We start from the raw sequence: 67,334 nt of genomic DNA, 5'->3' as shown, positions 1-67,334 counted from the left end.
AGATTTGGTTTCTCAGCTGAGTTCTGCTTGACAAATTCTGAAGCAAGGGTCTCTCTGATGCTGGTGTCACTCCCGGGCAGTGCACAGGGGCCAGAGGGAGATTCAGAAGCACCAATTGTAATTACAGAGCTGCCAAAGCTTCCAGGAAAAATAGCAAGCATCAGTCTGCATTAATCTTTGCTGGATTTCCTGTGACTTTCAGGAAATTTCAGAGGGACCAGAAAGAATCCTTCTGTGACGGAAATCCAGCTTGCAAAACCACTGTTTGTTCACAGAAAGCTTCCTCCACTACCTCTCTCCTTTCAAATACAGGTTCATCCTACCCTACGTAACCCAAACTTTTTTTCCCCAAGGAGTAATTAGCTCCTGTAGCTCTACTGCCCCCTAAAATAATTGCCTCTGATTAGAAGACCAGCATTAATGAAGTACTACTTAACATCCACACAGGGCTTTTCATCAGTCACTCTCCAAGTATTTCGCAAAAGGGTGTCCTTTCACAGCTGGGGACAAGGAGGCAGTGTGACTGCATAACTTCTGAGAGGTCAGTCTCTGGGATGCAGTGTGACAGCCCAGGGCTGCCCACTCAGCCCACTGGCCCCTCTTCAGGCCACATTGTGTCTTTCATGGGCCTCCACAGCGGCCCATGAGGACACCAATACTAAAGGATACAAATCTTCAATTTACACATTGGGGTGCAGAATGCAAAGATGAGCACCTCATGTAGGAAAGGTCTGTAGGATTCTCATCACTAATGATGCCATTCTAGAAGTATTTCTTATTAGACTGCTGCAGAGCAAGCTGTTCTGTGAACAGAATACAGCAAGCCTGCCTCCTCATGGGTTCTTGTCTGCTGTCTCAAAAATCCCCCATGCTGTAATGAAAGCCAGATCCCTTCATATTCCCTGTGACATCCCCCGTAGGAAGAAGAAATCCATGCTGTGGCTAGCCTAGAAACACGTGCTTGTTTCCTAGTGGACCAAAATGAAAGACAAAATGCAGTCACCATTTAGCCTGATTGGCTGCTGCCATGTACCACCTACATAATTCACGGTTTTCCCCTATGGAGGGAGTGGAACATTACCTAATCACCAGTTTTTAAGAGACATCCAGGAATAAGTTACTTTTTAGCCTTCCGCCCTCTTCTAAATGTGGTTGAAATTGGTTGCACTGAAAAGTTATTGGGAGGAAGAACATATGGACAAACAGATACACATGTACTATCAGCTAGGCTTCATTTACCAAGGAAATCAAACTAAAAATATTAGAGTGGATTAAAGTCAACTGACTAGTCAATGAAGAGCATGCTTCTTTTTTATGCTTTCCATTTTAGATAGTTTGCATCCTCTGATGCTGTATTGGGTCTGCATGGCAAAGTTTTGATGGGAAGGCTTCTGTAAGAAGCTGCCAGAAGCTTCCTCTACAACTGATAGTGCCAAGGCCAGATGGCTTCAAGACAAACCCACCTCTGGCCAAGTCCAAGCCCGTCAGGCAGTGGGCTGATCCCAGTCCAAGCCTCTGGGATGACATATTTAAGAAAGGGGGTAAGCTGTGCAACAGCAGCCAGGAGAGAAGGGTGAGAATATGTGAGAGAAATAGCCCTTAATACACCAAGGTCAGGGAAGAAGAAAGGGAAGGAGGTGCTACAGGCACTGGAGCAGAGATTCCCCTGCAGCCGGTAGTGAAGACCATGGTGAGGCAGGCTGTCCCCCTGCAGCTGATGGAGGTCCAGGGTAGATCAGTTATGCACCTGCAGCTCACAGAGGACCCCTTGGTGGAGCAGGTGGATACCCAAAGGAGGCCATGACCCCATAGGAAGCCCACACTGGAGCAAGCTCCTGGCAGGACCTGGAGCCCCATGGAGAGAGGAGCCCACACTGGAGTAGGTTTGCTGGCAGGACTTATGATCCCGTAGGGGACCCACACTGGAGCAGGCTGCTCCTGAAGGACTGCACCCCGTGGAAGGGACTCGCACTGGAACAGCTCATGAGGAACTACAGCCTGTGGGATGGACTCATGTTGGAGAAATTCATGGAGGGCTGTCTCCCATTGGTGGGACTCCACACTGGAGAAGGAGAAGAATGTGAAGAGTCCTCCCTCTGAAGAGGAAGGAGTGGCAGAGACAATGTGTGGTGAACCAACTGCAACCCCCATTCCCTGTCCTCCTGCACCACTGCAAGGGAAGAGGGATCAAAAATCAGGAGTGAAATTAAACCCATGAGGAAGGGAGGGGTCAGAGATGTTTCAAGATTTGGGTTTCCTTCTTACTATCCTGATTTGTTTTGATTGGTAACAAATTAAATGAATTTCCCCCAAGTTGAGCCTGTTTTGCCTGTAATGTTAATTGGCGAGTGATCTCTCCCTGTCCTCATCTCGACCCACAAGCTTTTTGTCATATTTTCTCTCCCCCTGGCCATGTGAGAAGGAGGAGTGATAGACTTTGATGGGTGCCTGGAGGCCAGTCAGGATCAACCTACCACAGATACCAAGAGAGCACGGTCTGAAAGACAGCAAAGCCAAAAATAAATTTGGCACTCCTCAAGATATGTTTGGAACTCAGTGTGCCAAAATCAAGTGATGACAATCAGTTTTTAGGATTGAAGTAGGAGATAGTTTTTGATTTTTGTTGCAGGAATCACCAAAAACATCTAGCTTGGGTTCAGAGACCAGCTAGGCCAGCACTTTAATACCACACCAGCTCTATACATCTCTGACACATGACTGCTCAACATTCCTCTTTTTGTTTGTCCTATACCTTTGCCATCCATCATCTCAGTGCCCAACACCTACATCTGATACCTATATTCATTTGTATTCTTTCACAAATTTTCTCAGCCCCATACATGGCACCAAAGCTCATCTGCTGTCTACCCTGACATCCCAGCTGTCCACAGTCACATAAAGAACTCATCTCCCACCTGCCTTACACATAGTCTTACAGGGCCCCACAACCTTACCACTTTCATCAGGTCATTGTGCAACCATTTAAAGTCTACTTTACCTACATACATCTGCTCATGACCAAATGCATAACCCCTTGATATGCAGCTCTCAAATGCATGGCCATCTCCCACTTTGGATATGAATATCCCATGGCCTGTTTGGTCTCAAAGACTTCTTTGGAGTCTTGGAGCATTTACGTAATGAAATGGTATTGAAATAATAATCATAATCATAGAATCATTTTGGTTGGAAGGGATCTTTAAAGGTCATCTAGTCCAACCTCCTGCAATAATCAGGAACATCTCCAACAAGGTCAGGTTGTTCAGAGCCCAGTTCAACCTGACCTTGAATGTTTCCAGAATTGAGGCATTCACCACCTTTCTGGGCAATCTGTTTCCAGTGTTTTTACAACAATCCTTGTTGTAAAAAAAAAAAAAAAAAAAAAAAAATTTTTATATCTAATCTAAATTGACCTTCTTGAAGTTTAAAACCATTACTCCATGTCCTATTGCAACAAGCCCTGATAAAATGTTTGTCCCCATCTTTCTTATAGCCCCCCTTTAAGTACTGAAAGGCCACAACATTTATTATAATACTTATTATAACAATTAATATTTATTACAGTAATTGTTAATACAGCATAGTAATTAGTAATATGTTAATTATTAATCAATATTATATGTATTTTAATAATTACACTAGTTATTGTAATAAGTAATAATAAATAACAGTAGAACTGTATCTCTGTTCCATAAATTGCACAGGGTTGTGTGTTAGATGAACCCAGTATTGTTTCCATCCAGAACAGGCAGTGATAGTTACAAGTCCAGAGAGAAGACACAAAGGAAGCAGCACTCGCTCAGGTAGCAGCATCTTATACTTCCCCGGAGAAGCTGGCATGACTGAAAGGAGAAAAAGCTATTTCTTACAATGTGTTTGACATACTCCTAACCTTCAAAAACATTCTGAGCTGGATTTTGGCTCACTTGCTCATGCTGAGTCATACCAATGGGGTTACTCGGGACATTAGACTACTAAATATGAGCAGGAGTATCAGATTCTGTGGGCTGAAATTCTTTGGGATTGGTCTCCAGCCAAAGGTGAATCCATTTACATGTGGCCAAATCTCTCAGCTACCTACATATTGTGAGGACAAAAATAGAATCAAGAATTACACTCAATTCTCACTAAATCCCCCAAACATTAAAAAAACTCACCACCACCAAAACAGAAACAACCAACCAAAACTTGAAAAACACTGCAGTCCTTGTTCTTCAGTCCTTCCTTTTTAAACTACTGCAATGTTTCCAGTTAATCCAGAATTCAAATGCCAGGTGAACCAATGAAAAATCAGCAACTGAAGAGCACATCTACAATTCTGTATTGAAGAAAAAAAAAAAAGGTTGAATTCTGACTGAGCTTTGATTGATTGAAAGCCAGCTACTTCTAATGCATAGTGAAAGTATTTCATTAGGGCTGAGTGGATACATTTAGATGCACTGAGCATGGATGATCGTCCATTTTTTAATAAATAAATGTGCTTTATGCTATTAACTGTTTAAGCACTCACACTTTCCTTTCTATTTCGTTGTAGCTTTAGTCACTTCACGCAATATCAATATTAACTTGATTGTGCAGCACACACATAATATTTTCTCTTCCAACTTCCTATACTGAACCTACCATTACATACTTCTCAAGCAGCCACAGTACAGTTGATGGAGGAACTTTTAACTTTTCCATTACGGGTTTTTTCAAATTACTGTTATTTAACTGTGCAAATGTAATGTTGCATTAACAAAAGGCTTAGTGGTTTTTTTACTGTAATAGAAATAGTATTGAAAACACAGTTGGCCATGCAAATTTTGCAAGCTTTACATAAGAGAATGAGTGGTCCTGAAATTTAAAGTTGAGAGAGCTTGTTAAAGTGAGCAGGAGTCAAGAGCCTAGATTACCCAGGGGTGTTTTTTTCCTAGCTATTTTAGTGCCCTGTCCTGTATGTCTGCCTCTGACATATGTGTATTACTACTCGCTTTACTGAGTGTTCTATCTGTGGGTTTCATGGCATGTCTTTGGATTAGTGCATCTATGATAAATAGCACATTTTAATGTGATTTAGAAGAGTGCTGTGGCATGTGTTGCACGTGATCTTGGGAAAGGGAGTGGAAGAAGATGTTCTCTCTGCAAGAAATACTCATTTGTCATGTGGTTCTGTGAAACCCACCACTATCGAAGGTCAAGGACTGCACAGTGTCCAGAAATGTTCTCCTAGAAGGGATACACAGTGTACCCAGACCATGATAAATAGTCTCACACCTAGTTGGGCTCCTTTACGTAGACTGAGAAAACAGCATTCATGCTTCTCATTCGCCTTCAGCCCGATATTGAAGAGAAGCCAACCCTACTCAAACTATACTTTCCACCTTCTCTTTCCTTTCTGCCCCTTCATACTCTTTGTCCATGTTTCCACCTTTTCCCTCTCTCAGCTTCTTGCCACACCCTTCTACCCTTCCTACCTCTTTTCCTCTCTACTGTCTTCCTGTGAAACTCAGAGGGCAAAGCATCTTCTTGACACTTCTTGAAGAGGAAGATTTTCCACTGGAGTTTCTACAAGACTCGGAGCTGAAAGTAGCTTTTTTTAACCAAAAAATGCCAAGCCAGCAACTGTGGAAGGTAGCATGTGACTACATAGCAATTCTGTAAGATAAAAATCCACAGAAATAGCCAGCCAATGAGATAGCAACAGCACTCAGGGAGCAGTGGAAGGAAGGAAGAGATGGAGAGAGCCCTCATTTAATTTCAACAACCGTGGGATGACACAGTGGGGACTGAACCAAGAAGTCTTGGAGAGGAATGTGTTGCATGAACTGGTACAGCACAAATGACTGAGTTTCTTTAGTATCAGCCATAGCAGACCCATATCCTTTACAAGTTGGGTCACATAAAGGATATGTCACAAAAAAGCGTTTGCCAGCAGTATACATTCACACATTGACATTGTCGCATAATTAGAATATAAAATAAATGGCATAACAGATGCTATCAACATGTCTACCACACTGTATCCATGGTGCCAACTCCTTCTCCAAGGGGAGCCTCACCCAAGCCATTGCTGAGACAGCCTGAAACACAGGCATGTAGAAACCACCCTCTAAGGAAATATACACACAAAGTTCTGCAGAAAGGGCCTCCACTCTTTCAACATTTGTAAGATTTTACGGGAAATCTGCAAGTGTGAACGACAACAAGAAAAAGAAAATTGGCTAGCACCCAAAAAATAAAAAACCAACAAACTTTGGCAGATAATTTTCTGAGTTGTCATGTTTTCTGTGGGAAAAGAGTCAGCTCTTTCAAGCTGGGAATAAAAATAATAATTCTGTTCAGCTCCTTTAAACAGCAGGGAATTCACAATCCAAAGGGAGAGGCCTTTACACCACAAAACCCTTGCCGTATCCAGTACTAACTGGCTTCTGCAGAGGCACAAGGAATCCCTCAGTGCTACAGAGTGCCTTTTAAGACAGTGTTTTTGCAGCCCCCCCGGTCTAAATCTCCACCAGAGCTTAGCAGCACAGAACTTGCTCACCTCCTCCTGAGATTCAGGGGCTATTCCCCCAAGTAGCATTCTACCAAAGACATTTCCTTGAAATAGCACCCAGCTTCCATAGCACGTGTCTTGTTCTACCCAGAAGCAACCTTTTATCCCAGCTGTTGCTTTTCAGGGCTTTAGTCACAGCTGGGGGCCTTGTGCTTCCCTCCATTAGCACCCTGTGCCCCTGGGAGGAGCTGCTGCCTGCTGCAGCCCGGCTTCCTGACCCATGGTCCCAACAAGCCAAGCATCGTGCTCCCCAGCTGGTACTTCTGTCTTTAGGCTAAGGCTTGTTGACTTTGCTAGATAAATTGTAGGTTGACTTTAGAGACAGGGCTACTGCTATATGCCTACGCTCCCTGGTACGTGTCCTTTGTTCTTAAGGCAAAGCAGGAAAAGAAAATATGACCATTTGCCACCTACACCTGGGTGACTGAGCTACAGCCTATCCACCTGACAAAAGAAAGTCCCAAAAAAATGACTGCCAAATCTACACTTATCACCCAAATGAGATATGGGAGGTAAATGACAACAGTCTCATTGTCTGCAGAGAAAGCTGACCTGCACATAGATGAACACACGGCTGACATTTTCTGGACAGAAACACAGAAAAGCAGCAAGTTTTTTATGACTTTTTTTGTGTCAGGGCATCCATGCTCAGCAGTATGGAAGGCAGAAGGACCTTATGCCATGTGATCATTCCCATTGCAAGAGTCTCCTTGCAGTGGTTCACAACATCCTGAAATTATGAACTCCCAGGTTGATGTTTTTCAGACCTAGTCTCTTACCCAAGGATGGATTTTTATGGTTTTGGTTTTATTTTTGAAAGCTTGAGCAAGCAAGGGTTTGGCTGTTTAAGATACTTGGGACTTGGGGAGTGCTTTATGATTAGTGGAAGAAACAATTTGTGCCTTTCTTTAACAGTTCCAGTGCAGAAATTACCGTGGATAGCGAGTTGAAAGGCGAATAATGTGAGGCAAGATTTGTAGGAAGAAGCAATATCTTTTATTAAACTGAAAAATATATCTGAAAGAACAAAACAAAACAGGCTTTCCAGAAATATGGGCTTGCATGCCCAAAAGTCTATCCAGACTTTTAACTATATGCTGTCAAATAACAGATTGTACTTCTCCCTACAAATCTCCTCTTGTTTATGTCTTTAGCCCATCAGTGCAACTGAAGTTAAGTCTCTTGTGGTGAGGACATTACCCAGAGAAGCAGAAAAGATGCAAACATGGTTGCATTGAGTTGGTCTTCCTTTAGCTAAATCACAGGTCCTGGAAAATACTTCTTGAAAATGCTTCATGAAAATGCTTGTGTTTCAATACTGTGCAGCGAATAATCTCTGTGTAGGCAGGGATCCACAGATTTCTATACATCACTGTAGGTCAGGTCTCAAGCCAGATAAAAGCACTTGAAAGACTCTCACCAGACTCAGTGGCCTCTGAGCCACGTCCCTCAACAGCCAAGTCACTAAGGCATCCCTTTCCCTCACTTGCTCTGTATGAAGTGTCCATGCACTTCCCCTGCCACTGTTTATCAGTTGTACTGCAGGGGTGGTACAGAGCCCTTGCTGAGACCAAGGCCTGTTGTGTTAGATTGATAGATGCTCTAGAAAAGGATCTTGAGAAAGTATTTCAAGCCACTCACAGCAGGTGCTAGACAAACACTCATCACATTGACCAGGGAGGAGCCTACAGCCCACCTACTATTTGAAAAAGGTTGTCTGTGATGCATTTGCAGGCTCTCACTTAACAAAAAACATGAGACAGTTTAAAGTTTGCCACTACCTGATCTCTGCTAGCCTTTGCAATGTTAATAGTCTCTGCCATTAGCTTCTTTTTTGAAGCAAGATTTTTCTCCTGTAGCTCTTTTATCAGACAGAGGATGATCAGGAGGTTAAAAAACACATTATTAGCATTAATGACTCTTATTATTTATACCTATGTACAAACTGCGCAAGTATAGGAGAAGACACAGTCCATTTCCCCAAAGAGCTCACAAATCTTATTTATGATAAGGAATCACAGACCATGTATCAATAGTAGAAGAGGAGAGTGGGGAATAAGGAGAACAACTGTATTAAACAAAAACCTCCTCTGCAGCTTGAGTGAGATACTGTCTCCAGGGGCCTGCTTCCTCAGCCAGAAAATATGGATACAGGGGTTTTCTCTGCAACAACACTTTCCACTATACCAAGGGGTTCTGTGGCGTGTCTTTTTGCCCTCTCTTCTTCCCAGGAACTTATTAATCCATGGCCCAAAGTCCATGACAGTGATACACAAGTGGCAGCATCCAGAATGACAGAAATTACCGGGTTTTGTACAGTTCTTTTCACTTGTTGATCAAGAGCTCATTGTTACTATTTTACAAGTGGGGAAATTGAGGCATGCAATGGTGCAATAGCTTTCCCTAACGTCACCTACTTTTATATCCACAGAGAACTCTCAAATAGATCCTGAAGGTGTACTTCTCCCAGAGTGGATCCATTTATTCTCTGACCAGTGTCTTCCACCAGTAGAACCATTTATTGCCAAGAGAACATACAGAAAGATAAGAGAGGTGTAGCATACATGCTACGGTTTTTCCCACCAACAGCAAAGTCAACAAGCATAGTGAACTAATTAGACTAGCAGACATTTCTATTGTAAGTAGCCTCAGAAGTTAGCATCTTAGAGAGAGAGGGCAGACCGGTGGTAAATGCAACTTCCACTGACTTGGAAAACTTGATTTTACTACAGTATTTCTGGGCCCAAACATTTAAAACACTATTGCATATGATGTGGAAATTCCATGAGGTCCTAGAAATTCTGAAATGCAGAGTCCAAGTCCTTCCTTGGTCACAAATTTCATGGGTCAGTTTAGGCATTAAGGGAGCTTGTATCAAGCTTTATTTTCGCATTGGTTAAAATGGGGAAAACAGAGCACAGCTGAGAGTATTCTGAAAAACCATTAAAACGTTCATGCTGTATAAGGAATTGGAAAATATATAAAAATGCATTTAATCTGTACAACTTTCTCTCTCAGTGCAGTTTCATTTCAATAAGTGCCCTGGAGAGGTTACACTTTGTAAGTATCTTGTAAAACTGAGACTGCTGCATTGCATCCTCAGTGGTCTCAGGGCAAATGCAAGACTGAACAATGACTCCATATCTGGCTGTGCGTGATTCCACCTCCCCAACAACTTCACTTGAGAAATCAATGAAGAAAATATGGCATATTTTGGGGCCGTAAGGGAAGTAAGTTTCTTGTGGTTTTACACTTAGAAAACAAGAATCTAATAGAACCATCCTTCAAGTTAAGCAGAAGAGATTTGCTACTAAAGGCAGAAGGTGACTGTGCTTGCCATGAAGCTGTCAGTGGTCACAACTGTAAGAAGGTCATAGCAGAGGTATTCGTAGTCAGCTGCTAAATTTATTCAATACTTTTAGGGTCAGTTTAGATGGACTGAAGTTACCCCAAGGTCGAATTTCTCTATGGTGCAGACAGTAAACTTATAAATTCAAGCTCAGTTTTTGACCAGACACATATTTCAGAGTCCCCAGCACTCTATTTGCCTGAACACGCTTGGTGAGTCACTGGGTCAACAGGCATGTTTATGCAAGCATCCAGTTGGCACTCTGAATGCCAGCCACAGGGACAAGATGCAAATGTGGTGCATGGGCTTTGGTCTCAAGACCAGTTTTGTAGCAGTGCAGACATAGCTTCAGTTTAACTTGTGAATCTCTTGTGCTCCCAGAATGCTTGTTTCCTACTCCTAATAAGAAGCATGTTCTTTATCAGGCTATTGTCAGAAAAACAGGTCTGGAAATTGCATTGTGCTGGACCTTGCTTCAGTATCAATGAGCTTAGCTTCAATATTAAAAGAGAAAAGACTGCTCTGAGTTACATCAGGAACTGATTTAAAGACTCATTTGCTCCTTCCCAGATGCTTTTCTTTGCCAAACAGAGCCTGTCTGAATTGGGAAGTTTGACCCTATACAGACAGCTCCTGGACAGACTTATGCAGACAGCATACATCTCTGCAAAGGAAAACTTGTGTTGTTTTTCACAGAGAAGATCCAGACTAGGACTGTAATCAGTATAATAGAGATTGTAATGGACGTGCCAAGAACAAATGGACAAAAGGTTTCTCTGGCCCTCCAGAGCGTAGTTGACACATACAGACATTGCAGCCCAACATCAGTGAATGAAGGATGCTATGTCCTAGAAAATGCACTAATGTGTGTCTTACGGCATCTTTGCTACACTACCAGGTGCAGGTCGAAGGAAACTGATCTTCTAATGTCAGAAAGAAAGATATTCAGAACATACAATCAGTCTTTCCTCTGCCCTCTGCACTGAGCATCTTTGCTTCTGTGTTCGCAGGTACCTTGGCAAAGGCAGAAGTACATCAGCCCCTTATTCTGTGGCTTTCCCCTTCACATTTGGTAGGAGGCTTATCTGAAAACTGTCTTGCAGAGGAAGGCAGGGAAAAGAGGCCATCTGCATCTTCAGTTGTCAGGCTATTGTAGACAGGGGCAGGGAAGGTGGAGATTTAGATGACAGTTGCCTGTACAAGTGGCAGATGAGTAAGGAACTTGACAATGGAAAATAATGCAATGGAAATAGAAAAAAATTATTAGAAAATAGGCCATAACTTCAAAAGAAAAGTGATCTGAATAACCAACCCCAGTGGTCTCTTATGTTGGGCATTAGCTTGGATCTCTAAAACTATGCTCCAAATGGATTCTGAACTTAGAGAAGACTCCTACATTTCCTTTCCTCTGGTTTCTTTCTAGGGGTTATGAAGTGAAACCTCCCTGACATCTTTCCAGTGAACTCTGTGGGTCTTTGATCTAGGATTTCCCCATGCTGCTCTGCCTATGCCAGCTGAATAGGTAGCTCCTCAGGTCCAACAGCACTACTGAGGATGCTGGATGTCAACACTTTGAGCATTACTGTGCTGGTGGCTCTGATCACCTTGCATTCCCAGGATGTTACATCCCCCATGGAAGTCAGTCTCACTTGATTTGGGTGACAGAGAGCTCCCAGCTTATGGGTGACTCCTTCGGTGCCTGAACTTTGTAAAACTAAGTGGAAAGAACAGGATTAGGCTTATTCAGAAACACTGTCAGGAGCAAGCCCATGACCTTGCACCCCAGTGAGCAGTGATCTATGGGATGTGTTGATTAATTATAGATGGTCAAAGTCACTTGTAAGCTATTTATCACAGTCATCATTAGGTGTCATAAGGGACCTGTAAGAGGCCTGGTTAAGAGGGATTGCTACATTTTTCTTTAGCTTTCATCATGTTCTAGTGCTAGCAAGGACCCATGGCTGGATTAACCTCTTATTTACTAAGGATGAAAAAAAGAGGGCCAAACCCAAGATGTTATGTTAAAAGGGGAATATTGCAGCATGCCCATGGTTATTATCAGAGTCAGCAGCAGAACTCAAGTCATCTGAGCTCTGTAGCAACCCAGCAAGGGCACTACTGATGCCTGCTCTCCTCATGATCAAACCCTCAAAATGAGAATAAAGTCCTCATTGGGTCAGTGACCCAACAATTGAATGAGCACCGTAAGGGCATGTGTACATCTACTTTGTCACTCTTGACTCCTGGATGCTGCCAATTGTACATTGTTGGCATGGGCTTTGGGCCACGGATTAGTAAATTGACAGGAAGAGTGGAGAACAAATTAAAACACAGATATAACCCCACTGAGATCTCCTATAAATCTATCCACAGTCAGTTGCCGTGGGAGTCATAACCCCCCAGAGTTTTAAAAGCTATGGCTTCTAACAAGTCAAATGAAAACATTTTATCAGGTCAGGACCCCAGCTACTAGGGACATGAGTGCTATTGCCTTCTAGGTATGGGAAACCATACTTAAGGATCTGCTCAGAAAGATGCAAAATAGTTTCTCTAGATGTTTGCAGAATGGGTGCCTCCACCTGCAACTGCCATGCCTTGCAGCAGTTGAGCTTGCACCTGACACTCTTTTATTCTCCACAAAGGAAAGAAAATCAAAGAGAGCTGGCTGAATAATCCTACTGTCCTTCATATAGAACGGCTCTACGTACCTAAATGACCTCTTTCTCTTCACTGGGCTGGTTAGGAGAAGGGCTACACCCCATTCTTGGAATAAACAATCCTAACCATTCTCTGAGACCCTCTGCATCAAGTTCCTTCTGATGGACACCTGACTAATGATGCCACTGTTTGCAGTCACTTCTGTGGGCATAAGAAATCTTTCCCCCTGTAAATAGGAGATCCTCTAGAAGCAAAGGAATTCAGAGGTTGGCACTCATTGCAGTCTAAGACCTGACAACTTCTTTGATGTGGTTGTTTGACTTTTGCCTCGACTGTGGCAATCAACAATAGTAAACAGAAATATCTGTGTTATCCAGAATTTGACTGATAGAAGTGCTGTGCTGCAGTCCCTTGAGGAGAGCAAAAAATACAAAAATACCTGAGTCGTATCTTGGGGAGAGAGGTTCATTCCCTGTCAAATAAAAAAAAATAAAAGAAAAGATATTTACATAAATCTGTAAACCTCCATAAGATTCGGGGTTTTGTGAGGAGATGTAAAACTGAGGAGTAAGAAGGAGGAAAACAATGAGAGAAGAAAAGATAAAGTAATTGCCTAATGTGCACCTTTAATGAACTAAAACATATTCTCCCCACAAAGGGCCCATAAGAGAAAAAATAAGATTCCTCATATACACCTTCAATCTAACACTGAATTATTTGTGGCAATTGGACCTGCAGCCTCACACGAGAGGATCTCATAAAGAGGAAGGGATATTGTAAGACTACTGTATGCAAACGCACCCAATTAATTCAAGAGCATCATTGTTATTTCATTTATATAGCACCATGGGGGTATGCAATGCTTTACAGACGATTAGGGGCTATAAAAGTTTAGAGAAAAGATGAAGCAGAAAGCAAGGAGCTGGCAACCAACTGGAGTACAAGCTCTGAACTAAAAGCTCTCACCTTGGTGTTTATGGTTTGTTTGTTTGTTGTGGTTGTTTGTTTGGTTTTTGTTGTGGTTGTTTTAAGGTTCAAGGAGTGGTTTTTGGCACTAATCCCATTTTACAGGGAGAGAGAGAGACCATTTAACATGACTATTGGGCCTGTTCCAAGGATGCAAAGTTAGAAAACATACTCATTAAAACAGGTCTGAAGAAACAAAACAGAAACATGCACAACAAGGAGCAGGGAGATAAATTTGTGATAAACTGTAAGTCATTCCTGATAATTCAATGCTTCGATAAATTGTTGGAGGAAACAAAGACTGTGTATGCCCAGAATTGACTGGCTAAGGCTACAGTAAGATTGGTGTTATGCTCTTAGGTTGAGACAGACATGCATAAAGCATGTCCTGTCACTTATGTCCTGCATTTGCAGCTCAGGGCTACTCTCGGATCCTTAGCTGTGTTTTAGCTGGCATGAGAGCAGTCAAGACCAGAAGCAAAAAAGCATGCAACTCAGGATTCCAGATAGAGATCTTATTAATGGGATCTAGACCGACTTTTGTGCTGCAGCACTAAAATATTTCAGGAACAGCTGGACCTTATATCTACTCAGAAACCATACAATGAGAACATAGCAGCTTTCTCGAGAAACATGTGCTTTTCTCATAGCAGCATATGACACCTGTGCTCTGTTGATGGCATGAAGCCAAGATTTTGAGTTTTACTGTATCAGTTGTGATCTGAAAATGGGTAGATCTTTAGAAGTTCTTTGTTGCTGTTTGTTATGTGGTTTCTCTTTGGGTTTTTTTGATTACTTTTGTGGGTTTTTTTGGTTTGGTTTGGTTTGGTTTTTGTTTTTTTAAAGACATGGGAAAGGTTTTTTATTTGTTTTATTTTAAATAGAAAAGTTATTTGAAAAATCTGTTAATTCTTATCTTCCCTCAAACATTTTCCATCTATCACTTTTATGAAAATGGTCACTGGGAAATATTTTTAAGAAGTAAAAATTTAAAAATATTAAAAGCCTTTTTTGGTTGTTAACTATGACATTCTACATCAATAAGCCTTTTTTAAAAAAATCTTAACCGAAATTTTCTATTTCTCTTTTTTTGGCAGGGTGAAGAGGGGAAAATGAGTCTTTTCTCCTTGCTTCCAATCAGTTTTGGCTTTCAACGTTTCAGAGCTGTTTGCTCAGGCTCTGCTTTTTCCATCAGCTCTGGAGTAGTTTCTGAAATGGTTTTTTGCATTATTTCCCAAGAAAATATACATTTTTTTTTTCACTGTTCAGCAGCTGTACCACTGATGATGGGCCACCTAAAGCTTACAGACTAGTATTAGCACATTTTACAAGTCAGTTACTCAATACTCTGGACTGAAGTTTGCTGTGTTAAAAAAATAGTTAAATTTCCTAGCAGTATGTCTGACCTCGAGGTAACTATTCTCTAAACTAGTTTTATTTATAGAAAATTATGCATGGATCATCTCTATCATTCTATTGAGATGCTAATGCCTGTTTAAACCTATCTTATGCTATTGCAGTTCATTCCTTGTTCCTGTACGATATAAAGTACTTTTCTACTGATTTTGCTGCGTCTACAGTAAGGAAAGTTATACTGTGGTAACTATTCCAATATCTTGTAGGACAGATTGAAAGATTTCTGGTTGAAGCCACTGGTAAAGCCATTAATTTTGTGGGGGAAGGGAAAGGAATTGAGAAAATGTTACGTTTTTTGCTTAGAACAGTACTTTTTTGTGTGCGGGTGTGTTCGTATTATTCAAATAACAAAAATTATCAGCGACAAACATCCTACCTAACCTTTTCCCAGCCTTCCCTTAAACAATGCTAAATGCTGTCCTTCAGTAGCCCACGTAGTCAAATATACAACTAAATCAGCTTTTCATTCTCTTGGCCAGGATCCACAAACAGTGCTCCTCCACAGAGGATGTATGTCCGGCTCAGAGAAGCATCGTCTTTGGCTGCCTGGAACTGATGGCAGCAGTCTCCTGTCAATCTCCATTCTTTTGAAGTGACCTGCATCCCTCAAATTCCAGCTCCAGAAAATTAAAGGGCAGTAAATTAAGCATTTCTAGGCTGCGCTACAAATATGTTTTCTTTTCACAGCTTGGCCCAAAGCACCGAGTACATGATGTTCCTCAGTTACTCACCCCTACGTCCCTGATTTTAGGTGATGTATGTAGTTCTTCAGCTGAGTCACAAACCTAACCTGAGACTTGACTTCTGACAAAGATGGGTTGTAGCTTTGCTGTTCTTCACAAAGAGCTTCTAGAAACTCCATCCCGAGTTTCCTTGGAAACAGTGTATGATCAGCATAATGCTCCATGGCACTTGACCATTCATCTCCATGGTGGTTATAAAAATCCCATCAGAAAAAGCCTTCAAGCTTTCTTATCCCATTAAAAAAAAGAATCCAGATACTCAATCCTTTGATTCAACAGTAAAACAAACAATAAAATTCCTCATTAGACTAATTGGGCCAATACTCTTGAAACACATGATGGGCCTAAATCTCAATTCTAGTTCCAAACTCAAGAAGATGAGATCTGAGGCAATATCCATTATGCCTGTGGGGTTTGTCTACTTAGTAATTACTATTAGTTATGAAAAAGTGGATTTTTTCATTTTTGTGTCACCTAAAAATTTCCTGCATGTTTCACAATGAAGGTGTGGACCCTAGTAGAGTGAGCTGAATCTTCCTGATATATACTTTTCTTAATAACTCTTCCTGGGCTCTCTTGGATCTGCACAGTGCGAGTTGGAGAGCATCGTAGTACTCCTCTTGAGGGGAATTATGGGACAGGTCATGAATAAATGGGGTTCATTTTCCAACTACAACCCCTACTGTGATTAAGGCTATTTTTTATTTCCTTAACCTCTTGAGTCAAGCATAGAAAAAATATGTCTTACAAAGCCATTAGACAGAACAGTGATTCGTGGAAACAAGTGATTTTTTTCCCCTCTCATTTTTTATTTGTCATTAACAGTCTTCTCAGTAACTACCATGATGGCAACACTGGCCCATGTGACAGAAGGTAATGAAAGAGAAGGGGAGGGGAGGGGACGTTCGGAGAGGTTCGGAGAGGTTCGGAGGGGTTCAGAGAGGTTCGGAGAGGGTCGGAGAGGTTCGGAGAGGTTCGGAGAGGTTCAGAGATGTTTGGAGAGGGTCGGAGAGGGTCGGAGAGGAGAGAGTTGGAGAGGGTCGGAGAGGAGAGGGTCGGAGAGGAGAGGGTCGGAGAGGGTCGGAGAGGGTCGGAGAGGGTCGGAGAGGAGAGGGTCGGAGAGGGTCGGAGAGGGTCGGAGAGGGTCGGAGAGGAGAGGAGAGGGTTGGAGAGGAGAGGAGAGGAGAGGGTCGGAGAGGAGAGGGTCGGAGAGGAGAGGGTCGGAGAGGGTCGGAGAGGAGAGGGTCAGAGAGGGTCGGAGAGGAGAGGAGAGGGTCGGAGAGGGTCGGAGAGGAGAGGGTCGGAGAGGGTCGGAGAGGAGAGGAGAGGGTCGGAGAGGAGAGGAGAGGGTTGGAGAGGAGAGGAGAGGAGAGGGTCGGAGAGGAGAGGGTCGGAGAGGAGAGGGTCGGAGAGGGTCGGAGAGGGTCGGAGAGGGTCGGAGAGGGTCGGAGAGGAGAGGAGAGGGTCGGAGAGGGTCGGAGAGGGTCGGAGAGGGTCGGAGAGGGTCGGAGAGGAGAGGAGAGGGTCGGAGAGGAGAGGGTCGGAGAGGAGAGGGTCGGAGAGGAGAGGAGAGGAGAGGAGAGGAGAGGAGAGGAGAGGAGAGGAGAGGGAAGGAGAGGAGAGGAGAGGAGAGGAGAGGAGAGGAGAGGAGAGGAGAGGAGAGGAGAGGAGAGGAGAGGAGAGGAGAGGAGAGGAGAGGAGAGGAGAGGAGAGGAGAGGAGAGGAGAGGAGAGGAGAGGAAAGGAGAGGAGAGGAGAGGAGAGGAGAGGAGAGGAGAGGAGAGGAGAGGAGAGGAGAGGAGAGGAGAGGAGAGGAGAGGAGAGGAGAGGAGAGGAGAAAGTTATTCACTAGAACAAACTCTGTTATATTGCAGAGGATATTACAAGTGAAAGGCAGATGACTGCATTGCCTAAGACTGTGGTGATGCTATGAGAGCCTTTCTCAGTCCTAAACTGTTCATTAACAAGGAGAGATTTTGATTTAGTAACTGTGATCAAAATCCCACTGAATGCACTGGTCATTATGTACCCAAACTGAAGATGCTCACCAAGGTTTATGAACTTTGAATAAATTTAAGTATTCATTAAAAGGACCAGCTAGTATATCAGTTACATAAGGAAAGCATCCAAATGATACTGTTGTCTGAAAAAGCCCTGACCTTTCAGAAAGCAGGCAGTACTGCTGTGCCAACGAAAAGAGCAGCTAAAGATGTTAAGGAGAATCTGAGTGTAATACATTAAGTAGTGACCATGCTTAATGAGCAAGAAGGCAAATCGTTATAAGAGAGATCTCATTCTGCTTGAAGGGCTCCTATAAACACAAGGACAACATCAAAAGGTATGTGAACATCATGGCTTCATCTATTTAAATAAATAACAATGTCAGTAAGCATTTCCAGGCACTTGAACCGCATAACCTACATTTTTCAAGTGTTAGAGTGATTCCTGGCATAGTTTGGACCCAGCCCAAGTACCATTTTCCTAAACAATTCTTGGGCACGGGGTGGGAACTCACAGGGTGGTCCAGGGATCATTTCCAGTTGGTAGTTTAGATGTGTATCCCTGTTTTGCAGGTTAAGAAACCTTAATACTATGGAAATTGGTTATTTTGTGCCAGCTGGGATCAGCACTAGAGAGAGGTCATGGAGTCCTAGCTGTATAGTGAGTGCCTGGCAAGTTTCCTTGAGCTGGATTTGTAGAAGAATCATGGCAAACAGGGAGGGAAAGATAATCACCTTGGGTCCATCTTCTGCAACAGAAATTCTTTTTGTTATATAGATTTTATACTGTAGCAGCTGACATGAGAGCTGGACCAACTGGGTAAAGATGCATAGTAACAGAGTGACAAGCCCAGAAGTTCCTCAGAATTTATAACAAGATCCAAGGCCTCCATTGCCACTCAAGGCCTTTATTCAGTGCTTCCAAAACAAATGCAAATTGATGAGACATAGGTTTGCAATAGTAGCATACAGACAAGAGAGAAATCCTAGGGAACTGTCAAAGAGTGATGTCTAAAGGACATAGAGTAGCTAACTGTGGAATATGAAGAAACTCCTCCCCTTGGACATCATAGCTAATTGGACTGATGCAAAGTCAAGGGCACTGGGAACTGGGTTTTCAGAGGGACTTGGCATTCAGCTACACTTCAAAATAAGTAGGTAATTCTTTCTAAGATGCTGGTCCTTATTCATATTTTATCCCTAAATAGGAGCTGCATGATACTGACGAGACACATCTGGCTGAAGAAGCCAAGCACTTGAACAACCTGCAAAGTGTTTACCAAATCTACTATTTACAAGTTGTACATGGCAGAGTTTTCCATATATAGGCAGCAAAAGATATGCTAGTGCAATTTAAATGAAAGTTACCAGTAGGAAAAAACTGTGATGTCACACGTGAGACTGATACCATTATCCTTTTTGCAATGTCTGATGGTAATGAGTTGCCTGTTTATGAATGAAAGGGTTTTTGTGCAAGAGGGAACTCACTATGGCCTTACTGCCTGGGAAACACTGAAGGTGGTATCACAAAATAAGACCTTTACACGTAAGACCTTATGCTCACAATGAGTAAAACACTAGTCCATCTACTCTCTTCCTACTTCCAAAGCAAGATATCTTCCATGACAACAGAAAACATTTTGGAAACAAGGTCCTTGTCAGCACTCTATCAGGGTAATATCACAGATTTATAAGCTGGCATAATACAGAAAACTGGTTTTCTCACCTGCCATGGCACACACAGGGCAGTTTACCCTAAATAGGAGGAGTAAGAGTATTCAATCTATGCCAGGCTTAGCATTCTAACAAACGCACAGTTAGCAATGGAAAGCTGTAAAGAGTCGGTTTTTAACTGTCAAATTTTTGGGGGGCAAAGGTAATTGCTCTGGTGATGTTAGACCTTTCTTTCAGTATGCATACAGACTGAGCACTGATGAGGGCAATCTCGTGCATTGGATCCAAGTAGTAATTCCCAAAAGGTTGCTACAACCTCTTTAAGAGGGATTACGTGATACTCATCTTCAAGTGATTGGGATGAAATCAATGGCTGAAGGCCATTTGTGATATCCACCATTGAGCACTAGAGGTCCAACTTTGGATGTGGATAATTGGGCACATTTCTAACTACAAAATGAAAACTAGAGTTCAGCAATTGATGTAAGTTATTAAGAGTATGAAATCCTAGTAAATAAGCTATAGGCTGAAATTAATTTCAAGGCAGTTCTATTGACAAGCATCATTCAAATAGATATCCTCTAGCAAATGGCTGCCAAGTGGAAATTGCATGTTTTCTTGTGCCACTGCATCTGCATAATACAATATTGAATGGGACAAACCCAACTGTTCCTAGTGACACAAATATTTTTTCCAGAACCAAACATAAAATAACTTCTACCACAAACATGTTGAATATCCAGTATAATTCCAGGTTATGAGCTTCTTTTATGTCAAGGGGACACTATCTATCAAGTAAACACAGAAAACATGCAGTTGAGAAATACTGGAGACACAAATTGGTGCTCTAAACTATGTGGATGAAGAAAAGTATTACAAAATTCTGTTATTTAGAAGACTTTATAAGACTTCAATTTCAAGGAACATCTAGTCCAGAGTGACTCAAGTATGGTCAACTATTACTTGCAAGACTTGGCTGAAAAAAGCATCATCTAAGATCGGTTAAGGTCAACTAATTCTTCTAGCGTAGACAGAAAGATAGAGAGTTGCTGTACCAACCCAGTCACTTCAGACTTACAGCAAATGACCCTAACTCAGAAAATAACCAAAATCTTTCCTCACTGTTCCCTGCGCTTAAAACAAGCCAGGCACGCCACAAAGTCCAGCATGTGCTGGTACAAGGTGAACTTACTCTAAAGTAGTCAGAGGCTGTGTGCTATCGTAACAGGAATAGGCCCTTTCAGGCTCTTCATGACAGCCTTCTTGCTCAATGCAGACACATTTAATTAAACTGAAAACCAAAAGAGAGGCCTGACTTTGTAGGCAGGATAGTAGCAAAGACTTCAAAGCAAAAGCGTTATGTTCTCCATTGTGCAAGATACAAGGGGAGGAAAAAACCATTCTTTCACTCTATCAAACATAATAAAAGGCTGAGTTAAGAAGCACAGAAAAAAATGTCTGGTTAATTTAAGGTGAAATCAGAAAAGAAAAAATACAAGGGCCAGCCTGGTTCTCAGTGTCATCACTCTTGCTGTTTTTCGATGGTAGACTCAGCAACTCTGAAACTGAGATCCAAAAATTGAAGAGGGCCACATCGTTCCTTCTCACCACATTAGTAGTGCCATATTGAATCCCAAATAATCTGTTATTACAGTGCATTTGGTGCAAGGGGTTACAGAGAACAACACTGTAGGCGCGCCCTGCATTGCATAAATTCTCACTGGCACATGTACTAAGTAGCAAATGCATTTAGAGATTACAGGGTTATCCACAAGTCTTGTTGTCTTTTTTTATTTTTCTCTTTAATCTATGTGCCAGAAAGACAGTAACATTAATAAAGAGGGCTCTGACCATTTCTTTCACTGCAGTACCTCATAGGAGAGTCAGTGCAAAGGCAAGATCATATCAGGACTCTGCAGTCCTGGTTCACAGGCTGGTAATGGGTAGAGGGAACACCAATCTGGGAATATATGGAACTGACAAGATGTTTTAGAAGCATCTCTCTCTGTCCATCCACAGTTCCCTTTCTATACTCAATCCAGCTGATAGAAACAGACAGATAACAGCAGTTGTCTTCCAGGACTCAATGATCTTAAAGGTATTTTCCAGCCTAAATGATTGATTCTGTGATTCTATTCTTCCTGTGGGTGCAGGAATGTCCTATGTTGGTCAATGTGAAAAAGGAAAAAAAACCAAAACTCTCTGCTCACAGGTAAAGAAGGTTTCTTGGTGAATTACTGTAATCCTGAAGAGCTGGTACTCCACCTTCTCAGTTCTGGATTTCTAAAGAGTCCAAACATGTTTCATATGGAAAACTTTCTCTCAACTGATAGGAACCAGTGAAAAAACCCCAAAACCATTCACCAATGTTCCATTCTTTTCAGTATCCAGCTCCAAACCAATATCACAGCCCATTCTTTCAATTTTTTTTCTGAATTGCGGAGTGGTTACATGGTCCTTCAATTACGTTTTGGTCAGCTTTCTATAACAATACCCTTGCATTGAGTATATTTTAAAGAGTGAAAGGCATTAAAAAAAAAATAAAGAGAAGGGAATAGGTAAAGAGATTCTGACAAGAGATTTGATTGATGGTGTGTGTGCTTTATCTTTCACAGCTTATGTAATATATATATGAGAAATAGTTAGTTTGATAGTTAAAGAAACTAAATGCCTGTCGAGGATAAAATACATCAGGGACACAGAACAATTCCTCATCTGGTTTGGCTATCATTCACTTTCCAGCCTACTGGCTGTCTCCCAGGAGAATTCATAATAGATCAGAGGCAATGATCCTCTCTCCCCAGGCCCCTGCTGTTTCTTCCCTCCTTCCTCATTTCCTCCTCCTTTCCTGCTGTCACTATCTTCTCAGTCCCAAACTGCAGCTCCCTGCCCAGGGCTGTGTAAAATGAGCATGCAAAAGCAACAAAACTCTGGAGAGCACACGTGGTGTGACCGCCAGGAATGGGGATGAAGGAGAGGAGGCTGGTCCATGAAGTGAGCCTGAGGCACTGTGCCATCCTCACATGGTGCTCTCAGCCCCTTGCAGGCTGCTTTACAGGGAGCAGCAGGAGGAATGGGGGAGGCAGAAACAGAGTCTCTCTGGAGACTTGAGAAGAAAAGTCATGGATTCAAAGCAAAGAGGAGTCAGAGCAATGTGATTGAAACTCTGAATAAACACTTTCCACCCAGCACTCCCCTTTCCTCTAAATGCTTTCCCTCTTAGTATCTCACCTCCTCATCACTGAAGAAAGACAAGCTTCTGTTGTAAGGATAGCTGGCCAGGACTATCTCAAACCCTTCTAGTATAGTCGGTGTCTGACAACAGTCTCTTGTAAAAGCATATGTTCAAAACAAAGTCAATGTTAATGTTAAAATTAATTGTTGCAGATAGGCCTGTATATACAGTGTCTGATGTATCATCTCTTTAGTTCCTTAAAAGTTTCCAGGACTTGATTCATAGGGGTGAATAACTGCAGAGAACACTGTTTGGGGGTTTTGTGTTGGTTTGGTGTTTTCCCCCCCCTTCAAATTTTTTCCCCTCTGCAAAAGTTTAGCTACTATTTGAGACATTGTAGGGAAACAGAGGGAAAGTTGGTACCTTGCAATTTCTAGGCAAGTTCTATGGTTTCAAATGGGGAACAAGAACATGAAATTTGGCAGGATCGTGGGCTTCATCCCAAAAATATTCCAGTGATACAGCCAAGAAAAATACAGATGCATTTACTATGACAAAAGCCTATGAAGTAAAAATCCACATGTTGTACCTGAAGAACAATGCTAGATCTAGCAGCAATATACTTTGAAGGTTTTACCCACAGTGAAACTGCTCAGTAGAAACATCGCTGTTTCTCCTTGGTTTCCTGAGAGGCAGACAGGTCTGGTTTCTTCAGTGAAGAGCAGGGACAGCCGTACACCAAATAATCAGCTGCCAGATGCAGGCAGCAGCAAGAGAGGGTCTCAGTTGATGAGACACAATGGATCGGTAGGTGGCAAAAGGCACGGAAGAGTTCCAAGAACCATTACAGGGTGGTTGCAAGAAAAGGGTCTGGATCTAGAGCTGGGGAGGAAGCTCAGCTTGGAGGTAGTGTGTGTTGGGATATTTGGTCTGTGAATTGGCGTGGAAGTAATGTGTGAGACTGGAGACTGGATGGAGGAAAAACAAGTGTTAATAAACAGCCAGAAGAGAGAAATGGAAATAGTTGGGCAAGAGAATTAGTATAAGGTAAGGAGACGAGCATAAGGAGTAGAGACATCAAGATTTAGTCCTGATCACCACGTACATAGTCTAGAGCTTAGATGAGAAGTCCAACGGGGACTACTGCATCTTCGTCTATTATTCTGGTGTCATTTTTTGCACTGCCTGCCCCACTGAGACAGCCTCCTCCTAGTCTGCCTCTATTTCCCTCTCTCCCCTCCCCATGGGGACTCTCTGCTCCACTGGAGGGGAAGGGCTGATATTTCACCCCTGTGAAATATGCTCCCTTCACTAGGAAAGTGCTGTAGCAGACAGTAGATGCCACAAAGATGTTTCAGTGCAGGTCTTGCAGGTTACAGCTGAATGAGAAGGGATGCAATGAAGTGGCATAGAAGCCCACAGACAAATGGATGCTGCCTCCACTGAGGGATAAATTAATTCAGAAGCAAATTTCAGCCCCACAGTGAGATCTTGAGGGCTGGTGCGAATTTAGTGAGGGTAGAGCCAGACAGAGAAAACCCACTCTAAACTGCATACCCCAGTGACACCAAACATCATTATCGTGTGTTAGTATTTGGTGGGAGGTGTCAGCACCATGAAATAATTAAATGGCAGTACCCATTGCTAGTGAAAAGGCTCCTTTCATTTGGGCCTTTTTTTAGCTATGTGGAACAAGATAGCTCTGTACACACTCCTGTTGAGAATTTTAACCTGTTCGAATATGTGGACAAAAAAAAGGAGTAACTAACTAGGGAAACATGGGAAGCGGGGACTGCCCAATTCAGCAAGGCAGAGGATCCTGTCCTGGGAATGACTTGGTTTTGTGCCATCGTTTTCACTAGCTGGATTACACAGAAGCTGCTATTTCACCTGACTGTAGCATTCCAGAGCCTCATTTCCAATACCCAGAGATGCTTCCTGTCCTTTCCAGAGGCACACAGCCTGACAGAAAAAAATGGAGTGAATCACTCCAGTTGGGTTCATGATTCTCCAGGACATGGGGAAATCCATCCCCTCTTACCAAAACCTTGAGGCTGCTGCAAGATCAGTATACAAAGATTGCAGCCTGGAGATCAAATTCTCTCACCCCATCCCCCCAAACACAAACTGAACAAGAGTTTAGGTGAAGTTTCCAAGCCAGGCCACTTTTTTTTTTTCAGACATCTCTTTCCAACAGCCGTTCATGCTCACTCCCCTTGGTACAAAGATTTGAGACCCATTTATTCCAAATAGCACCTGCAGGCTCCATGTCAAAATCAGGCTCTCCATATGAATGGAAATACTTTATAATTCTAAATCTAAGGATAGGCAGGAAAGGGAAAAACAAGAAAATGCCATGACCTCATAGTTGCAATTGTCTTTGACAAGAAATACAACCCAAAATGCGCTCAAAGCACTATGTGTCTGTCAAAGCCTAATAAAACAAGCAGGAAATGGGAGATCTCCTGACAGTTCAGGGTCTAACAAGAAAAGCGGGGCCATACCCTGAACAGATAATCTCTGCATCTGGTCACCTGAGTTTCAGGCATCCACAGGTGAAATCTATAACACAGCCCTAACTGCATCATCTCTAAGGAGAGGTTTCCATTAGCTCTTTTCAGGAAATGTAGCAAACATTTTCACTGAAAGGCACCTCTTAAACACATTTACATAAGTAAGCTTTCACTTACAAAAAGCAGCCTTAGTCAATCCACTGGGGTTTCCCATCGCCCCCTAAACTTAACAGCAAATGATTGAAGAGTAATGGAGTAAGCAGCTTCTTCCCTAATTGCTCCTCCAAAGTGACTTTATGCACTGGGTGGTTTTTAGAGGTGGGGTTTCTCCTGCTGAGGTTGGGTGAACTTGAAGCTGGCCTAAGGGCCAGCTTTCCTAAGGAGGTTCATTACACCAACTCCTACTACATTATTTATCATTTGTTTGCTCAGCTCTTTTAATTGTTTTCTTACAAGCATTACACTCTCTGCAGTCTTCTCAGGAGGCATGTGCTTCTGCACCTCCTGTCCTGTAGTGCTGAGTTCTGCCCTTCAGATGCCTGCTGCTGTGTGCTCCCTCATGGAGGTGAAGACAGTGTTTTGGGGCAGACATGAGCAGATCCAGGTGCAATGAGGAAAGGGTACATTGCATGACAGTTTGTCTGTCAGCTGACCTGCCCTTTTTGGATGTTCACATTTGCCCCTCCCACTAATTCACCCTCCCCCAACTGCCTTAGAAGCAACATCATCCTCTTTCTGAATTAAATAAGTCCACGGATAGACAAGAATCCGCGTATAACAGTCCCCCATGTTCTATAAGCCATCAGCATCTACACTTGTCTTATCACTAGATGTCAGCTCTTAAAATTGCAATTATGAAGAAAAGCAATTTTAAGTCATTATCATAGGCTTTCTAAAATGCATTTGTTTCCTTCCAGCCCCCGTCCTCCTTCTCTGAATGTCTATACAATTGAATTTATTGGGACAGCCTGTCTTTGTAGGCAGGAAGAAATAACACCCATACAATGTTCTGCCTTCTTTCTACTCATCAAATGATTGTTTCAGTGCACTTCTTTTTATTCTTTTTTTTAAAAACAGTGAAGCAGGCAGGATTGAGGGTGCAAATCTTTTCCTAGTGTTCCTCTGAGCTGATGGGGCTCCACTGTGCCTCAGCAGCAGGGCTTTTCCTAAACCACGCTGCTGAAAAGTGCATACCACACTGTAATGCAGTCTCTATATATAGGCTGTAAAGAGCTTTTGGAAACCATGAGGAAAAGAGCTATTTGATGTTCAATAAATTATTAATTGTTATTAGTTACTATCTTGACAGGTTTCTGTTGCTCAGCTATCCTCCATCTCCAATTTGGGGGAAGGGTAGCTTGTTTCCCTTCTTCATTCTTGATTCTTCCCTTTTCCCCCTTGCCCCTGGCCCACTTTGGGACCAACTGTCTCTGCATCTTTCTGACTGAGAATGGGCTGGATCTTAGTCTTCCTCCAACTTCCCCATGCGCACAAGGGGTTGGAAACAACAGCGTAGTAGTGCCTCAGAGCAATCAACACCCCGACAGAAACCACTATAATCTGGATACTGCCTTCACATCCAAAGCAGGATTTCACACAGCAACTCACTTGCGCTGGCCCCAGTATCTCATGTCTGAGAACAGGGTAGTACTCTGGGCCATTCACCCACAGCATTTCATCTCTTTGTGCATTTATTATATGCCCAGAAAAGCAGAGATTCCTTTGCATGGTGTGTTTGAGCTCACCCACCTCTTGTGATGCAAACAGCTCTACATGAGACTGCTATGTGCGTGCCAGCTTTATCCCATATGGAAGGGCTTGGTACAGGGTACACAGGTATGGCACAGGTGAGAGGTCACTGGGAGGCAGTGTAGCATCTACCAGGATTGAGCAGAGAGCAGCTCAAGGCCATCCATCCTCTCTGCTTGGACTCTAGCATCCTCTTACCTATTTTTGAGGTTACCTAAAACATACTTTTCTTTTAAATTCTCTGAGATGAAGTTAAAGCCAGAACACATCCCTTTACTCACCTCTGCCTGACAGGCACATGCCTCACAAAACACAAACCGCTCCTCAGGGGAGGAGTGAAGCAACTGTGACGTTAAATCTGACGCTGTGTGGCTGAGGGATGACCACAACCACAGCTCTGTGCTGAGCCATTCTATAGATGGCCTCATGAGCATGTACCCTGAGTCACTCCAGCCCCCAAGTGAAAACAGGAAGAAGGACTCACTCTTGTCCCTAAAATAATCAAAGTTTTGAAACCCTCCATACAAAAACAGAAGTGATGCTTTCTTCACTGGTGGAATAAAAACATTAATTTAATTTTGAGTTTAACATGAAAACCTCAAAACATCATACCAGAAAAACACAGTATACAGCAAAGCTCTATAAGGAACCAGCTTGAAGTCACAAGTCTTTCAGGCAGCAAAGAGGCATCACACAGGCTACCTTGAGCATGAACAGCAGCTCCATCTAGCACATGCCCCAGATCACTGTGTCTATTTGCTTGTCTCATCATTTGAAACAGGCAGGCTACTCAATTTACAGGGAAGTAGGATGCCTCTTGCCTTCACCACACTATGAAAAATATACCCCATTGTCAGCCATGAGTGCAGCTGTACTACTGTGAATATGATTTACCTGCCAGGGCTGATGAAGACAAACGAGTTTTGGTGTGATTTCAGAAGCCAGGATAAAAACCTGCCTGAGTGAGTCAGAGGGAGAGACAACCACCTATACTATCCATACTCTCATGTGCAACTATACACACGGCAACTGTGCATGCAGAAGCACTGAAGACTGCAAACAAGCTGTATGTGCACACAAGGAAGTGTATAAAACTTTTTCTGGTCATTTGTTGGATATAAAGCACTTAACACAAATAGAGTTTAGAAAAGCGTTTCTAGACAGATGACCTGATTTGAACAGTTAATTCCAAACTTCCTCAAGCCAAGAACAAATAACTGGAAATAACTTCACCTACCATTGAAATCATGAGGATTAATTGCGAGATAGGGCGCATTCCTCTTTGTAGAGAAAAGGAGGTGAAGAGAATAACAAAGGCAGACCAGCATTTTTGCATCCCTATTCCAGAAAAACTAAGGGGAATATTTTTCATTTTATTCTAGAGAAAATAACCCATCCCCAGAGTACATGTCTATAGTTCTTGCTTCTGGGAAGAGTGCAACAGAGTATAAAAAAGAAATTCAGACGTAGAAACGAAATAGATTTATTTTTTTTAAAAGTAGCAAACTTAAAACATTGCAAAAGGTTACAATGATTTAGAACACCCAGTCTGAGCGGCCACGCTTGGCTGTTCTCTGAGTACGTGTGAGGTGACTCTGCACACAGGGCTCTTGCAATGGCCAGAAAAATTGTGCTGCTTGCAGCCTCTTGCATTTCCCTGCTATCTTTATGAGACATGCACAAAAGAAAATTACCTGCTTGCCATACAGGCACATGGCACAGATCAGTTCATGCTCCTCTGTCACAGTAAAGGTAAGTGCAACGTGGACGGAATAGCTGCTCCCCTGCCTCCTGTGAGGGAAGAGAGGTCAGCCATGCAGCCTGTTCTTCTTATGTAGTTTTCTGAGAATAGTTTATGACCAGGTTAACACTTTTTAAATTTGTTGGTATGTAGAATTGCTTGGGTTGGGAGCTTCAAAGGCTGTCTAATCCATTGTATGCCTGTACCCTCCAACGGGGCTGTAGGTATGCACCTACCTGTAATACATCACTACGTTAGCCTCTATGTGCTTTGTAATTTCAATTCTATTATAATTGTCAAGATGTGGGTGTGCACCTTTTCCCTGTTGGACAGACTCTGTGGTACCTCTATCAGCAAAATCTAATTGGCTACCAGCATTCTGTTACTTCTATAAAGTAGCTGTCACAAAGGTGACACCATAGTGTCAACACAACTGATTGGCTGGCATGGTGAAAAGTAGTTACATGGAATACAGCCTGCTTTAGCAGGAGATAAACTAAATTGCAGAAGATCACCTTCTTCATACACACAGATCACACAGATAGGAAGAAGGTACTCACTCAGTCACTCTAATATCAAAATCACCGCAGAGGAAGACAGCTGTGCTCAGGCTTCCTCTAGGCAGCCAGGAACTAGCTTATATACCTCCACTAAAGAGATCCCTTGTCATCCTTTTGCATCAGCTACCAAACATGGAGAAACAGAGGGATTATTGAAGAACACAGGAGGTTGTTATAATGTTATCGTAAGTGAATGGACAAACTATCATTGTCATGACAGAAACTGGGCTACAACTACCGTTAACCAAATTCTTCACTAATTTGTTGGCCTAGAAAAATCCATGTTGAGCAAGGTGGGGAAAAAAGTCATAGTGACATAAACACAAGGGGAGCAATGTAGCAATGGCACAGTTGCATTAGATGGATACAGGTTGCTATTATATGGGGTCTACAACACAAAATAAAGCCTTTCCTGAAAATATAGAATTGTTGTGAGGGTCCTTTAGATGAGATAGATGTATGACAGTCCAATCTCATCACTTACGCTGTAGAGCTAGGATATTACTGAAGTATCACTGAGCTTAAGCTAGGCATGATGGTTTCAAGAGGTACAAAGTCAGGGATCAGTTAAGGAAAGCAGAACTCACATTGGCTCTCCCTCCTGGAGTAATGCCTGGTATATAGTACTCTTTGGTTTTTCCACTCAAATAGATAATTTTAGAATATTTTGGTATTGTTATTCAAGTTGAAAATTACAAATGACCATGAAAAAAAGAGTCTACCTAGGCACATTATGAAAACTTCAGCTGAAGTTGTGGTTGTCAGTACATTTAGGAGTATGGTGTTCAGTTCTGTTGTTATTGAGAAAAAAGTGCAAGGGAACATCAAACAACTTGAATGCAACCAAAAAATAGACTCTTTTTGAAGAATATAATCCTGATTTACTCTCCTCTAAGCAAAAAATGAGCTGGTAGTGACCTGCAGATGGGACATGAAAAGAGCTACATGAGAATACTTTCCAGGAACTGTAGTTACAGTTCATCCTGTTGTTTTCAGCATAGTCAACATCACCTGTTAGGATTATTGAAAAATTCTCTCCAGCCTCTTGATCCTTAAATTACAATTATCATTGCTATTGAAAACTGTTTCATTGCCAGTGCTGCCCTGCCTACAAGAGAATGACAACAGTAGCATGTTTCATCATCCCCTGGTAGATGCTCTCTGAATGCAAGTACACTGTGATTTGAGAATCAGATGACAAGCAAAAATATAGTCATTTGACCAAAGCCTGTCCTTAACTGGACAATCTAGACACCAGCCATATTCAAGTGGCTGAATATGGAGCTGAATCCTGCTTATGGAGTAATAAGTTTTGAAGCAGGTGAAGGAGAAGGGCAATTCCTCATCCACCACTATAAGACATAACAGACCCCTGGCAGGTCCACTGTTTTGCTGCATCTCCCATTTGGAGAGTAAATCTTGGGGAAGAAATGAAGCTAAAATTTTTAAAACTAGCATCCTCGGATCCTACTGCTTCCCATTACTGAATCCTCCCTTATGACCCCTGCAAAAGCAGCAAGGAAGATGTTCTGTACACAGCAGGTAATATAGAGAACCTACACATCCGGTGAGTCAGAACATTCAAGGTGGAACAGTGAATTTCCTTTCACATCTCAGTTTTTAATTGTGTGTAAGTTTCTCAGTAAATATCTTTTCTTCCTGAAATTCATCATGACTAGATCACCTGTCAGAGGAAAATGCTTCTGGGGGTAAATTATATGTCATTTGGAAAACAGTTTTTAGAAATAGAAGTCTTGTAAAAGTTAAAAAAAAAAGTCTAGTTTCTTCAAAACTATCAAAGGTTTCTCCATCAAAAAGAGGAAAACATGTTATGTCTGTAAACTCCACATTTGTTTTATTCATTATTTTCCCTTCAGAAAGTTCTCTATGCAAGATTCATTCCTGAAAGGACAGCAAGGTCCTTTCTACATTAGGAAAACGTGCTCTATATTGATGCAATTGCATTGGTGCCAACTTCCTTAATGTAAGCAGCACTTCAGCTGACCTTGAAAAACACAGAATCTTTCCAACAGGGTTACAGACTTGCTGGAGGTTATGTGCAGTATGTAACTTCAAAAAACTTGAGTCTTTATGCTAGTTATTCTATATAGCAGGAATGTTAATTCACCTCATATTTTTCTTGTGTATGTCAGACAATATTCCAGGACTACAGACGGAGGCGAAGAGTTTGCTGCACCATGCCTGGGTGTTAGCTACCTGCTGTGGTAGCTCTTCATTCCTGTGCAGGAAGTCCAGGTGGAGGGCAGTGAGAAAGAAAGAATTAAGGAATTGCTATTGGTTTCTCCAAGTTCCCCATCAAAGTCAGATTCAAACCATTTGAAGCTATTAGAAGTGGAGCATTCTGTTGTCATTTTTCTCCTCTTTATATTGCCCCTGCAAGCAGGTAAAATAAAGGAAGTGAAATTACAGATCTGGAGGGCTTCTCTTCCCTCCTTTTTTTGTGCTTATGTCATTCTATTTGACTGTTCATCTTGACTGCTCAGGAACTGTCACTTGTATAGCATCCAGGGGGTCTCTAGCAATCCAGTGACAAAAAATAATATAGTGGGGAAAAAAGTCACTCAAGAGGCAGATTAAAGAAGTGGTGAAGCCAACATTAAAATAAACCCAACAACAACAACAAACAAAAATGAAAACAACCAACCAACCAACCAACCACAACAACAACAACAACAACAACAACAAAACCAAACAAACAAAAAAAGGAAAACAGTGGGGCTGGAATGGTTGCAGTTGTTTGTGTGCTCTGGAAATATCAGTAATTATGAAGTAGAGGCAATATATTGTTTTGAAACCCTCTATGATCCTTTTCCTATTCTCTGCCACTCTGGAGATGAACTGTGTGCACTGGAAGTTTCTTTCTCTACGCCCTACACCATCTCTTCCTTTTCCCTGTGATTTAACAGATATGGTAACCTTTGTGCTTTTTATTGTACACTCAGGAAATAAAATTCCACTCAGTTAAGTTAGAGTACAGCTGCTGAGAAAATCCAAATCAGGCAGCATCTACACTCCATCACAAGTTAAAGAATTGCTCCACTGTCCTTTACCTGCCCTGGCTCCAACCTCTTATTTAACGGTAACCTGCAGCTACCTAAACTACTCAGAAAACAGAAACCCAGATCCCATATCTCCCACTATCAGGCTTAGGGAGAATGACTTACTTCCTTGGCTTGGAGATCTGTGAATACACTACTTTATAGGATAACCTAGAGTTCCGGAGGAGAGATGAGATGGAAGAGATCAACCACATTAGATTCCTAGCACTACATGTTAAGGCATTTTTTTTCTTAAACAGAAGATTGGGAATCACCGAGAAGGGTTCTCTGTATTTTGGAAAGACTGATGTGTACAAGGACTTCTGGGCTGATCAAAACGTGCCCATAATTCTGTAACTCTATCACTAATAAAAACATTGTAAAATATAGAAATGTCACCTATAGGGCATCACTGAATTACAGTTCTGAGCCTGTGTAGAGATGAATTGGGGTGAAGATTATAAAAAGAGGTATGGTGTTCACTGAATGAGAGCTTTCAATTCACTGTGTGGAAAAACGAAGAGCAGCTCTCATGTCTCCATCATAAATCCCTTCAGATGACAAGTTAATAAGCATATTGGAAGAGCCATACAGTCCCCTCACTCCTAAGGTCTGCCATCCCATCGTCCTTCTCCCATGGTGTGAGAAGGTGTGAACACCCTTGCAATGCTTTGATCTGGCTCTGAGAAGCTAGCATTCCTCTCAGTCTAGAACTCCTTCAGAAAGGCATTCTCTGGGTCTCTTGGGTGGGTCTTTCTTTGAACCTTGTACCTCCACCATGGAGAAAGTTGAATTCCTTGGCTTGAATGATGCCCACCATTTGAGCATTTGTTGGGTGGAGTGCTGGTACAAAGTGAGAGAAGTGCTATTTCTGGGCAATTTCAGCCTGGCCATAAATCTTGTGTCACAGATCAAGCCAAACTGGTAATAAATCTCTTAAGGCTTCTAAGACACAATACCAGATCCAGTCCTTGGAAAATGGAGTACAATTCCATTGGCTGCCAACACTTGTTTGCATGAGATTTTATCTCATTCCTTCTCACTATCCCCAATACCAATGCTTTGTCTGCTTTAACTGACTCTGAAGTAAATGTTGCTCCAAAAAAGAGAACAGCAGTCTAGAGATGGCCAGGAAATGCTATTTCCATACTATTTTCTCATATTGTCAAAAGTTCTCATTACACACCACGTATAATATAGCTGGAGGCATAGCAGGCTCAGGACAAAGCCACAGTTCTAAATAAATATTCTTCTTAGCCCTTTCTGCCAACACCTCTAAGGTCAAAATCTCTGGCTGCCTAGCTTGTCTTAGAGTATCTGTGGGGCATCACGAGAGTGGCCACATCGACACACCAAAAAGAATTAATGTAGCACTCCCAGACCCTTAAGCACCTCTGGACTTCCCCTGAAAGAACATGGATGGCCCCTGTCACAGGTTATTTCCCTCCATAGGAACATAACTTTGTCAGAACACACACCAGAAAGCTACAGATGGTCTACATCATCACACACAGTGGTCTCCCACCGCTGCTCTCTCACGTACATATACTGTCCACCAAAACCTCTTTGGACAGCCTAAGGCATCCAGATATGGTCAGTAGGGTGCTAATAGAGTGAAGCTGATCGGATGATCTCAGCAAGCTTTATGGCTTTTACACATCCTAGGGGACTCTCCACTTCCAGAGCTGCAAGAGCCAACCAGGGAAGATATCTTAGGATAAATTCCCCAGCAGGCTTGTGTAAGACTGACTAGTTTCTGAGTCAGTCAGTTGACAGTGAGTCATTGCCCACTGGAGGGAAAAAACCAAGACCTGTCAAAGTTGTTTTTCAAAAACAAGAAGGAATGACTCAAGCTTAACAAATAGGTAGGCATTTGGCTGCATTGGGGAGGTCCTAGTTCTTGTTCCTGTATTTCCCAGCTCTCACATCCCAGATGAGTGCTCCGGCAGGCCTACACAACCAATTTCCTCCTCATTTGACAACTATGGGGACAGCTAATACAAAGCGTAATAGCCACACCCCCACTCAGGCAAAGGCTAAAAAACTACTTCAACTGCTGGAAAAAAAACCAAAAAACACCACAAAAAAACCCTGAGAAAAATCATGGCTGTTGGGAACAGAGCCAGAGTGAGGGCTTTTATGTGACTTCCAGCTTCCTTGGTTAAACCCTTGGCCACCATGCTGTTTGATTCTCAGGTCCAGCTGGTCTCTTTCATCAAAAGTTTCCAGCTGAGACCAAAAACTCCCTCCAAAAATGTTACATTTAAAAAAAAACCCAAAAACACACACACAAAAAAAACCCCCACCACCCAAAAGCTGTACATTCTTGTATTTTCACAAACTGAAAGTTTCAACACAAAACTGTTGGAAAATTCTCCATTGAGCTTCTTTGAAAGATGCTCCAAGAAACAGCAGTGGTACAAATATTATAAATACCAAGTATCCGGGCTCCAGGTAAGCAAGACTTAGATATAAGTGAGTCTGACCTTGTTTCTCAATCTCCATATGCCGTACTCATTCACTGTGGAAGCATTCAAACAAGCCAACAGTTTTTCCTTTTCTTTTTGCCAAATAATAAATCTTTCAGACAGCCTCACTGGAATTATTCGTACATGCAAATGGTCAGCTACTGGAATGTGTTTCTTTATGGGTGTTTGTTGCTCTTCTTCACATTCCCTAGGTTTCAGGCATTCCCTCGTAGCATCCTCTTTGACGGAATGAGAAGACATGAAGTTTCTGATACACAAAAAGGCAGAAGAGAACTGGTGACTATTCTATGGAATTATATAGAAGGAATAGTTTTTCCTTGTAAAGGCAAGTGTTTCAGAAATCAATTATGGTACAGATACCTGAGTGCCAAAAAGAAATTGCTGGGCTAATTGGAGGGCCAGTAAGACCAAAAGAATGCTGGGGACTCAGAAGGGACTGAGAAATCATGGTCCAGGTAGCAGGGCAAGAGTTGAATATTTTTATCTGCTAATATATTTGGATTGGATTGTTACCAAAAACTTCATAATACCCCTTACTATTAAAACAAGAAAGAAAGATTAAGGAGTTGAGAAGTCACAAGCATAGGAAAGTTTTGAAGAGGAAAGCTTTCTTGATTTTGAAACTCATTTGACTAAGAAATTGCTTCCTTCTGCCTCATATTTTTCATTGCAGCTCCCAGGATATCAAAGGAGGGCAATCAAGTTATGACGACTGGCAAAGGCCGTTACTTAAGCTTGACCATTAAAACAGAGGACAGAGATTAAGGCCAGATGACTTTACAGATAAGTTTGTTGTAAATGAGGTTGCTATAAGCATAGACAGTTCTGACATCCAGCCATGTTCAGCTGAAGAAGTAGAGACACATCTGTGCTTCTAAAGGCACGAGAAAACATAAATGAAAAGCATTCCAAAAGACATAAACCCCTTTTTTTTCTGCCTTTAACTAGTCCCAACAGATGTTTGTCCAACTTGGGCATTTTGTGAAAACTTCAAAGAAGAAATTCTATAATCTTCTCAGGCAACCTATTTTAGTGTGTAAGTATTCTTACTGCTAAAAAGTTATTCCTAATATGGAGCAAGAAGATCTAGGTTACAATTTAAGCCCATCATTTCTCATTCTTTCCTTAGTGGATGTGGATAACAGTCTTATCTCCACAGATGTTGAAGGTCTAGCAGCAAATTCAGCTTCCCTTACTGTCGTGCGTGGACCTTAATTACAAGATGATTTCAACTCTTACAGCTCATATTTGTATATACACTATGCATATTTATGGCACTTGCCAAAGATGACTGCTTTGAATGGATGGCTGTGAGGATTTTGTTGAGTTAGAGAAAACAAATTGTCATTGCCGGCATTATAGCACAAGAAGCATTTTTCACACACGCTCATAAGTATTCCGTACACACACACAGACATATACAGTTTTCCCATTAAAATCAGTGTTGTTTACATACCCTGACAGTTCTGAGGGCAACCTAATGCTACCACAAGTGTACTTGGTCCATATCTGCATGCAACCCCCCCAGTGCACGCACAGACAGAAAAGCATATGAATGCTTATGTATTTGTGGTACAAACTTGCAGATGGTATAAATCAGTGTCGCTCCTACTCAGCCTAATTCCAATTCAAGTTGGCCATAAGGCATGAACAGACAAATATGTAGATCTCCATGTCTCCACAGCCATATGGGCTGTATACCCAGGTGGGTGTGCACTGCATACCTTCCTGGCCTGATGGATGCTGCAGTACAGCTGCCAGACTGGTCACCCAAAGCGCAAAACTTGAGCACCATCGAGTTCCCATCAGTAGAAAACTCAGTCTTAGGCACTAGAAGAAAGACTGTGAGCAGCACAGTGAGATACAGCAGGGCCCTGTTGAACCAATTAGGGTTAACACATTTCTGGTTAATGAGAGGTGCTGGTCATGATTGTAAATTAATATTTTCCAGTGGCTACCCATGCACTCAAGTGTCAGTATTGATCAAACTTACCTCTGCCCAGTTAATGCTGATGGATTCAACAGCAACATACGCCTGCTCATCTGTTACCCAATTAAGATAAGCTCTCTACTCATCCTAATAGCTGTATTTATTGTCATCAGGAATATTGATGTATCTCTGTGCTAACTGCAAGCCAACATATACATATGAGCACATGCAAAGGACACAGCATTGCTCCGGGAATTGTTCCAGTCTCAAACCACAGGGAGAAAGCACTTTGTTAGCCTTCACATTCTTTTGTCCATAGAGGCAGTATTTTCTATGGGGAAAGGAAAAGTAAAGGATCCTCCCCTTCTCTAGACTTACTAGACTAGATTCACTAGATGCCCTACCCTGCATCAGAGAATAAGCAGCACAGCAAGCTCCACAAATAAACTGCTTGGATCTTTAAAGACTAAAGCAAATGGAAGCCTCCTGTTGCACAGGGAGTCCAGTATGTGAGAAATACTGGGCATATAAGGAAAATGCCTATGGGAGGAACCAAATAACAATTAATGAGCATCTTTTTATATGGTTTTCTACATTTCTAGCCTGGTTTCTGAGTCAGAAGCTGCTGGGTAGCTAATGGGTCTTGGGTAACGGACACAACAGCAGCTGTCTGCACAAAGCAAACAAAAACAAAACCAAAAAAACCCACATAAGATTCTATGAAAACTTAACATTTTCCTCGCAGCACAAGGATTTCATTCCTGAAAAGCCAATGTACAATTTAGCCAACCCAAGACGCACTTGCCCATTCCTGAAAACAGATTCCTGCGTGTAGCAAATGGGCTATTAAATAGAGCAACAGATAAGGACCCATTTACTCATAAAAGGGTCATTCTAAACTAAAATAGAAGTGAGAGCTCAGAGGAGGCCAGTTTGTCTCTGCAGCCAAAGTGCAGCCCTGACAATCCCAGCCAAAGTGCCCATCCTGTGCAGACAGGATTGCATGCTGTGGTATATAAAGCTGAATTAAAAAAAAAAAAAGAAGGATGTGAACGTGGCTCAAAAAGTTAGAAAACAGTTAACAAAGGTCTTTTAGAGTGCAACATATTAGGATACCTTTTTCCTGCCACATGAGCCAAATGAGACAACACCATCTGACTTATGCAGAGACTGAGTTTGGTCCCAGGCTGGAATCTCAAGTCATCAGTAAAAATCTATCTAGTGGTTTTCGTAAGTGGTAGCCTCAATTTGCTTCCAATTTGACAGATGCCTCCAAGGCAACTTATGGTCCTGGAAGCACCTTATTAAGCCGCAGTTAATGGCAGGTCATGCTGAGTGACAAAAGTTTGAATGGGACCTTGCAAATGGACGCTTTTAACCCACCAGAGGTGGAACTTGCAAGCCTGCTGCCACAGAGTGATGACAGAGCTCATGCTGCTGCTGTGTCTGTCCAATCTGTCCTTTAGATAAGTGAAGGACACCTATCTCCGGGGCTTTCCACTTAGTACTTTTCATCGTTCACTAAATTAAAAAGTGAGCAATTGACAGCACACCTTATTAAATGACTCCTTTCCCTTCTTCCCCCTACCACCATGGCCATGTTTTAACAGCCACAGACACTTTGCTGGTGTCTTTTTAATTTGATTTAACTAAAAAAATAACACACAAAGCCATTTGGCCTTGTGCCACTCAATGTACTGCTATAGAGTAGGTATGAGTTATAGGGTAATATTTCACACCCTGTTGTGTCTTATTACTTAACTAATAACAATATTTACCCAGGGTTTTCCCCAAGCAATTCAGACAGGTTTAAAAGAAATCTTGATTAAAGAATGACAGCCAAAGTATTGGATGCTAAGTATAAATAAGAGTAATGTGAAGAGAGTGGAAGAGTTTACTGTGGCATCCTGGTAGTTTGCAGTAAATCAGTATAATATGAAAGTTCCTCTTTACTGGGCCTCTCCAGTTGCCATTTCTCTTGCTGCAGCCCATGTAGAGATGCCAGACCTCTGACTTGTACAAGTGCAGCTGTTGTAGGCTGCAGCTGCAATACACAGTGGTAGCGTTTGGTTGCCAGAGGCTGAACCTTTTACACTAAGTCCTTAGCCACTAGAGGTAGAGGAATAATCAGCCACCTCTTACCTGTTCTGGGGTTAGCCACCTAGAAATACAACTATAGCAAATTAGAATATCACAGCCTTCATTCTCCACAAACTCCCTGACACTCTCAGTAGCTTGCAACCACAAGAATTTTAGTTCATATAAAAAGCCACCTCTAAGGGTATTATCTACGGAACTCACTGTTGGGGTAGACAAAGCCAAGGACCAAGTAAATTACAAGGGTATTAGACACTACCAGTAAAAACATTCCCATTCAGGTTAGAGAGGATATGACATTTTTACTGGTTCACATAACTCTTTCACCAGTCAAGCAGCAACTGTCTCTTTTGTAGATTATTCCATGTTCTTTGCACCTTGCAATTTCTGCTGAAATAGTAGATGTTGCCCTCTGTTCAAGGCAGGATACAGAGCTGTCAAAGTCCTCATCTCACTTCCTTTGGTAATTCTCCAACTGACTAAGAGACTTAAGCAACACATCCATTCAGCTAAGGAAGGCACTGCAGATTCCTTCCAACCTAACTGCATTCAGAAAACTCATCTAATACTGTAAATACAAGGACTCCTGTCAAAAGCAAAGAAAAAAAAATACATTCAAATTTATGTCCAAGTTGCTGTTTTCCTGACTGCCTCGTAGATTACCTGCTCACTGGAAGGAGGGGTGGGGGGACCATCACCACTCTGTTTCCCCTCCGCAAGTTTACCAGCCTCTGAAGTAATTCCTGTGTAAGAGTGGCTAAAACCATTGCGTTAGTAGAGATGTATGCAAGCCAGGAACTGGGCACTCTAAATAATGTCATTTCTGTAGAACTATTTAAGCTGACGAATGGGCAAAATTGTTGCTCAGAAAAAACATCATTCCAAGATGCTGAAAATTTTGAATGAATAAAGGGTTTAGAATTTGGTCCAACAGTAGTAATTTTGGAGCAGACATCTTAGGGAACATGATTCTCTTTTGTCCTGGCATTGTGGCAGAGGATGCTCTTATGGTCTAGTCCCACATTATACCAACAACATTCTCTCACTGGCTGCAGTAGGCAGTAGCTGAGGAGAAGTGAAATGGCTAGACTAAACATTTACGTCTTTGATCAGGCTCTGCAGACACTGTCTTTTCATCTTTCAGTATTTCAGCATTCCTCAACCTTGCTTCCACCTTGGAAAGACCGGGTATGAAACACTTTGTCCTTCCAAGAAGCTTTATACTGCAGAAGAACCTATGGACAAGCAACTGAGCAGTATTTGCATTTGCAGGGTCTATATCTGTTCTCAAATGAGATCCAGCTAGGGAAGGTCACAGCAGTACAAGGACAGGGAGAGGTAGAGATCCTCCTTTGTCACCCCACCAACAGGGAAAAGAGCCCTATGAGCTAAGCAGAGTCATGTGGAGATGACACCTGTGAGCAACTAAGGAATCAGGGAATACAGCATTTCTGAGAATTGCTTCTTATTGAGAATATATAGTCCTAGCTAAGGGAACACCTTATGTTTTTTCTTTTCGCTGACATCACCTGGACTTGCAGTGAAGTTTTATCCCATCTTACCACATACTTCCTCTTCTCCCTACTCATCTCCCCATAAGTACACCAGCTACATTTAGTCCAGCTTTCCTGCTTTCAGGTCTGTACTCCATCAGATGCTACCCAATCTCTCTCCAGTTCTTTTTTCTCTAAACAGACATCTACCTAGGGTTCTCTCACACATGAGTCTCTACTTACAGCCTTGACAGTTCTGGTTGGGAATGGTATGGACTCACTATTAACTCTGCCAGCTGTTTTATCACCTTGACTCTCCGCATACCAAACCAGAAAGGCCTTTGTTCTCCAGGACACCCCTCCCTACTGATTCTGACTGGGTGGCTTATCACACAGAAGCAGCAGCTTTTGCCCTGGCAGCTTATTCCTACATGCCAACCCTTCTGTGCTAGCAAAAAAAGAGCCTTTCCTCTCCTACTTTGGACCCCTAATGTTTGTCTTTCATTTCTTTCCTAAGGGAGTGTAGGGAATCATCCCTCTTGGCTCAGCTGCTTCTGCTGAGCATATTCTGGCCCTCTGCAGCAGATAGAGCTTTAAAGGAAAGTAGAAATGCCCTTGGGACAGGAGATCATATCCTTATGAGTTAAATTACAGATCAAGGGCTAATCACTGCCAAAAAGAAGAAACATGGTAGACAGAACTAGTTTCTGTTAGGAAAGTAGGTATTACGCTTTTAAAACAGAAATGCAGGATGATGGAAGCTATTCAAATCACCGTGCATATGCATAATGGGTCCAGAGCTTTAACAGACCTAGTTTAAATGGGTCCAGGACTTATCCATCAGAGTCAAGACAGACAGATCATACTCGGCCTAAGAGCAACACCAACTGTTGCTCTTTGGAGTTATGGGACAGGCATCAACAGACAGAATGGCAGGTAGGAGAAAAAAATGGCATAAACTACAGTTCCCATGAACCCCTGTAGTGACTCAAGCTGCTGCTGTGAAAATTGTATTTTTACATTTTATTCCAACACAGAATAGAGATAGATCTGTAACAGGGAAAGGTAATTTCCATTTTCTCTTAGCCTGTGGATTTAGTCCTCAAAGGAAGGCTGATCATGTGTCCCATTCATCTCTTTTTTTTTTTTTTTTTTTTTTTTAACAGCACAGCAGTTGTTTTGGAAGCCGTTGCTTTCCATTCATGGGTGATCTACTTCTCCTGTTGAAAGACCTGTGCCCAGACTTCTCACTCTCCCTCTGCTGCTAGATGTCTTTTCCCTAACTCACTCTTTTCCAGCTCATGTCAACTTTATCATCTGTTATGAGTGGGGGAAGGACACTAAGCACCCTCTGAAAAGAAATAAAATTTTAAAAAGAAAAAAAGGAGGAACTTTAGGTAAAATACCTAGAGGAAACCCAAATTCTTAATAACAGAGGATCATTTTGCAAAACACTGCTTTCCTCTGAATACCCAGTTTGTTAGCTGCATCGGGAAAGGTTTCTGCTGAGACAGTGGAGACCCCTGAAGCACACAAGATCCAGAGGGAGAGAAATGAGAAACTACTAACAAGGTCTGTGTGGAAAAACATGACTTTCTTAATAACAGTCTTTTATGTCCTCCCCCCACCCACTCACTTAGCTTTCTATTTCTTCATGTAAAAATGTATTTCCGCATCATTTCTCAACCACTCCATTTCTACATCCTTTTTGGTACCCTAACTCACTTCCACTCCACTTGCCTGACTTTGCTCACCTTGGCAGGAAGACCATTGTACTCATGCTTACTTTCACAAAAAAGGACCCATTTTTTTTTACCATACTTCCTTCCTACCCTCCGTGGCATTCATTCTGTAGAGATGTAGCAGCCTATTTCATAAAAACTGCCCAGGGAACTCCACCTCCCAGACATCACAACACCTTTTGTTGTGCTGCTGCCCTGTCCCCAGTGGAAGAATCTTCTACATCCAGGCCCTACCTGTTACACCTTTTCTGTTTTATGACATGTTCTTGGGAGTCATGCAAGTATGGCCTCCCAGTGCCAGTAAGGATGATGCCCACCCTTGCACATAGATCAAATACTGATGTCAGGTCCTGGAAGTGGTGGTGTGCTGGAAACAGCAATCTAGGGTGAACATATTGGTGTGTGCAGTCTCCCTGTAACCATGAGAACAAAACATGTACTAAGCTATGCAAGAAAATAGAAAATTTCCCATTTTGTAGCTGCCCACATTATTCCTGAGATACAAAATAGGCAGTATAAAGGAAACAGAAGGAAAGATTATGATTTTGCCTGATTACCTAACCCTGACCATTGAATTTCAACTAAAAATTTCACTATCAATATGCCTGTGTTTGAGCTACAATCTCTCTTTTAAACAGCAGGCCAGTCTTGATTTGAAAAACTGATCTAGGGAGAGTTATCATTTCTCCAGGTGTTTCATCCCAATGGAAAGTTATCCTAACAATTAAAAATGCCTTACTCCCCTCCCTTTTTGTTCTGTAATTCAATATGCAACTACTGGGTCTTGTGAGACTTTTCTTTGCCAGAATTGCTGCAGTCTGCTTCCTAAGTAGGTAAGCAGGGCCTGTAGTGATGATCCTTCTCAGTTTTCTCTAAATAGAATGAGTTTCCTAGGTAATTTGAGGCAGTTTTCCAAATTTTGCATGATTCCAGTGGGTTCTTCTCTGAACCCTTTCCCATTTATCAACAGGGCCTTAATACATTTTGTAACACAGTTGAAGTTGCAAGAGCAATCATCACTTTTTTTTTTTATTTTCTAGGCTTTTTTGTGTTTGATTTCTCACCCATAACATTACACATAACTACATACCATATGCAGTAAAAAAAAAAAAAAATAAATACACAGAGGAAGCTCTTAAAGGTCAAAAACTAAACTAGCAAATTTATACCTGATAAACTAATCAAATGCTATTAATTTATTTTTTTTCTGTTCCTGCTTCTGGATGCCAGATGCTACAGGAGCTTAAAGCACCTTACCCAGTGACTTTTTAAGTTCAGAGAGAAACAGCCTGATCCTACTGTCATTTCTTCCTTTGGAAAACCATGCTGCAAGACTTGTTAGGGGAAATTTTTTCCTGACACCTAAATTTTTCATGTGGGTAATTTAATCCTATTTCTTCTACAGCCTTAAACCATGCTATGTAAATCTTCTTTCTTCTACATCCTTAAGCAACATAAATTACATCCTATTATTCCTACATCCCTAAGCCAATCTAACTAACACCCCTTTGTTACTCCTACACCCTAAAGCAAGCCTGCATGTCTCTTTAACGTGTCCAATCCTTTAAAAGCTTGTAAAGAATCCCAACGCCCTAGGTGGGTTGGTTATATACTTGCTTACTTTCATTTTGGTACATCCACCATCAGTGAAACTTTGCAATTGATTCTCTGCATTTCTTTTGTTTCTGGGACTCATATCAAGATATCTCAGTTCAGACAGAACCAGGATATCACTACTGCCAATCATAACAGTTCCAATCTTGCCAGTTCAGGACTTGCTACCTCTGCTTATGAAGCTCACAGTCTCAAGTGGGGTATCTCTTTCTATTATATGTACACACACATACATAAATTTATTTTGTCCTACAAATGCAATCTCTGTTGAATTTCACCCAAACCACATATGAACTACTCTTTAGAATAACTGTGCTGAATAGAGGATGGAAAACACAAATAACCAAAGTTCCCAGCGAGGAGTGGTGAGTGTTATCTGCATGAGAAGCAAACACACAGGAAAACAAATTGTTTCTTCAGCAAACAAAAGTAACTCATCAACTGAGTTTTGGATTGAGATTTTTGTTTTTAATCTAGCTTACAATCACTGGACCTTAGACTGCCAGCTGTACATAAAGCAGCAGCATATACAAGGATACAAGACAAATCTACTCAGTACCGTAGATGGTATTTTAGACATGCCAAAGCTTTGGGTACATCCAACACTCTTGCCTAGTCTAGACACAGTTGAGATCACTAAATCCTTTCTCTGCTAGAAGGATAAAAGTGACTGCTGTAAGTTACTCTCTTATTTTGGTGCTCTCCATCCAGTAGACAGAATTGTACCTACTTACAGACAACAGGACAATCAGAAAACACACACCAGCTTTACACCCTGTTGTTTGGACTCTTAACCCATAAAAGGCAGGTTTTAGCCCACTCTCTCTGGAGGTGAAAAAGGTCTGTTCCAAAGATGCCAAACTGCTCACTCAGTTTGAGCTGCCACCAATAGTGGCTTAATTACAGAATTACAGGATCTTTGGCATTGGAAGAGATCTCCTGAGATCATCTAGTATAATAACATGCTTTCAAGACCATAAGTCATCTTTGGGGCATCAACTGTGACTGATCTCCTGCCAAGCAAAGGAATAGCAGTGATTGTATTTGGGTTAAAAAACACCCTGCCATATGCAGATCCTCTTTGGGAAACTCAGCAGATATTTAGGTCTCATTTCCCTTAAATAAGGATCTTTGTGTTCTGGTGCTGTAAAAATGCCTGGTGGCCTGTATAACAAAAACACCTTAAGAGCAGCTATCCTCAAAATGCAGCTGACATTTTGAGGGGGTTTAAGACAGCATTTTGGATTTGACCAAGATGACACCAAAGAGGAAGGCATAAATATCTTGCTTTGGCAACACTACTACAAAAATTATGTTCTGGTTAATATCATTGCCTTATCTTTTTCTAGATATATAGAACACACCTTTCCCTGGAGTTCAAGTCGCATTTGCATAGTTGAATGAAAGTGCTATAAATCTCCTTTTCAGCAGTAGAAAGCAATGGAGAATGATCTCCTCTTGGAGCCCTCTTAAGCAACTATTTATCTCATTGCTGCACCTTATGTTCTGCCTTTTGGGATCAGTATGGTCCTCTGACTTGCCAAGGTTGTTCACCAGTCCATACGGAAGACTCTTTCCCTTCGAGAACAAGGAGCTCCTGCAAGTCAAACCAAACCAATAATGACTCCTGATGACAGGTAATGAAATGCCTCTCTGATAATTAGGCATAGCATTAAACATTGCAGAGGATTTCTCCATCAAAACAGCTGCACAGATTTATTATATATAGTTCTGTCAGTTCATAAAAGAACCAAGACTGAGGAAAGATTTTTTTGTTATTATTATAGAGATGCACCAGGAAAAAGGTTTTAACTCCTGCCTTAGATGAAAAACAGTGGGTTAAGAATGAAGACTTCATATCAGAGATCATTTTATGCTGCAATACAGAGTATTAGCATCCCACTATGGTAGATTGGAAACTGCTGTGCATACTCCTACTGGTGCTTAGTTGGTGGATAAGATCAATTTATTTTCTATGGTCTTAAAAGAGAAACAAAGTTTGTATTAGCTGGACTCAAACACTTCAACAACATGTTGACCCTCTTAACCCATATGACCATCAGAGAAGTCAGAAAAGTTTTTAGCTCTTGAACAGCCCAAATGCTAATCTTCATCATATTGTACTGTCCCTGTGGAATTCGTCATCATTTGTTCCATTATACGAAGAGAGACATTTGGACTACTGTAACAAAAAAATCTTTCTAGTGCTTGTGTGAAACAATTCTGCATCCTCTCATGCTCAGTTAATAGTCTGAATGATATTTACTTGCTTCTATTTGAATATTTGAATGCAATGTCTGAGTCCTGGCTGGCTGCTGAGCAGACTTCTCCAGACGAGTTTGAAACACATTTGGCAGTTCTTTGCCCATATGGGCTCCCTCAGACAAACCTCCTAAAAAATCACACAACTAGACAGTTGCTCAGAAAAGAACACGTGTTCCCCTCAGACATGACAGGTACTGTTAGCCTATGACTTCAGCTACTTTAACATAGTCAGATGCTACAAACAAGCCTAGTATAAAATAGTATTTAGTTAGCTGGCAACCCTCTCTCAGTAATTAGATGGCAGTTTACTGTACTAGATGATAAACTGAGCAGACTATTTTCTAATGAAAAACTATTGCCTCTGCACCAAGTGAAAGGACAGTAGTGAACATAATAGCCCAAGGAACTGTATTTCCATCACGTAAGGAAACTTCCCTGTCCAGCCATCCAGGAGCCTTTCTGGCAGTCACACTCGCACTACCTGAGCTGGGGCTGAGGCCCCTTCACATCTACACACCCCACACTCACACAGCCAGACTGGGTTTTCTTACTGATTCAATCCCAGGTTTCTGATTGCAGTCTCAGACATCTCGATCCTTAAAATAATTTAATCTTGGTACAATAACTAAATAACAAAATACCAGTTCAAGCTGGTGCCCTCGAGGGGGGACCCCAAACAAAGAAAACCTTGGGCTTTTATACCCTCACAGTCTAAGGGTGGGAAAGTCTGAGTCCATGGCTCCTGCTGTCTCTCAGCATCCAGTCATCCAGCTGGGCCACAGCTCCTGGGGCCCTTTGTTGTGCAAAGGATCGACAGTTCATGGCTGCTCGGCTCAGGCTCCTGCAGCTTGCACAGCAGCCACAGACTGAGCTACTTACACTGAAGGTATTCCTCAAGCATCAGTTTCTCTCCTTCTGCTCCTCTCCTTCACTTGTCTCCCTCTTCCTATTCTGCTTCTGGTGGAGATGCATTTCCACAACATGTAGCCTTTCCCCTCTAAGAAAATTTTTCTTCTAGCATCCAGATGAAATACTTAAAAGTGATGGTATTTATGAAAAACGCTCTACCCTTCACTGCAAAATTCTCAGGAGCTGGCACTGTCCAGGTCCAATGGAGCTTCTGAGTGAAGCCATGTGGCAGCTTTCTGAAGTGCCTACAGTGAGAGCCTGGGAGGGCTGGAGCCACAACATCTTCTAGTCAACAAAACATGACTATCTCTGAAATACCTCTCAATATCTATAATTGTCCTAAGCTGGAACCCTAGGGAGCCAAAAAAACCCATAGATGTGAAAACACTGGTGGTATGAAGTAAGAGAAGGAGAGGGAACAATGCAAAGATGGGAGTAAAGGAGTGAGAGAGAGGGCAAGAGATTTATTCAGCATTTCCTTGTCTGGCTCCTCCACAAACTGAATCACAGAAGCATGAAAGTAGATGTATTGAATCTCAAAGGAAATAAAAGAAGTGGAAAATTAACTACTGATGAAAAAAATAGCTGTGTCCAGGGATTCCCGCATATCAACTCTGAGCTCCTTCTTATCAGCTTAGAATAGAAAAGGCCAAGGGACTGGGAAGGAAAGGTCAAACACTGACAGAAAACACAGGCGAGGTAAAAATGAGATCTAACATGGAAATCAAAGCAGAAGAGCAGGATGGAAAAGAGTTGATCTCGTTTCAGACGATTTTGCATGCAATGCCCTGAGTGCCATTTCCCTATTTCAGCATCATGAATGGATGGTTTAAGGCTGAGGCTTAGAAGAGCCACAACACTTTCTGCCTTTCTTACCACTCTCCCATCTATTTGGCAACAGGTAATAACAGTGGGTTGGGGAAACCTCATAGAGCCACAATATGCACTGGCACACAGCCTACTGTGAACTGCTGCATGCCAGGTCTCAACTGACCTCAGGAGCTCTCCCCTGCTGATTACTAATGGCTTAGACAATGTGCACAAAGTTCGTCTGTGCAATTCTGTCTGGATCCTGGCCCTTGTGTTTTCCTGTATCTTACACCATTTTTTCCCATTAGGTTTGAATGAGCTTTCACCTTATTCTCTCCTGGGCCTCCCCATCCACTCTGATTTGAGTGGCCACCTCAGATGTCCAGATGAAGGATAAAGGAATGTCTCCACGTTTCTTTCTGATCACAGACAGGTCCAGTACCATAGTCTCATTGGAAATCACTAAAAAAAAGACTGGAATAAGTGTATATTCTTACTATTGAACACAGGTAGTCATTATACGAGACCTTAAAAGAGTGACTTCCAGTGGAAGTAAAACTGATTGTCCTAGCATATTCCAAATAAATTGCTCCCCCCAAAAAAGTGCCACTACCCCACACCCCTCCAATACATACCAGTGACCAAAAATGTGCAAAGCTGTTTCCTTTTTAGAAATCTCCACTGAACCCCAAAGCTTGTCTCCCGAGGAGCAAATGTGACCCCAAAATTGCCTTCATCTGGACAACAATCCAGCTATTCAGATTGCTCCCTCAAATCAGTATAAGCACAATGTCAGCAACATCACCTCTTCATAAGGTTGAACGTTTGCTCAGTCAGTCAGGGCCAAAAAGGACACACAGACAGACAGGACATACCTGGGGACACACTGGGGACATAATTCATCAGAGTAAATTACAACCTCTTACAGAAAGAGCTAATAGCTTTAAAGACAAGAACAAGATAAAAGTATGTGGGGGGTAAGCAGGACAGATGGGTTAACTAACATAATAGGATGTGCATAATTCTCAGCTACTCAGGAACAGTAATCACAAATCACCACCTGCCCAGTTACTATCAGATGGCAGGTTTGCCTCTTCACAACAAATCTGTTTCCCGTGTATGCATCACAATCTTGGTGAATTTACTTACTATAGTAACTTTTCTTGTCCTACACAGACAGCTCAGCTCTGGGAAAAGCTTCTGCCTTCCTGTACCAGACGTTATTTACTATATTTGACTTAGCCATGTCTGAGTAAAGCAGCTGAAACAAGGAAGTTTTCAGTTTATCACTGCGCCTCATTTCGGCTTGCAGAAACTTTTAGTTTATGCAAGGCTTGACTTTGAAACTACAGTCGAGCACTGCAGGACATATTTTGAACTGTCTTTCACTCAAATGGTGGCTATTTGCTGTTGTGGTACCAAGAGGAAATAAATATGGAACCTTACAAACTCACTGGAACTGCCATATTACAAAACTGAGCTCATTGGGAGAGGTCGCACATAACATTTTTGAGCAGAACAAAAATTCTACTTGTGAAGAATTAAGTGAATTTGGGTCAATTTTGACATGCACACTTCTGGATAAAAGAAAAAAAAGTGAGATGTGGGGAAAGAAATCTCAGAAGAGTCAGATTTATTTTTTTTTTAAACTGTTGAAATGATGTTACCATTTTTAAAAACTGGTCACGCTTAAGAAAAAAGACTTTTACAAGAAAAGAATTAACGTCCTCCCTACAATTAAAAGAAACTTTTCTTTTTCAGTTTTGGATTGAATGAGGTACTGCTGGGCAATGGAACCCACTATTCTCTTTTTCCTTCAGCTTACTTTATTTTTTTGTCCAGTCATCGAATTGAAAGTTCCATTATTCACACAACTCAATCTGAAATAAATAAAAGAGCAAACCAGCTGTAGACTCCTTACATTCTGAATTAAAATGTCAGGCTATGGCAGACATGGTAGAATATTCCATTGTCAGAGAATCACACACTATATAATCCCTTAATTATAACCAAACCTTTAGCAGTAGTTTCATGCACTCATAATATCACTAGATTTCAGGTATCCTCATTCTGAGTTGAACTTCCCACAGAGCATTAAGGGCACATGCAGAGAGCAGTAAGTCTATGAGATGATGGTTATCTAATTCCTGTGATGAAAAAAAAAGGAAAACATCTGTCAGTGAAAGGGAAAATTGCAACCTTGGGAGCTTTTGTCATGGGACAGTGACATTGCTGGCTTGCCTCTAAAGAAAACCCTGGGAGTGAGTTCTCCAGAGGAAAAAAAATGCAATGATAGGAGGAAACTGTTTATTTGTTAATTAGGCCTAAGACTAAGGGGAAAACGGAACCTGGGCTTCAGAAACTTAACTGGATAGCCAGGAAAGAGCACAGTTAAGTGCACAGAAGTGAAGAATCTTCATAGATCAGCAGAGCTGACCTAATTTGCCTCTCGTTTCCCAGGCATCCCTCAACCACAACAGCTGAGTGATGTGGAGGATAGTGGGCACCAGTCTAGAGCCTGCATCCTACATGAGGTGGGCAAAGGATAGCCCATTCCACATAGAGGCATAGGGTCATCCTAGATTTTCAACAGCTTATTGCAAGTTATCTTCCATCCCTCCTTCCCTCACTCTCATCACGGCTTCTTTTGGCACGGATTTAGCCTGTCCAAGCAGCCAGGTGAGCAGCATTGACTTTTAAACCTGTGCTGGCCAGAGGGATAAGGGAGACATTCTTCAGGCTTGCTTGTTCACTCACCACTCAGCCACAGCAATTTCTCGTTATCGTTGTCCATGAGCCCGAGCCCACAGAAATGAAGAAAGTGGAAGTTATTTTCTACTGTTGTTTTGAATGTGAAGTAGAGCAGAGCCTGGATTTCACTCTCAGGGCACTGCAGGGTCACAGGCGGTGCATAGACAGCACAATTGCTTATCTCTCCCCAAGGCATTGCACACAAGAAAGAAAAGAAACACACGGCACTGGCCAGGGTTCATTGCTCTTGGGAAACTGCAGCAACATCCCAGAGGTGAGCCAGCCCAGTCAGAAATACCAGCTCAGAGGTGAAGCACCATGCCACTTTGGCACATGCACAAGACAGCCAAAAATCTGCAGCTAGGCAGATTCAGACTAGCAGTGTTTAACTGCAAGAATAATAGCCTTCTGGGACAGCATGCAGAGAGGCTTGCAGAGTGGCTTCATTGCAGGGGTGTTGTTAAATCCAGCCCAGATTATTCTGAACTGTGGTCCAAATGCAGCACCAAGAACCTGAGGTGGAAATTAGCACAGAGCTACCCATAGCATCATAACACAGTGTCATACAGAGCACTGCAGTTGACGAGCATATGATCTTCCTCAGCCCTTCATACCAAGCAACCTGTGTCAAATCGTCCCTTAATGTGGGGATTCTTATCACGCAGTGATCATGGTGTGAGGAAGTCCAGGAATGTTGGTGATGAATATACAGGACTATCCCCACCACGCATTTTGTGAGGGCTTTCTGTATTCTTCCCATTTGAGCCAGCAGAGTATGTTAGGCACTCTTATCCTCTCCATTGTCTTCTGGTGTTATATAAACCAAAGTAAATCAACCTATCCCAACTGGCTACTGACTTCTCAGGCATTCAGTAGGTGAACCCAACGGCTCAAGTCCCACTACGCAGGAGGAACAAGATGGTACCACCCCCTTCTGCATCTCACTGCCTAGGCACCCAAGTGAGCTTAGTCCTCTTGTCAACATGACACAGGAGGAAATAAAAGCAGAACATCATCACAGCTCATCTTCTGCGCAATAACCTGGTATCTCTACTGAGGAGATGGAGGATTTAACAATAGTTTTCCTTTCTTTGCAATTCACAGTCAATAAAACTAGAGAGTGCTTAGTCTCCTTCTTGCACACTCTATTTTCTGCTTTTTGATCCTTTGTTATAGATCTGAACCTCTGAATGCACTGGGAAGTGTTTTGCTGTAGAGTATGAGTTTGGGGATACTCCTAGATCCTTCAGTTATTTTCTACCAATCTTGTTCTACATCACCATAGCTGCTAGAGAGAGAAAGGGCAGAAAAGGCCTGGTAATCCCTGCAGTGCCTTCTAGCCTGGTACTACAGTGTTTCCTGATCAGCAACTTTAAGTAGGGTAAAAGAAAAAGGAGACCTGCAAACATTCTTATTGAATTCCACCTGCTCCCTGGCAATAAGTAATTTTTAGGGTAGGAGGGGAAAATCTGCACTACAAGTCAAAACCAGGATACAAATCCTAATAAATATACACGAGTAGCTCTGTAGCACACTTCATCATCCCCTGCTGCTGTGGTAAGCATGCAATTCGCCACAATTGGGCCCCTTGCTTGGATGGCTTCCCTAAACTCTGATGATGATCTTCAAGATCATCAAGGCAAGAGAGGCAGGTAAATACTCACCTCACAGAATCTCCCAAGGACTGCAAATCTAACCTGTGATGGTCTAATCTACCTCCCCCAGAAATATCTCATTGGAGTAGCTGGCAATAATAAAAACAACCTGGACATTTAAGTCTGTGTTCCCCATGCACTGCCACCAACTTAATAAAACACTAGCCCTCTGAAAGATCACTGAAAGAAACCTCACTCACTGTTTCACTGTGGATTTTGCCTAAGCCTCACACTGGAGTGAAACTCTTCTGTGGAACTGAGGAACAGAGCTGCTGTTATCACCATTGTGCTCCTTGGGCAATGCCTCAGCTGACTCCTGTGTGCTCTCAGAAAGCAAGCCTCCTGTTCTTCACCTTTCCCTCCAGCCGAGCCCTACATCTCGCACCCACTCCCACCACTACTAGTGGGCTTGATGAGAGGGCTACATCTTCCTGCCCTCAGATGGCTGCTCTTGGGAGGGAAGGAAGCTCACCCAGATGGATTTCAGCAGTTCTCATGAGTATTTTATGGTCTTTTACTGATTTACAGTCAGTTCAGCATTTTTGTAAATGGCTATAAATTGGATTGAAGTCATAAATCATAACAAGAGAAAGAGAGACACAGTCTCTGAGTCCCAGCTCAAGCTAAACCAGCCTCTATGAATATATGGAAGAAATCTGCTCCCTCAATCAATATACACAGCTCAGGCTACAGCAATAGTCTACAGGGTCCACCCCCCATTCCTCCTCCACAGAGCTCTAACAAACAGCAGTTACCGTGCATGAGACACTGAAAATACCTTCCTTTCAACTGCTAACATAGGGCTGCCCCCACCACATCACGATCTGAGTGCTTTCTGACCTTTGCTGTACTTATACATGCATACATACACATCCCCTGAGAGCAGGGAGGCAGATCAGCACTCTTCACACCAGGCTCACAATTTCTTCACACAGATCAGCAAGGGGAGACTCCCACCCCACATACTACTTTTGGGCGGTGATGTTCTTTCTTCTTGAGTGAGATTGGCAGAAAGTTGCAGGTTGTTATTCTTCTGAAACACTTGATTTATTCCACATGGAGCACTGAGACCTGAAATGCCTTGTTTTCACTCCACAAGCCTGGGGCCTGAACTCTAGGGGTTTATACCCTTCTCTTTTGTTTCCCTAGGTCATTTTTAGAATCTAGGCTGTAAGCATTTCTGAAAGCATCTGACACAGCTGTCCAGCTGTAAGCTAGACCCCTCTTATTTCTGTAGATGAATGCAGCCCGGGATCTTTTTTTTTTTACATTTCCTTAACCTAACAGCCACTCCTGCTTGTCTTCAACACTAAAACGCAGGAAGCACCAGCTCACTACCCCACCCATCCTTGCAGCTCATCACAAGCTTTCCTACAGATTCCAAAATCCAAACAACTCAAGAGACTGCCACTACCAGGCTTTTTGAGGTCATGAGGGCTACCAGGTGAGTTGCTTTGGCCCTCACTTTCTAGGCAGAGCACCTGATGGAGATAAGCTTCAACGTCTTCCCTTACAGGCTTAAAGGCCTCCCGCTGCTGCTAGTACAGTAGGAAGAAATCCTGCCACACCTGCAATCAAAGAGGGATTTTGCTTGCTCAAAGGCACCTGAAAAGCTGCCTCAAAGGCCCATCCAGTACTTACATAGGCATCATAGCTTCAGCATTATGATCCTGACGTATTGCGGGTTTTCCTAACCAGTGGCCAAGGATGCAAATCCTATTCACGCAGGTAGTGAACCCTTTTCATGTCTCCTTGGTTCAGACTTGTATATGTTTATTTATTATTTAGACAGATGGATTGCTTTAGTCTATGCATCTATTAAAGTGGAATTATGTGCCTCGCTCTCTCTATATTTTGTTTTTTTTAAATACAAGCCACTGGTTAATTGCCTGCAGAAGAGAGGATGACCTCACAGTAGAGTACCCTAAAAAAATGAACCACTGGTGAAAATGTCATTTTCTAATAGCCTGAAAGAAGAGGTGAACTTCTTGATTATTCAACTTTTCATTAATTAATCATTTTGTTGTTACTTTGTGCTCCCCCTTGTATCCACTTTCTTTTTCCCCTTTGTCTTATTTTTACTTGTTTGTGCATCACTGTCTTTGTGATAACACCTCAAAGCCCTAGACTGGGACTAGCTTCCTACTGCACTGAGCACAACAAAAAACACAGAGACATTCATATTTATAGGTGGGCGAGGGTGACTGTTTCTGGAGTCCTTTTGAGTTTTATTCCAGTAGCTTTGAGCAGATAATCCAGACGCTACTATTAAGTGTCTAAAAGTAAGACCCAAACTGGTAGGTCAGAGTCTCTTTAGAGGACTTGTTTATTTTTGGGAGCCAAATTTAAAATAGTTTTTTTTAAAGAAAGGCTGAGGAACAAAAATCATAAAGCCTTGCCTTGGAGAGAAAAACCACAATGGTTTTACCATAGTAAATAGTCCCAAGATTAGTAGCAGTGATAATGGTAATTGACCTGTAGTTGCTTGCCAAGACTTTTAAGAAGAGTCATAGTAACCTGATCATTTGTATATTACTATTCTGATTCTTGGAAAAACATGTTATTTTAAGCTGCATCTAGCTGGTAATGCTAATACTAAGATAAAGTATTGCCAGCACACTGATGGTTGAGAACATTTCACAAAATTATGAGAGGAACTAAATTTTATTCCTACCCTTACTGATTACTATTATTTTCAATTAGACACCTTCATGTCATTATTTTTCTTTGTTTGGGTTTCATTTTTATTCTCTTCATTCATTTTCATTCTATACTGCAGCTCTGATCACCTAATCACATTCGTGTATGCTACACTGTGAGCAGGAAAGATAGAAAACAAAGCTAACACAGTGCCGATGGCACCAAAAGGGTACAGAGTCAATATTCATTGTCCCTGTCATGCAGCAGGGATCTGTGACTTGGGCATGAGTCCCATGGACACACAAATGAAGCTTTGAACCAGTTCAGAGCTCCTGTATCAAGGAGCATGGGAAACAGCGTGTATCCTATGGTTCAGAGCCTGGGTACAATCAAAACAGCTTGCTTGACAGCCTGGACCAGCAGTGTTGAATTTATCCTAATTCCTTCCATCACAACCCAGATTTAGCTTTTCAGATGTCTCCAAATGGCCCTCAGTCTTTTCTTAATAGGACATTAACAAGATTGAGTTTGGCTAATGGCTGAAGACTCTTCTGGCACCGGCACAGCCTGGCACAGAGCCATCTGCATATGCCACCGTCACCACTGGTTTTGTTTTAAAGGGCTGGTGGGGGCAGGAGGCACATCACCAGCACAAGCACACCCAAGCACACAGAGCTAGACACTGCCTACATGGTGATGCAATTTACAGGAATAAGGCAGTGGATCTCAAAGGTGCAATCCAGCTTCAATTGCTGTGAAGGCTAAGCCACTTTGCCATGGGTTATTTTCCCAAATGATGCCAGCAGATAAATCCTAAACTTCACAGATCAAGAAACTTGTATTTTTCTTCTGTGTTTTTTTAGTGAAGTTCTAGTCCAGGAACTTCTAAGGGGTTTCTATTTTAATACTACTACTAATAATAATGATAACAACAATAATAACAACAATACTAGCAACAGTTAATAGCAAGAGGAATAGAAAAAGCAGAGGTAGAGGTGATTGCAGGTTCTTTTGGTCTTCATTTGCTGAGCAAGAGAAGATAGGATTAGCAAAATCCACAAGGTGACACCAAATCATTAGGGTCAACCAAAATAAAGGAACTCAAAAAGTTCAGGTGTTATAGCAGTTTCTCCATAAATCTCCCAGTTAGGATGTCACCCTCAGGCTGAATAGAATCTTGTGATGAATTCCCAGCCTTAGAAATAGTTGCCCTTCACTGGGTACTGCTGAATCTTTCCTGTCAAAGAAGATTTATCCATGGGAAATAATTAAAAAACATTTCAGAACTTTCTTCCTCTTGGAATAGATTATATTACATTAATTAGTGGAGGGTGTGGTTTAGGTTTTTTTTCTTTGCCCCCAAGGACAAGGGACATTTGTGCTTACCACAAGGTCTTCCCTCACCCCAGACCTCTTCTTGCTACTTTAAATGATATACGTTGTCCACAATGCTGTAATAGTGCTAAGCACGGCATAATTTTCAGAAACAAAATGTCTCCCTCCCTCTTATTCTCTCACACATATGGCATCTCAAACGGCAATGACAGACTATAAATTCACACCAAGGTTATGGAGACTCATCAAAGAGGAAGGAAAAGTTGGCTATTTTTTGATGGCCATTCTCTGTGAACCGTGAAGAAAACAACCACTGCCATCATCAGATTCAGTCATAAAAACAGTGATACCAGAAAAGTGTTTTCTAGGATGAAAGGTTGTTTCCAGCAAAGTATAGTCTAGAGCCTTTGTGTTTGTGGTGTGTGGCAGCCTTCCTATGGCCAAGGCTTCTTTAAACCAACAGATACTCCGGCTCTGTTTTGCTTGAGATCTCCAAGAAATAATGCATTGTGTCTTTTGGATCCAGCCACAGTGTTATGTGTCAAGTCCAAAACTGGACTTAGTTCTCAGTTTCTAGCTGCTCACTGGCACCTGCAGAGCTGGCTCAGGTCTGTAGCAGGGATCTCTCCATGACACTACACAGCTGTCTGGAAGGAGACACCAGATCCCTCTGACCCCAAAGCATCCTCTGGGTTCCTCAAAGTCCACGTTTCCAGTTTCTGTTCTTCCACCCCTCTATTCCCCTCTGTTGCAGTGCCTGCAAGAGAGAGCAGCTGTAGTCATTGCAGGGCATTAAAAATATAAATATAAACTGCAGAAAGTTAGGTCCAGACAGTGTGAATTCATAAAGGTGCTATTGTTTTTTCACTTGTGTGCTCTTCATAGCAATCTGATAAGAGGGACAAGTTTCAGAGCAGCATCAGTGCCTTTAAACATCCTCTCCACTGCAAAACTCAGGCAGTGGTGCAGAGCACAATGCACCACCAGGCAGGGATTTCCCAGCTTGGGAGGGAGTGTGAAGAACAGCACCAGTCTGGCATTGTGGGACTGCTGGACCAGAGATGGGGTCTGATGGGGAACCTGAGTGGGTATCTCTGCTGGCATGCAGCTCCCTGTACTGGGGAAGTGCTAGGCAATGGCAGTCACCACCGTGCCCAGCATTTCCCAAAGAGTCATGCTCTGTTTTTCCAATGAAAGGCTTCTTTTCATGGCAAGCAAAGAGAAGGAACGGAGATGAGGAGATTCATTTCTGCTAGCCCTGTGCTTTGCACTCTTTTTTTTTAATTGGTGTAAATAGCATCAGAATGACAAGTGCAGAGTGATGTCTTCCCTGTGCTATTTGTCTGGTGAGGAATTTGTGAAATATGTGTTTTTCTGTAGAGAGTGCATGGCTGTAAAGAAGGGCCATAGTCAGCACAACCTCAGAGCGATGGAGAATAAAGCATTCTAGTTTTGTGGCCATTGATCTGATGACACTGTGGGTAATGGATGGACAAGGTTAGTCTCAGAATGTCTGATTTTTCTGAAATCGTTGCTGGAGTCAGTCTTAAGGTTGCTTCATTGTGCAATTCTCTATTTACCATTATTAAAGATTCTCATATCTTCACACTTGCTTTGAATTCCCTACGCTTTTAGTGAATGAGGGGTTTGGAAGTTTTTTTAGAGAATCATAGAATTCTGGAAAGATACTTTTATGTGACCATTTTTTGTTTACTTGAATTCTATTAATCTTCCCTTGCAGTCTTAGATCCATGTTTTTATATGGAATTTCATTTTGCAGTTAATTTTTGCAGGATAAATCCTTCCCTTTTTTTAAGGCTTAAATTCAGGGAAGAAGAGATTCCTGACTAATTAATCATACCTAAGTAACACAGACAAGTTCCAGACCTATTTGGGGCTCTACTGCAAGAACAATTCTTGGGGAGATGCCTCCATAGACAGGGAACTGTATATTTTGTTATGAGTTGCTTCACACTGTGCCTCCATTAAAGGAACCTTTGAAGAAAGAGCTGTGGCAGAAGAAAGGAGGAAAGTGGCAACCAAATTGATGCTTGCAAAAAGAAATGAAACACTTCAAAGCACTCATGTATTTCTTTCCATAGCACTACCTGCCACTGAGAGGCATCAGCCCCAGACTCTTAAGTCCACCTGTAGCTTTGAAGTCCCTTTGGATGTCTTACTCCTATTTCTGTGTAACTCCCAGATAATCATATTATTAAAACACTCCCAGTTGCAACCTACCAGAAGATGGTGTCCTATCCTATCAGACACAGGACTCAGCACAGTGATCCAGGCATTCATGACTGATTATTGCAGCTAATGTCTAGTGAAGAAGCCGGGCATCCTGGAAAAGCTCCAGTTGAGAAAACACAGTCTCTGGTCTCCCTAGCAACACTGATTACTGTGAGAACATCACCCGGCTGCTCCCTCATTTGTACTGGCCACCAGTGAAGACAGAGTCACCTTCAAGGTCTGTGCCCCAATACTCTGTGCCTGCCATGGGTTTTGTCTGAGTTGCTGAAGAAATTCACCTTTCTGCATAACCCCAGGGTTACTACACTGTGCAGGAAGAAGCAGGCTGTTGACCCCGAGGATGAGGTCTATATGGGGACAGGATTTCACAGGGCTTCAGATCACTGAATTACTCCCACAAACAGTGAGAACCCTTGTAGTAGTTCCTGCCCTCTCCACAGAGAACTCAGTTCCCCAACATAGCCCTCCATCAACAGGCTTTTTGCACCCACCCATACGGGTGTAAAACACAACATATCCACACACCCACTCATTAGTACGCACAGAAGTGTAAACAAGAAAATCACCCTATAAACTAATCCATCTCTTTCCTTTACAGGGCAGAAGAGGGAAAAATACATAGAAGTTGTTATTTTTGTTTCTGTTTTCCAGTACTTGGATTACTCTGAGATAGTGTGTCTCTGGAACTGCCTAAACAAACAAGAAAGCTGTTGTGGTCAGAAGCCTTATGTGGTATTTGGCCCATTAACTCTCCCAGGGAGATTCCTATAAGCCCTGGGAGAGATTCTCATGAAAGCAAGGATAACGTTGCACAGCCCTGCCTGGAGTTGTGAAACTATACCTCCAAATCAGCTCTTCTAAGCTGCCTTAAATCTGTTAGCAGGTCCTGAGGAATGACCCACAAATCTTCTTTCAAATTTTTAATTCATTCCTTTCTGCTGAGTTCACTCCCCTTTTTTTTGCTGTGTTTCCATGAACAATCTCACAAATCAGTTTAGTGGCAGAGATGTTTGTAGACACGGCAGATTTTAAGTCAGTGTTGCATACGATTTGCAGAAAGTGCATTTTAAATGTGTTATTACAGGTCTCTTCACTGTCTGCATTAAAAAACATTTCCACTAGAAGAATGGAACTCAAAACACAGGTTCATGTTTGCACCCCAAATCCCTTAATAGGTGAAAGGATAAAACTGATTGCAAGCAAAACTATTCCACATCCTTTCTTAAGTGTAGTTCTGGTTATAAGAGCAGCTGTGCTGGTTCAGACCACAGGTCCATCTGCTGTAGTCTGCTGTCTCCTGCAGCAACCATGAGAAGAACTTCAAGGAAATGTGTGAATGGAGCAACTACTTTCCCAAAGATAAATATGCCACAGTATAAACCCATTAGGGACTTTGCTGTTGCTACCAGAATCACAGGGAGGTGTTCAAATATTCAGGTAAGGGGGATACTACGACTGATCACACAAACAGGTTGAATGATTAGTTGATCTAAGTCAAGCAATATACACATGCTTTTAACATACGATGATTTTCATGGAGAATATAAAATACTTTTGTGTGACTCTCATAACAAACTGTTTTCAACCCATACTTCAAAATGTTTTTGCCTGAAAACTCTGAGCAAACATAAAAATGATTACAAATTATTAGACCTTGTGGATTGAGCATGAACAAACTCAGACCTCAGTAACAGGTAACATATGATGGAGCAGGACAAGTTCAAATGGAAACTGTGCTTTATATGAAGGAGCAAAGGTGACTAGCCACAGCAAGAAACTCCCAAATGAAGGAATGGATTAGCCATGTTTCAAAGTCTTGAGATCAACAACAGACCTCATTCAAAGAGTTGCTTCTTAGCTAAACACGGCACATTATTGGGTTCAATCCAGGGATAACTGGGTGAAAATTAATGGCCTGTGATACTTGGAAGGTCAAAACAGATGATCTAGTAGTCCCTTTAGTCTTTATCTCTGTGAGCCCATGAATGCACAATGGACACATGGTTCATTATAAAGAGTGGTGCACAGCCTCAGCTGATATAAATAGACATTTGCACCGATTTACACTTGATAAGCATCTGGTCAGGCTTGCTCAGCTGCACACTCTGGCATGAGAAGTTGTCAAGACTAAAATTAAAAAATGTCTGTAGCACATCAGAGCTTGTGGACCAGATGGTGATGGGGCATTGCAGGAACCTCACCCATGTACGTGGCCCTGTCAGGAGAAGTCTCAGTCTCATCCACAAGCCATTCCACTTGCAAACCAAGGAGAGCAGGTTCCTGGGGAGATATGTTGTAAGCTCTGCTGTATAGGATGGGCTTTCCTGGGTTGTGAAGGGCTCTGGAAAGAGTGCTACCTCCTCACCAGGATGTCCACAACATTACCCAACCCAGTGTCGTCACTGGACATCTCACCTTATGTTTCACTTACTAGTATATTTTGTCCTAGGGTTTACAAAATTGAGAGCAATTGAGTTTCTTACATGCTGCCATCAGGTTAGGGTAGTGACAGTGAACATTTCCTTTCCTATTGTCTGAAAGCTAATCTCAAAGGGAAAATTCAGGTTACTCTCAATTCCTGCCTGTTTTCACTTGTCTCCCCATGTATCATGCTACTAGTGTTTTCCTGTTTCTGAAATACTTTTTAAGTATGTGTAGGTTATCATGCTCACAGTAGTTGCTGTTTAACCAATCTCTCCAGACTTTATCCTTTTAATCTTTCTTTCTAAATCAATCCCTCCACTCCCTTGATCATTTCAGTTGCTCTCCTTTGAACAGCTTCTGTTTGTCAATAACTCTTCCTAATGACTCATGTGGAACAGGAAATATGTGAAACTTCAAGGCGTAACAGAACACAGGAGCAGCATAGGTTCTGAGTCCTGGATACTGGGGATCTGTGATTGTAATGAAAGAGCAGCCTATAGGGAACTTGTGAGCACTGCTCATAGAGCCTGTTCCCCCTGAATGCTCCATGCATAGCCTATGGGACACTTGGTGCAGGAAAGCCTGACAGCGTGGTGATGGATGTGCTCAAGCACCCAAGGCCTGGAGGTCATGTTCAGGCCTCATTAAAAGATGTGCGAGAGCTCTCTGTAGGTACAATAAACTGGCCTGTTTTGGGTATGGTCTCAGGGTTTGCAGGAAGAAACACTGTAGTTATATTCCTAAAACCAATTTACACATCCATTAGGAGAGTGGTGAACAACCAGATGATATGAGGTCATTCACTACAGCCCTAACCTACTTCCACATGTCGCATATACATCTTCCCCACAGGCAGAAAGTAATGCTGAGAAGTGACACCATGAATAAAGGGAAAGATACAATCATTTAGTGAGGCACTTTCCAAAATATGGAAATAGAGCCCAAATTATAGTAACATAAGAGAATGTAAAGTGCAGCAAGGGAGATGTAAAATGGAGATTAAGGAGGGTATAATGACCTTTGCTGAACAAACCATACCGTGGCAAACCCATGCCCAGATTCTGTGGACACCTAACTTCCCCCTGGGAGCAAAATGGTGCAGTTCTCCCAAATAAGAAGACAACAGTTTATTACAAAGGAGAGATCAGGGCAAGGAACCATCCCTCCCACAGCACGGGAGCTGTCCTGTAGAGGCAGCCTTCATAACAACTTGTACATACAAAGTTTCCTCGGCCATTCAGGTAAAACAGCCTCCTCAGACTGACAGTGCTGCAACTCCAAAAGTGTGGGGACAGGAGGAGACCTCTTACGAAGCTCCTCGGTCTCCTCTGTGACTCCAGCTCTTGTTTAGAACTGGTTTCAGCCTACAAAGGAACTGAAAACAACACATAGGGATAGCGGCTCTGTGGTTAGAGAACCACGTGTAGAGTAGACTCTGGGGGATGAAGGACAGAGAGGTCCTCATTTGGTGAGACACAGGCAAGGTCAGGATGCACAGCTCCCTTTGCAAGTCTTCTTCCTTCCTGGGCCTGATTGAGGGACTACTATAACTTGTAGTGTCTTCCAGGCTTTAATTCAGTAGCTGCACACCACAGAGACCTCTGCATGTCATTCATTGCATGAGCCAACCTTTGGGCCTCATGCTACAAAGCACTATGCTAAACTGCTGTTGGGCATGTGTGCAGCAGCTGTGAGGGTCAGCAGAGAGACCTTTGTGTCTGTAACACCAAATGGACATTTTGCAGGCCTGATTTTCCTCTCTCATGACAGCCACAGCTTGGCCACTTGTTCTTCTGCATGGGAGCTGGGTGAAATGCACAGTGGAACAGAAAAAAACCTCGTTATAGTAGGAGACCTGTCTTTATGGGGGGAGAAGAAGAAAATTCCCACCTCTACCATGCAAAAAGCTGCTTTGGGGATGTCCAACTCTACTCTCAGGCTGGTGGAAATCAGCTCTCCCTCTGTGTATGTGTGCTGTTTTGCATTCCCAGCACTAATAGAACTCTGCCCATCAGTTCTTTCAAACAAGGTAGTTTAAAGTTGCTGCCTTTCAAAGACAGTGCAAGTGCATAACGGCCATCAATATTGTCTTTAGGACCTCCTAGCTAACCACAAGGATGAAGCAGAAGGGTTGAGGTGTCAGCAGCACAAACTTTTGGTAGCTGAAAGGGTAGAAGAGCCAACACCACCAGCTCACCAAGATGAAATACTTGCTGCCTTAGGCAACTTGCCACTCCCATTCATGTCTAGCATTGCACCAGGCACATGGAAAAAATATATTTCTTTCTTCTGGGCTTTTTCATCTGGGGAAGTGAGGAGAAGAGTGAGAGGAGGGAGTAACTTTTAGATGTTTGTAAAAGTCCCAAGTTGAGAAGGGTCAGAGGCATGAAAGATGTGACAGCAGATAAAGATGTGAACTTCCAAGTGGGTGATAAGCATCTTCGAATGCTCAAAGAAGGGAAGGTCAGAGTAGCTGAGCTATTAACCAAAGCAGGTAGTGGCTTATTCAGATAGCTCTCTGTACAGTCACCTGTGGGACTGAGGAGCTGGAGGGGGGGGGGGGTAATTATTGTAACCGTGTTTTACAAAGAAGCCAAAGATGATCCAATTATAAACCAGAGCGCCTTACCTCAGAACAAGGAGAAAACACTGAAAAAAAATCGTTAAAGATAGAGTTAGAAAGCTTCTAGATGAGTCTAACGCGATAAAGATAAACCTGTCTGCCAGTTTCTGTAAGTGTGACTTGTGCTTCTCTAGCCTATTAGGATTCTGGGGAAGAGTTAATGAAATACTGGACTGAGGAGAAGGGGGGTGGGGGGGATATAATTTATTTAAACTTTTCAAAAGCCTTTTGATAAAGTCTTTCACGGAAGGCTATTAAAGAAATTTGTTACTCGTAGGGTGGGAGGCAAAGTCCTGACATGGATTAAAACCTAGATAAGAGGTAAGAAACAAAGGGAAGGAATAAGTGTCCAATTCTCTGCATGAAAGGAGGTTAATAGCAAGATGCTCCAGGGATCAGCATCAGGACCAGGGATGTTCAATATGTTTATTAACGATCTAAGAGAGAGCGGAGAACAACAGATATACCAAATTTTGCTGATGGCACAGTTTACCTCTTGCAGTAAGTAATTGGCTGTGTTTGACTCTCTTCTTGTGTTCATGGCTTGTCTATGAATAGATCACCAGTTTTACTAATAGGACTATAAATATAATTGGAAGTATGGCTTAGCCTGGTGAATAGTACCAAGACTGATTGCAGGAGGAAACCTATGAGTGCTGGAACGTCAGCCTGGGATGGATACACAGTCACAAAGCAAGAGAGTTTCTGCATTCAGCCCTCCATCAGCTCTGTAAATGCTGCTTCTTGTAACTCTGCTGCTTCTGATGTCACTGTCTGCAAGTGTGCAAGGACTGTGGCATGAGCTGTGTTAGTATACCCACCCATAACCTCATCACAGTATTTCATAATTACACTCTTGTGTGGCATAAATCTGCTACAGATCCATCTGAGGTCATGGGACCTTTGCCAACATCCCCAGCCATTACCCGTGTGTACATCACTCGGGGGAAGCGAGCACTCATGCATGCACCTTTATCTGTATTACTTCTGCATTCCAAGTCCTGATCTGGCAAATTCTTCCAAGTGCAGCCAAGCTTTTTGCTGCATGCTTTAGGAATTAAATGCATACTTCACTGCATCCTTCTGCTGCTGCCAGAGATGCTCTCCTGCAGCTGTGTCCTGTACTCTGCCCCATCCAGATCTGCCTTCTGCACTGCCTCCATACACTGGCCTTCCTATGGCTCCTATTCACTATTCATCACCCTGACTGAAACACTCAGCTCCTAGCAAGGTAGTTACTGTAGGCAAGTTAAAAGTCCTCCTTCACAGTCACTGCTGCCACATAAGTTTGTTCAACTCACTGTATTAAAGTCATTAGTGCCAGGCAGCCCTGGAGAAATGCTTTATGTCATCATTTTGCTCTACAGTATGGTAACCATTTTTTTACACAGTTGAGGCTGCTACTTCCAAGTACCTCAGCACATGCTGGAGGCTGCCTGTATTTACATCTTTCGTCAGACAAGAAACAAGAAACATCTCAGAGACATAATTAGAGAAAACTACATTTTCAAGTACTTTGTTAAATTGAGACTTTATTGAATTGGTCTCTGTTTGATTATCACACACTGCCAGTCCAGTACTAACAACAGAAACAGAAACCTTTTTTTTTTCTTGTTATCGAATTTCAGTTTATGTTGGTCTCCTATAAAGAGGATATAAAGATTGTTAGCTGATCTGACCAGGTAGTAGAAGTTCCCATGCTGCTGGTTTGTCCCAGAATGGTGTCAACACAACAGATGACAAACAGCCAAATCAGCACACTGGCTGTGAGCGTCACAGAGGAGGAAGAGGAGTGCATGTTGTTCTGTAGAATTCCTTGACATGTAAGTTGTTACATGCTGAGGAAGATATTCCCAGATGATACCTGATTCGGCAGATCCTCTATTGCACTTGGTGAGAAACTGCTGATTCCTCAGAGGTTTGTGTGCACTGTTTCTCCCAACTCTTACCAGTTACTGAGGAATGAACCAAGGAACAGGAGTACTCTGGGGTGTAAACACCTTCAACAACCAGTAGCAGCAGGGTTGATGCAGTTGTCCTCATGCTAATGTAGTCAGGTGTTTGAAGGCAGAGGGTCCTCCTGTGATCTGCTGGCGTTTTCACTTGACACTTCTCACCAGCTAGGGAGTAAGAAAAAAAGAATGTTCTGGTGTCAGTGTAAAATAAGTGGCTGCAGCGTGTAGTGGAGTTGCGGGAGGTTTCATAATGCTGTCTTCAGTCTTTTATATATATATGCAACCATGTATGAGCAGAATGGCCTCCATCTCAAAGCTGCTCCATTCTGTCAGAAACAAGCTGGAGCAGCCAGGCGATCACTTGACTGATGACACAAAGGAAAGGTGCTAAGAAGGAAAATGCAATACGAACTCCAGCTCAGCATGCTGCAAACGAATTGAGCTGCTGCGCTGAAGTTGTGAAGAAAAGAGATTTTCCTATTACTTATACAGTGGTCCTAGACATCAGGGGAACAGGCAAGCTAGAAATGGAAATTCCCAATGATGACAAGAAATTTGCTATTATTGTCATTGCTGAAACCTGCAGGGATTAGTCACGTTACTTGGAATTTTTAACAGTGTAGTTACAAACATTTGAGGAAAAACAGAGTGAGTAAACACATAGGGGTGATGCTCTGCATTAAAGATACTGCTGCGTTTTTTCAGTTACTTGATTTTTCAGAGCAGAGACTGATCTTTGTGTTTACTAGTAAAACTTTTTAGAGGTTGACTATTGGAGTCTTTCAGACACTGCTAAATTAACGATTTAATAGTGATTCTGCTCAGCTCTGTAGCATGAAAATTCAAAATATAGTTGTTATGGAAGGATTCCTATTTGAAAATATGCTAGAGGTTTTATGCAGTCAACAGGAAACATCACCGATGCTTCTGAAGTGTAGAGATGATAATTTTCTACTGTGAAAACAATACATTCAGGTTGAGGTAAAAGCCTAGTGTTGTTCTCATTAGGAAGGATGAAGAAGAAAGAAATGCTGGTCTAAGCTGTTGGTTGCCTCTGAAAGGTAGGTCTCAAGTCAATGAGGGGTGCAGTCTGAGATAGACAGATGTAGAAATCAGTATAAAGAAAAAAAATTCAGAGTTGAATGTATTCAAGAGCAAATTACACTGACACACAGAGGCTTGATAGGAAGCAGCCTGGGAACCGTAAATAAAGAGAGAGAAACATTGAGGACAGTTATAAATAACTTAGAAGAATGATAAGCTCCTGGACTGCAAATTGGCATGAGAAGCTATTCAATGATCCATGCTGAACAGGGTGATTATTGTATGACTGGTTAATAACAGTGCGGAGAAATGTCACTGGGAAAAGCAGACATATGCACCTGTATAAATGCACCTGCATTTGTACAATATCAACAGTATGAACAGGTTCAAAAATGCTAGGAAAAAAGATTGCTTTTGGACTTGTGAGTGTCCCTGCACCTGGACAGATGTACACACCCAGAAAAGGGCTCGCATATGCCTGTCCAACTGGCCACCTGGACGGTGGAGTTAATAAAAGGTTTTATTCACTGAATGCTCATTCAGACCTGTTGCAGCAGGAGCTGCCAATCCCTAGAAGCAGCTACAGGGACTAGTGATCATGATTTGATTACACTGCATATGCATACAGGGAGTATGCTGTCAAGGAATAATATATATATACTTGGCCCTTTGAAAAGGCTAACTTCTCCAATGCCAAAAGTAAAATGTATTAGCAGAGAGCATATAACGTATATGTATGTATTTGTATAAACATTCATTTGCGTATGTGTGAGAAGTGGGAGCTCCTCCAGCAAAGTTTCTCAGAGGCCTCAGGGACCACCATGGCACAGTCACTCCAGAAGATGGTTCGGGAGAAAAACTCAGTAAGATCAAGCTGTAAGAGAGATAGCGTGGAATTCAGAATGCTTGTGTACCCTATCGGGAACAAAAAAAGGGAAAAATGGAAACAACCAGCATTAATTAGAAGATTGAAGTTCAAATTAGTTATATGGGAACTGATGATCACTCTATATTTCATCCACTTACCTTTGTATAGACAATAAAAACAACAGCCAAAGTCATAAGAAGACAAATATTACACTTGCCATGTCCCTTGAAGACACTAGAAGCCTAGAATGAGCAGGAAGGAGGGAGGAAGGACAGGAAGGATTTGTAAGGGTCCTGAAAA

The 67,334-nt window shown here is 42.2% G+C and overlaps 1 long non-coding RNA gene across 2 annotated transcripts; it reads left to right on the top strand.

The window, feature by feature from the left end:
* The first annotated feature begins 28,956 nt into the window (after positions 1–28,956).
* Positions 28,957–31,507, top strand: LOC116783167. 2 transcript variants are annotated; one of them, XR_004355511.1, is made up of 3 exons: positions 28,957–29,070; positions 29,202–29,263; positions 31,232–31,507. It is a non-coding gene; the product is annotated as an uncharacterized LOC116783167 (long non-coding RNA). The 2 variants fall into 2 exon arrangements; XR_004355510.1 differs by lacking the exon at positions 29,202–29,263.
* The last annotated feature ends 35,827 nt before the right edge of the window (positions 31,508–67,334 follow it).

This window comes from Chiroxiphia lanceolata, chromosome 2, assembly GCF_009829145.1.
Source record: "Chiroxiphia lanceolata isolate bChiLan1 chromosome 2, bChiLan1.pri, whole genome shotgun sequence".
Taxonomy (NCBI): Eukaryota; Metazoa; Chordata; class Aves; order Passeriformes; family Pipridae; genus Chiroxiphia; species Chiroxiphia lanceolata.
Note: the sequence above shows the minus strand (reverse complement) of the source record. Positions and strands in the feature narration are given on the sequence as shown.